Below are 72,089 nucleotides of genomic sequence, written 5' to 3'. Positions count from 1 at the left end.
ATACCTTATAGTCTTCGTAGGATTTCCTGTTTATCTTTTTAATTTCCATTGGATCAGTAGTAATGACTTCTTTTATTTCTGATACTGGTAACCTATGTCCTCTCTGTCTCTGTCTCTTATTAGTCTGAGTAGAGGTTATCTTTTTTTATTTTTGATATTTTAAAAATACAGCTGTCGAGTTCCTTGATTTTATTATCTTTTCAATTTCAATAATTTCTATTCTAATTTTTATTATTTCTTCTGCTTGTTTTAGACTTGAATTATCATTTGTTGTCTTATCTTCTATAGTTCACTGTTAGCATATTGATTTTAGATCTTTATTTTCTAAAGTATGTATTTAATGCTATATATTTCCTTCTAAGTATTGTTTTCACTGCTTCCCACAAATCTTGAATTGCATTTTTATTTTTATTTAGTTCTAAGTGTTTTCCTTAAGACATTTTCCCTTGATTGATACATAGTTTAGAAGTCATTCTTTAATTCTCAAATACTTGGACATTGTCCAGATATCTTTCTCTTATTGATTTTTAGGTCAATTCTTTTGTGGTCTGAGAATATGCTTTGTATAATTTCTGTTCTTTTACATTTTATGGTGTGTTTTAGGGCCCATAATGTGGTCTATCTTGGTGAATATCTCATGTGAGCTCCAGAAAATTGTGTATACTGCTGTTGTTGGATGGTGTATTTTATAAAGGTGAATTAGGTCAATTAGATGATTGTGCTGTTCAAGTCAAATATATCCTTATTGATTTTATGCTTGCTTGATCTGTCAATTACATCTATTAATTCTCCAATTACAAGAGTGAATGTGTCTACTTCTCCATTCAGTTCTATCAACCTTTGTCTCATATATTTTAACATTATTTTAGCTGTATACACATTTAGGATTGTTATGTCTTCTGTAGAATTGATTTTGTTAATATTATGTAATGTCCTATTTGTCCATGATAATTTTCCTTGTTCTGAAATCATCCTTGTCTAAAATTAAGATAGCTGCTTCAACTTTCTTTTGATTAATGTTAATATGGTATATCTTTTTCTATCCATTTATTTTTAATCTATCTGTCTTTACATTGAAAGTGAAATGCTTATACACAACCTACAGTTGGGTCTTGCTTTTTAAATCTGCTTTGACAATCACTGTATTTTAATTGGTGTATATAGACCATTCACATTTAAAGTAATTTTTGACCCCAACCAGTGTGGCTCAGTGGAGTTATCCCATGGACTGAGAGGTACTGGTTTGATTCATGGTCAGGGCACATGCCTGGCTTGTGTGCTTGATCCCCAGTTAAGGTGTGCACAGGTGGCTAGTGATCGATGTTTCTCTCATATTTATGTTTCTCTTTCACTTCCTCTATCTCTATAAAAAATTCAATAAAAACATATCCTCTGGTGAGGATTAAAAAAATAGCTGGACATATTGTATTGGGTAATAAGAACTACATTAGTTTTCTATTGCTGCTGTAACAAAGTACCACAAACAGTGGCTTGAAACAACACAAAATTATTATCTCACAACTCTGGAGATCGTAAGTCTAAAGTGTGTCTCCCTGGGCTAAAATCTAAGTGTCAGCATTTCTTTCTGGAGGTTCTAGGGGAAAATCAGAAGCCTTTTTCTAGCTTCCACCTGCACACCTTGACTTGTGGCAGCATTCACTCCATCCAGCTGAATTCTTTACATGCCGCCATCTCTTTGGTTCTCTCTCCCTACTTCCCTCTTTCATGTCACTATATGATTTCACCAGGGCCACCTGGAAAATCCAGGACTCCACCTCCATCTCAAGGTTAGCTGATTGGCACTGTTAATTCTAGCTGAAACCTTAATTCTTCTTTTCTGTGTATCTTAACATATTCACAGGCTCTGAATTAAGGCATGGGCATCTTTTGGGGAGGCGGGGTACAATATTTTGCCTACCACAGGAACTGAGTTCAATAGGCCTCTAGCTTGAGGATTTATGGATATCTGGCTAGGAGTTGGGCTTTGTTTAGTGTTTTTGGAAACTATAGGTACTGGGGGCTTCAGATTCCTTTGGTGTTGTGTTTTAGCTCCCCTTTTGACTTTGACGCCCCTAAGTGCCTCCTCAGAGAAAATCTGTGTCTGTGGCTCTTTCAGTTGTAATGAACCATTATAATTGAGCCATGTTGTATGGTGGCAATGTGTGTGGGGTAGAGGGAGTGTCTTGTAATCTATTTAAATCTCAGTCTTTTAATGGGCCCGTGTCTCTGTCCCATGACTTTAAGTGTTTGTTTTTATACAGATCCCTTTCCCCCCTTAGATGAGACAGGACAGGTAGAGGACCCTGGAGCGAGAAGAATGCTTTTCCCTCCTGGCTCTGAGAAGAGCATCTGGTCATTTTTTTCACCCTGAAGGGTAGACTTTTGTTTTGAAGACTCTGGGCATGCAGTGCGAGGATTATTCTTCCCCTTCTCCTGTTAAAGTCATGAAGAGATCTTTTTTTGTATCTTCACCATGAAAATCTGGTGGATTTCCTATAGATAAAACCATAAAAGTTTGGATGTCTGCCTAAGACCGCAGCCTCCAAGGGTTTCTCATTCTCACACTAGTCCATAGTCATCTTCCAGAAACTTGTCAGAATGACCATTTCTGTGTTCCTGTCGGTGTACAGCTGCAGTGGCTTCTGCTTCAGGTACGGATATCTTGTCTGTGCTTGTTTCTCCAGGCTGGTAGTTTTCTCTGAACCTCAGTTATCTGATGAGGCCAAGAGAAGTCATTGATTTGGTTTGTCCAGATTTTTCTTGTCGTAAGGAGAGCAACACTTCCAAGCTTTTTACATGTCAGAGCTGAACCCTTTTGAAGCCTGTTCACCTTTATCTTCACTTCTCGTTCTCTTCTCATAGGAACCTCCTGAATTGGTTATCATCATAATTTCCCCACCTCAGCAATTTAAACTCCAGTAGCCCTTTTATTCTTTGCCTATGCCCTTCTAACATGCTGCCCTAGGTAACTTTTTCCATATCTTCTCTTCTAATTCTGAAGCATACATTTAATAAATGCTCCTAACTTTTTCTATTCTAAGAGCCTCCCATAGAACTCTGCCCCATTTCTTTACAGATTGTCCACTTGATTTTCCTATAGCCGTCTAATTGTTGTTCTCTTCTAGGGAAGCTGAACCATAGTTCATTTTGCCTTCCTTTTTCACACCCTCCATTTCCAGGCTGATTTACAACAATGCAAGTTTATGCTCCCTGACCTGAGCTGAGTCTCTAGAAACACTTTAAACCCTTGCTCTTGTCTTTGGTTCACTCCTTTTCCTAGTGCATCACTGAGTATTGTGATTATGTTCCTCTCTCCTGAACTCAGCTCTTATTCTCAATTTCAAGAAATAACACATCACATCTTTCAACAAAAATTGAGGCCATCAAAACTTCCTCAGTTTCTCTTTTTATCCACGATTGGCTTATAAATGGCATAAGAACTATATGCATTGACAAGGAAGAATAAAATATGGTCCCTGTGTCTAAGGAATTTAAAAAGGTGTACATGCTCAAATACAATATGAGTGCCACCCACAGCAAGTGCTAAAGTTTGTAATAATAACAACAAAAATTTGAAACTTTAAATGTATCATTTTATTTTATGCATACAACCACTAGGAAGGTGAGTATAATGATGACCCTCGTTACATAGATCAGTGAACTGAGGCTCAGAGATATAAATACAGCCGAGTGAATAAATGGTAGAATCAGGGTTTGCAACCCTATCTGACTTATAAAAAATAATATTCTCCTGTACATATAGGTGTAATCTTTTGCTGATATTTCATTGACTTTGTTCAATGCCCCTTCTCAGAGTCGTCCCAAGCCTCTGGAGGAATGCAAACACTCCCCGCAGTGGGCTGCGGATGCTGCCTGGTCCTTATGCAAAGACTCAGCTAAATATGTTTTCCAGGCCCCGATTTCTGATTTCTAGGATTACTTTCCAATCTGGAAACAGATTAGCTGAGAAAACGTGGATATATAGTTTTGCTATTTATTGTTAACCATGCCTCTGACTAGTAGCAGGAGAAACAAAATGTCAACCGTGATGAAAATGTGAAGCAAACAGGCTAAAATGTATCATTTTCCCCTTACATAATTCATATTCTTTTGTTTGATGGCATTCTTCTTTGTCAGGAGGACACACTCTTTCACGGACCTTCCTGTGGTTGGAGACTACTTGGCTATGTGGAATCATCCTGCTTTTTACTCGTCCTTTCAATTGCAGGTATTTTTTCTTATTTTATTCTCATTATCATCAAGTTGGAGGTTCCCCTCCACTCTTATTTTTTATCCTCACCCGAGGACATTTTTCCATTTTTTGTTCAGATAGAGTGGGAGGGAGAGAGAGAGAGAAAAAAAACATCGACGTGAAAGGGACACATCGAGTGGCCGCCACCCACACGACCAACCAGGGCCGGGGACAAACTGCAACTGAGGTACGCGCCCTTAGCGGGAACCAAACCCAGGTCTCTCTGGACCACAGGCCAATGCTCTAACTGCTGAGTCACACTGGCCAGGGAGGAGTTTCCTCTTTCACAGATATAATTATTATTTCACAGAATAATAATGAAAAGCTTAATGCGGCTTTGACAAATATCTTTACGTCTATCTAACTAGATTCCCTTTGCACTCTTGGCCACCCTCACTCCTGTGGTGTAGAAAAAAGCAAGCCACTGGACAGTGCACCTGTTTTCTTCTCTTTTAACTCTTTCCTCCCCAAAGTTAGTCTAAACTGACTATTTCTTCCTACATATACAATGTAGCTCCTTCTAATTTTACTAGCTAAATTAATGCCTTCCTCTCATCTTCTCCCATAGATTACTTCCATGATCTGTACTTTCTAGTTAACATTCTCATTCAAAAATATTCTCTGAGCCTGGCCTATGTGGCTCAGTGGTTGAGCGTTGACCCATGCACCAGGAGGTCGCCAGTTTGATTCTCAGTCTGGGCACATGCCCAGGTTGTGGGCCCAGTCTCCAGTGGGGGGCATGCTGGAGGTGGCCAATCGATGATCTCTCTCATCTATGTTTTTGTCTCTCTCTCCCTCTTCCTTCCTTTCTCTCTAAAATCAATAAAGAAAAAAAAAAAGTCTCAGAGTTCATAAATCATCCTTTAATTGAGAGTTATACCCTTATGCGAGCTACAACACTTTTTTTTAGACATGACAGCTTAACATTTTGTTTCAAGTTCTTTTTGTACTCAGTGGCAGATGCCTGAGAGTTCTTCAACAGCTTTCAAAGTACTTACCTTTTAATCAGACACTTCCTTATGTAAAGGGACGAGGGACCATCAGCTTCAATATGCTATTTACATGGACCACAATTTCTATCAGCCACCTATGTGCCAATTTTGTACAATGGTCTTTGTTTTATTTACTACTTATATAGAGTTACCTGCCAAGTATGGTTTCAAGCTTGTGCCTCCTGGGCATAAAAATAATAGAGATGCCAAACATTAAATCTCAAATGTACTTCTCTGAGCTTATCAGAGTTGTCTCTTGAAAAAAAATAATATGATTCCCTGAATTACTACAAACATAGTTATAAATTTACAAAATATTATGATGTGCTCACTGGGCCTGCAATTGTCTTTGTTAAAAGGATTTAGAAATATGCTACTCAAATACTTAATCTCCCTCTCTATGTACGTGTGTGAAGAGTTCTTCTTCGGGCTCTTTGGGGACTATGAGTCACCTGTGAGACCTCTAGAATCAAACAGAATTTTTAAACACAAAAATTATTCAGTTTATTGTCACTCCTATTATTGAAAAAAAGGTGCCTTCCCCAAATGGCAGGTCTGCTAGGTCTTTTTGCTTCCTACCTTAGCAAAATGTATTCTGAGTAAGAAAAAAAGGACAAAAACAGTATCAGTGAAATGGCTACTATAGGGAAACTAATTTTGAAGAAATCATGGAAGCAGAATTTAATGCAAACTCCCTGAAATCCCAAAACAACTTTTAAAAATAGCAGTTTTCAACCAGAAAAACCCTGTCTGCTCAGTGAAAGACCTTGAATGGGCAGTAGTCAGCTGGTGTCAAAACTAGGATTTAAAAACAAACAGACTTTCTTCCATATGAAAGTATCCTGCGCAATAAGAATGGACTCTGTAGTTTATTGTTCATAATGAGAGGCAAAGCCTAAAAAAAATGAGGTGAGGGATAACAAGACTGTTTCGAAATGGGGAGCATGTGTTACAATAACACCAAACAAACCACCAGGACACCACAGGTGCACATTGTACTTCAGGTTACTTTATTGGGGGTGAGGTGGAGGCAGAGGGCAGCTGCATTTTGCTCTGGCATGTCTGTACATAGAATGTGTGTGTGTTTTCTCTGTGTGTGTGTGTGGGGGGGCGTGCATCATTCTTACTTGTTTCTATTTGTGACATTAAGCATTTTAGGCATTGTAGTCTACAGATTCTTTGTCACCACCAATTTATTCTACTACTATAGTGTGAAAGCAGCCATAAAAAATGCATAAACAAATAAGCATGACTTTATCTCAAGAAGAGGTCATGTGCCAGACTTGGCCTTGGAGCCCCAGTTGGCCAGCCCGGCAATATGTGACCCAAGAAGACTCAAATGCATAATCATTCTGGCTTTCAGGGTCTTACACTTGGAACAAAGCAGAAGCTAAGTTTGGTAGTTCTCTGCTGAGAAAGATGGTTCGGTCCCCAAGGGGCAATTTTTTTGATATGGTTGTTGACAAAATGTAACGCGAATGCTTGACTTGGTGTGCCTTCATGTAGGCATAGTTATCTTTCATGAAAGTTAGGCACAAGAATAAAGGGTCTGGGAGTGTGTGGTGTGACATTAAATGTTTAAAATAAATCAAGGATGGGAACAAGTTGAAATGGAAACGTGTCATATTTTTGAAGGGCATCTAGCATTCTTGAGACTTACCTGAACTAGCTACATCATTTGTCTAATGACATTCAAGAATTTATAAGAGATCTGCTAGAATATAGTATTTGGAAGGAGAGAAGGCTCAGTTGCAATATCAATTCTTGTATTTATCAGTAAAAAGACCTTCAGCAAGGTAAATAATCTTTCTGAGTGCTACCACCTTCATCTGTGGAAAGAAATAACAATGAATATTTTCTTGAGTTCTGTATGGAACATTGAATTACATGCAAAGTTCCAGGTGCCTATTTGACAGTAGGCATTTAGAGATATTATTTACACTTCACCTAGTGCCAGAAGAAAATAGGGTTGTATATGGTAGTGCTTTGTTTTAGCATCTCGATTTAAGGTTCTTAAAGGTATGTAATTTTAAGGAAATTGAAGTTTTAAAATTCAGTTCTTTAGGAAGATGTCTGAATAGTCAAGTTAATGACAAATACCTAAGTTTGAATCTTTTTTTTTTATCCTCACCCAAGGAAATTTTTTCATTTTTTTCTCAGATAGAGTGGGAGGGAGACAGAGAGAGAGAGAAACATCGATGTGAAAGGGACACATCAAGTGGCTGCCTCCCGCACGACCCAACCAGGGCCAGGGACAAACTATAACCGAGGTATGTGCCCTTAGTGGGAACCGAACCCGGGTCTCTCTGGACCGCAGGCCAACGCTCTACCTGCTGAGCCAAACCGTCCAGGGCCTAAGTTTGAATCTTTTAACATCCTCAAAAAACTATATAAATAAAGTATGGTCTACTTGATCATACTTGCTGGTCGGGGTCAGCAAACTTTTTCTGTAAAGAGAGAGATAATAAATATTTTAGGCATTTTTGGCCACAGATTCTGTGTCATGGCTAATTTACTCTGCTACTATAGTGTGGAAGCAGCCATTAAAATTAATAAGCCAATAAGCGTGACTTTTTTTCAAGAACAGGTATGTACCAGATGTAGCCTGGGAGCCACAGTTTGCAAGCTCCCAAAGCAGAAGAACAGATATAACCCCACAAATTCTATACTTTTCATATAATTACAAATGAGAGAAATGACATACTTCTTGGACCAAACTACTAGAGAGTGAACTTCATTCAACCAAGAGATGAATAGGTAGCTTTTAGCAAAATGAGTTATTTAATTTAAAATATAAGACTAATAAAGATGAAAATGGATATACAAATAATGTATAAGTATTTTAAACTAGAAATAATGCAGCTAAAGAGGAGAAGAGATAAATAATGAGAAAGTAGAATAAGCTGATTGCATTTGCAATGTAGGAGTTAAAGGGTACTATTAAAGACTGACAAATTAGATAGTAAAAGATTAAATATGAAAACAGGAATCTAAGGGCACTGGACAGTTATGTAAGTACAAAAGTAACAAATATGTAGAACCAAAACATAAATTTGTCTAAATACCAAAAGAAATGAACAAACTTAAAAATACAAATACAACATAGCTAAAGAAACGTTGAAAATAAACAGTAAACGTAACATTTATAACATTAAAATTTATTGGTTATATCAAGAAAAGTGAATGGCCTCAACCAGATCAAAAGAAAGTGATTTCTAATTTGGCTTACAAAGTAGATCCAACTATGTGCCTTGTACAAGGGACAAACCGGAAATAAAGAGTGGCATTTAGGAGGGGCAAAGATTTCCAGGTAGATGGGAGCAATAAAACACAGATTACAATCCTGATATCAAGTAAAGGGTAACATTCAAGGGAAGAAAAGTGTTGAATGTGAAAAAGGATGCCTATAAATTCTAAAAACCATAAATCATAATGAAGATATAACAGCTATGGAAGGAGAGTAATTAGTCATAGAAACACACAAAGAGGAAACTTTAAGACACCAATCTCAGTGCAAGACAGGTTAAATAACAAAAAAATCAGATACAGAAGACCTAACAAAATCATAAATCAACTAGTTGTTATGAAATAACATTTTAATACTAATGCCAAAGAATGTAACTTACAACTGTATATTGACATTTACAAAAATAAGCTATATATTAGGTCACAAAGAGAGTATCAGAAACTTCAGTAAATAACACTCTGTGGTCATATGAAATAAACTAAAAGCCCATACAAAGTAAAAATATCTTTTTATCTAAATATTAACAAATACTTCAATCAAGCAGCTCTTCTGTATGAAAAGAAAATGCAAATTATAAAATTCTTAAAAATCTATGATGAGAACACTACAGATTAGAATCTATATGTTAAAAGAAAGGAACTGAGAAAAATATTACAGTCTTAAAAACATAAAAATAAAAGAACACAAATAAATGTATTAAATTGACAACTCTAAAACATATACAATGAATAAAAAATAAAAAATATAATGAAAATTTAAGGAAGGAAATTATGAAGTTAAAAGCAGAAATTAGTGATGTAGAGATTTAAGAGTCAGTATATGTAATTAATAAATCAAAACCTGGCTTTGGGGGAAAATTTAACTAGATAGAGAAACCACCATTTAATTTAAAAGAAAATAGGAGAAATCACAAATATACAAAATAAGAAATGAAAAGGAAAAACTAGCCATGGGAAGAGAAGAAATTCTGATATAATCAGAAGAGACTATATTGCTGACCTCTATGCAAATGCTTTTGAAGATCTAGATGAAATGGATAATTTAAAAAGAAAATGCACTTTACTTGTTTAATTGTACCTATCAGAGATAGAAAGTTTAAACAGACCAATATTTGTGGAAGAAATATTAGAAGTTATCAAGAAACTGCTTCACAAGGGAATTTTATCGAACATTTAGAGTCTAAATAGTTCTAATGCTACATAAATTGCTCCAGCACATAGGATATCAAGGGAAATATTAAATTCTTTTTATGAAGCAAACACAACATTAAATCTGATAAAATGGTCCAGAAAATCAAGTTACTGACTAATGTAACATATAAACATCAATGCAAAAAATGCTAAATAAAATATTAACAATCAGAATCCAACACCACAATAAGAAAATAAAACACCCCTGATGCAGTAGGATTTATTCTAGGAATGCATGGTTGGTTTAATATTTGAAAAGCTATCAATGCAATATAGTGTATTAAAAGTTCTCAGGATACACACACACACACACACACACACACACACACACACACACACACTAATCCTAAACCAGCATCATATTTATTAAGGAAATATTAGAGGCATGTTCACCCCATGGTCATCAAGAAAGGATGCTTACAGTATTTACTAATAATTATTATACTGGTGGTATTAGCAAATGAAATTGCACAAGAATTGGAAAAATAGTAAAACTATCTCTATTTGCAGATGATATAATAGTATAGTTGGAGATACTGTAAAGCCAATGATAAAATGTAAACAATGAAAAAATTTAGTGAGATAGCAGATATAAAATTAACATACAGAAATCAATAACCTTACATTTGGAATAACTAGGTAGGGGATATAATGGTAGAGAAACCCCACTTACAATATAGTAACAAAGAAGATAAGGTATTATAAGTAAACTTAAAAAAGAATATTCCAAATTTATATAAAAAAAACCCACTATAACATCTAAAAGATATAAAAGTAGACAAATGACTGACAATTTTCAGAGGAAGGGGGACAGAGGGGAGGGATAAGATAAACCAAAGGACGTATATTAAACATGCATGTGTAACGAATGGACATAGACGACAATGCTTGGGGTGAGGGGTAGGACAGGGAGGGGGTTGTCTGGGGTGGGGAGGAGAAACATTTGTAACAAAAATAAATAAATAAATTTAAAAAAAAGATAGTTCTTGTTTTCAAACCCAGTAAGTCACTGCAATGCAGACAAATGACAGTTCTCTCTAAGATAATTTATAGTTTTAAAGCAATCCCAATAAAAACAAAATCCATATCTCTTGTTTACATAATAATTAATTTCAAATGGAAAAGAAATATAAGACGTAAGAGATGTCAGTCTGATAAAATCTTTTTCCTTATTCCCAGAGGCAAAAAAGACTTAGCCGCTATCTCTTTCTAATATAGCCCCTCCCCTATCCTTTCTAGTCTCTTTTTTCTGGAGCTCTGATTATGTATCATTGGCCATCTCAGTTTTCCTCTACGTATCTTCACTTTTTTCATATATCATTCACTCTCTGTGTTGAATTCTTTGTTATAAGTCCATTAGTTTGGTTAACAGGTCTATGGAGCTTTAAATCCAATTAACATATTGCTATTTTCAGGGTGTTTATTTAGTTCTTTCAAATCTGCTTGGATCATATGTGATAGTCTTTTATCTTTTATTTTTTGTCATTCTGTATTTTCTCTTGTTTCTTATAAAATATTTTATATTTTGAGTCTGATATTCCTAATATCTTCAGATTTTTATGGCCCTGATTCTTCAGTTTGTTGTTTTTTTTTCCAGTAGAATCCTTATTCTGAATGATTTATTTTCTTGATGTTCTATGATTTTTATACATTTTTAGGTAATTTCCTTGGAACTACATGTGTATGAATTCCTTGAGCCTAGTTTTAAAGTGGGTTATGGCATAGGGCATTTGCATTTTCCAATGCCTGGTACCGGTTACATGACCAACCAGAGCTACTTCAAAACAATACTATTGACCTCTTGGGAGAAGGAATAGCTTACAGGTAGTATCATTTCAAGATATAAAACTTCATAAGTGCTGGTTAGGAATTTTAGGGGAGGTCACCCTCTCTCCGATCCAAACTTTCTTTACTTTCCATCTCCGTGTATTTTTAGTTTACGACATAGTAATGTCTTTCTTGTTTTGTTTTTGTTTTTTTGCTTGATTGAGGGTTTTTGGTGTGACCTTCCACAATGATTAGGCACCAAACCTTTTCTCTGGGTTCTGATAGGTATTCACTGCTGGCCTGTTAACACACAGGCTCCTGAGTAATCAGGACTGGAAGGAGCCCCAACCCCCAGAGAAAATAAAGACCACGGAGCTCACCTATATTTAGGAATCATGTTCTTTTGACATTTTGGGCCTCTGATAATATTGCTTTATTTCCGAGTCACTCATTGTTAAAAATGTAATTTAAATTTTAACATTAAAAAATGTAACAATGTTATTTTTGCATTGGAAGAGTTTGTATTGCATATTCTAGTCTTCAGTATTGCTAGAAACAAATTCTTTCCAACCTCTGTGTCATACTGTCATCCAGTTTATATACTCAACTGCAAATATTATCAGTTTTTTTCACATGTTCAAAACATTTGATTCTTCCTAAATGTCTTCAAGATGAAAGACACATCACTTATCAAGGCTTCTGATTTTATTTCCTTCATGATTTGATCCCTGCATAGAACTTTAGCTTGAACTTATATATATAACTCTTCCTTCCTGTGCTTTGTTCTATTAAAATACCTACGTTTTCCCCTCACAGAACATAATTTATCTTAACTCTGTGCCTTTGCCTGTTCGCCTCTCAGCCAGAGATTAAATTTTAGTTTTTGTTGATTTGTCTAACCTACCTCTCAGGACTGCATTGATGCTCGGGCATAATGTCTCAAAGGAAGCATTCTTTGACCTGCTCTGACATTCATCATATTGCTTCTGACCTCTGACTGTATTTTATCATTATCCACATTGGAGTACTTACCATACTGAGAACAAATTGAGGTCAAGGGCTTTCTTATTTACCTCCTCATTCCCAGTGCCTATTGTGTTACCTTCCACATAACATGTCCAGTAAATGTTAACTGAATGAATGTAAAAATTTCATGACATGATTCAGCAGCTTTCATTGTTAGGTTTTCATCACCAGTTATTACAGAGAGCATGTAAAGAATGTTATTTTATACTTGAGTGCTTTGTGTGTGTATATATTTTCACACAAAACACTCTCCCATGCATGACCACAACTGTGTTTAAAGAAACCCCTTGAAAAATTAAGTAACTTCTCCAAAGATTAAAACAAGTATAATATAGCCTGGATTTCTAAGAAGGTTTTTGAAATCCCAAGGGCAGCTTTAGCCCTGCCCCACACCTGGCAGTCCACGAAAACCGTATAATCCTCAGTGACTGTATGTCAAGATGGTAATAATGGTGTGATGCTGCTGTTTGCTGACATGATTACCATTTCCAAATTGCTTCAATTCTCCTTATTGCACTTTTTATCTTATTTTACAGTTGCAGAAAGTTTTGTTCAAATAAAAATTAGGTCTCCTTTGCTTTTCTGTGGTACAAAAAATGCTAAGAAAAAAACTTGGTATTGATATTTTTATCTTGGATGATGGTCATTCTCTCAGTACTCTGAGGAAATGTAAAGAGATTTGATTATCAAAGCTTTTTTTCAGGATATATATGGAGAACAGTTCAAAATTTAAAAAATATCCTAGATTAAGAGACTGGAGATTTAAAGACATTTTATTAAGTAAAGATGTATTTTAATCATTACTTACACATACAGGAGCTAAATGAAGTGGGGTGTTTGATCTCCTTGGGATTTAGCTACAGTGGTGAAAGAGGAAATTCGTGAAAGCTAGGAGTTAAGATAGGGAATATGACGGTAAATTTCCAGATAGAATGGTCTATCCAAGTTTATCTCAGAAACAAAGTAGCAGAGATGTTTGAACTTATGACTGAGCAGCTTACTTGTTTCTTTTACCGAGGTGAAAGTTATATTACATATAATTAACCTTTTTAAAGTGTACAATTAAGCGTCATTTAGTGCATTCACAGTGTTGTGAAACCACAACTTCTCTCTAGTTTCAAAACATTTTCATCACATCAGAATATCTCTGTCTCTTACTCCATAAGTAATTACTCTCTATTTCCCCCAACCCCATCCTCTGATATCCCTAATAGCTTTCTGTCTCTAAAGATTTGCCTCTTTGTGATAATTCATGTAGTAGGAATCGTTGCCTTGATCTTTTGTCTTGCTTTTTTAACTTAGTGTATAATGTTTTTGAGGTTCATTCAAGTTGTAGCATGGATTAATAATCCATTATATATATTGTATTATATATAATGTATATATCATATAAAATAGCACAAATATATATATGTTTGTATGTATGTATGTGTGTGTGTGTGTGTGTGTATAAACAATGTCTGTATATACCACAATTTGCTTATCTATTTATCTGTTGATGATCATTTAGGTTGTTTCCACCTTTTTTCTATTGTAAACAGTGCTGCTCTGAACACTCAGGAACAAGTATTTGAGTACCTGTTTCAGGTCTTTGGAGGTATATATCTAGGAGTGGAATTGCTGGATCTTATTGTAATTCTGTTTAACTTTTTGAGGAAACAGACAACTGTTTTCAAAGTGGCTGATCCATTTTACAGTCTCATTAGGAATGTATGAAGGTTCCTATTGCTTCACATTCTCACTAACACTTGTTATTTTCTGCGTTTAAAAATTGTTTTTATTGCCCAGATGGTGTGGCTCAGTGATTGAACGCCGACCCATGCACCAAAAGGTCGCTGGTTTGATTCCCGGTCAGGGCACATGCCTAGGTTGTGGGCCCAATCCCCAGGAAGGAGCATGCAGGAGGCGGCCAGTCGATGTTCTCTCTCTCTCTCTTTTTTTTTAATTAATTAATTTTTGTTACAGGTGTTTCTCCTTTTCCCCCCACTGATTCCCCCTTCCCCCTCCCTCCCTGCCCTTTCCCCAGTTTGTTGTCCATGTCCACTGTTCATGCATATATGCATATAAGTTCTGTGGTTTATCTCCCCCCCCCCCCGCCCCTATTTAGGGGATTGTCAGTCTGTATCCCACTTCCGCGTCTCTGGGACTACCCCCTTCCTCAGACTGTTCTGTTCATTATATTGCACAGATAGGTGAGATCATATGAAACTTGTCTTTCTCTGTTTGGCTTGTTTCACTTAGGATGATACTTTCCAGGTCCCTCCATGTAGTCTCAAAGGATAAGAGGTCTTTCTTTCTTACAGCTGCGTAGTACTCCATTGTGTATATGTACCACAGCTTTTTTATCCATTCGTCTACTGATGGACCATCAAAAGTTTACTAGACTTAATAAATGAATTTGGCAAAGTAGCAGGATACAAAATTAATGTCAAGAAATCGATGGCATTCCTTTACACCAATGATGAACTCACAGAAAGAGAAACTAAGCAAAAAATCCCATTTACCATTGCGGCAAAGAAATTAAGATACCTAGGAATAAACTTAACCAAAGAAATAAAGGACCTATTCACAGAAAACTACAGGTCATTGAAAAAAGAAATAGAGGAAGATATAAAAAAGTAGACGCACATACCCTGTTCATGGATTGGTAGAATTAACATCATTAAAATGTCCATATTACCCAAAGCAATCTATAGATTCAACGCAATCCCCATCAAAATACCAACGGCATACTTCACAGAATTAGAACAATTGTTTCAAAAGTTCATATGGAACCAAAAAGGGCCTCGAATAGCCACAGCAATCTTGAAAAGGAAGAACAAAGTTGGAGGGATCACAATACCAGATTTCAGGATATACTACAAAGCCACTGTAATCAAAACAGCCTGGTACTGGCACAAGAACAGGCATATAGACCATTGGAACAGAACAGAGAACCCAGAAATGGACCCAAGGCAATATGCTCAATTAATATTTGACAAAGGTGGCAAGAGCATACAGTGGAGTAAGGACAGCCTCTTTAATAAATGGTGCTGGGAAAATTGGACAGCTACTTGCAGAAAAATGAAACTAGACCATCAACTTACACCCTACATGAGAATAAAGTCAAAATGGATAAAAGACTTAAATGTAACTCATGAATCCATAAAAATCCTAGAAGAGACTGTAGGCAACAAAATTTCGATGTTCTCTCTCATCGATGTTTCTATCTCTCTCTCCCTTCTTCTCTCTCTAAAATCAATAAAGAAAAATAATTGTTTTTATTATAGCCATCCTAGTGAGTGTGAAGTGGTTTGTCATTGTGGTTTTGATTTGAATTTTTTTAATGGCCAATTGTTTTGAACATCTTTCATATGCTTGTTAGCTATTTGTATATTTTCTTTAGAGAAATGTTTATTTAAGTAGTTTGCCTATTGCTTAATTGGGTTGTTTGCCTTTTTTGTTGTTCAGTTTAAGTGTGCTTTATGTGTTCTGGGTACTAAACCCTTATACATATATAATTTATAGATGTTTTCTCTCATTCTGTAGATTGTCTTTTTACTTTCTTGATAATGTCTTTTCATGTACCTAAGTTTTTAATTTTTAAAAAGTCCAATTTATCTATTTTGTTATTTGTGCTTTTGGTGTCAAATCTCAGAATCCACTGACAAATACAAAGTTATGAAGATTTATCTTTATATTTTCTTACAATAGATTTTGTTTTTGTTCTTACATTTAGCTCTTTGATCCATGTTGAGTTAATTTTTATATGGGACATGAATTTGGGGTGCAGATTCATTATATGGTTATCCAGCATTGCCAGCATAATTTGTTGAAGAGACTATTATTTCCCTTTTGGTTTTGGTGCCTTTGTAAAAATTAATGGGCTATATAGATATGGGTTTACTTCTAGACTCTCAGTTGTGTTCCATTGGTCTGTAAATTTGTCCCTGTGCTTGTACCACATTATACAGACAATTCTTTGTTTACATTTGGTACCTCTCCCAAACAAGAGACTCTTTCCTTTCTTCCTGCAATCAAATGACAGAGAAGGGGCATAATAGAGCATCACCATCTCTCCTAACTCTAATGCCTGCCAAATGTCTGTGATGAGAGCAGTGGTCACATGTATGAAATCAAAATGGGATATGGTGTGTAGTAGGAAGAAAGAACATAGGCTTTATAGTCCAATATACTTAGACTGGATTTCTAGTTACCAGGAATAACATCTCGGGCATGTAATTTTAACCTTTTTGAACCTTAATCTATACTTCTGTTAAATGTGAATAAAAATACCTACCCCGTAGTATTTCTGTAACACGTAGGCATAATATATGTAAATTTCCCCTACTTCAGTGCCAGAAACAAAATATTTTTAAAAAATCAAAACCTGTTAGTACTAGCTCTTGGGTTTTTGTTTTTAAAAACAGAACCTTATTTGAAGAATGATCCTAAACCTTGAAAAATGGTCTCCTAAAGATCTTGGAAAAGCAGTTCATTTTACACATTTCAGAAGATGCTTCTTAGGAAAATGGTATCTTACCTACTAACAATTACATTTGGCTTTAAGTGTCAAGACTTAGCTTCTTTTCATTCAGATGCCAACAGTGTGTGTGTGTGTGTGTGTGTGTGTGTGTGGTGTATCTCTGTGAGTACATCCACTTTGTTTGCTTTTGTTTTACATGATAAATCTGTAATGCTTGGTTTGACACTGTGTTCTATTAATATGCTGTATAAATGTGCCTTAAGTTGGTAAAACAGTATGCTGCATATCAGCAAAAAATAAAGAGAGAAGTAATCCCATTGCTAGCGATTGAATGGGCTCTTCTGACTACTGTTCCCAGACTATCTGGTTCTTAGATTTATAACCAAGGCACTTTTAAAAATGTAATTGGATTGTAGGTAAGATAAGTTAGAGCCTATTTTATTTCTTTGAGAGAATTATTTTATATTCATTGCTCCTCTGGTACCAGGCATATTGTTACTAGGATATGGTCACATCAGAGAGCCAGAGATTTGCCTATAGTGAGACCTGGGATCAAGTTCATAAGTTACCACTCACTTGCTGAATAATATTCTAAGATCACTTCACCTCTTCATCAGTTTCTCATATGTAGAAAGAATGATTACCTTACAGGGCTGATTGTAAGAATAAAATGTAATTATGGAAGCGAAAGTGCTTTTTTGACATAAAGTATCATACACATGTGGGCTCTCATTATCATCATCATTTAGTACCATTCATGAAATTGTGGAATCCTAAATTAGGAAGGCACCTTACAGGCCACTCTATCAGTTACCTACCCCTGTATTTGCTTCACTGGCAAGATTTGTACACTGCTCTGTTGAGTAGTAATACCTACCCCTTGCAGTAGGTACTTGAACACAGTACCATTGTAGTGTGAGGTGGCATATCCAATGACAAATGTGAACCATTCAAAACAAGCACACTCTCCTCAGCTGTCTGTGTGACTGATCACTTTTAGAGGCAGCTAAAAAGTCTTTGGTGAATCCAAGAAAGATCTGACTCTTTGGGCTTTGCTTCCTCAATAGTCCAGTGCCGGGCTCTCTGTGACTATACAGAGAATGTTGGATGATGTACATGGTAACTCGGCCATTTTCGACTTCTGCAGTTTGAATACAAGGAATGTGAAAACAGGGCATCTTTGAAACAATCATATACACTGTAAAGATAACCACTAATTGCTCATTAGGCTAACTTCTCTGTAACAAAGATTTGGCTTCATATTCTGTGTAACTGCCTAATTTATGAAATATTTTAGGTCAAGTGGAAGATGTTATTTGTAAATATAATTTATTTTATTCCCCCATCTCCAAGAAATGTTTTCATCTTTAATGCAGAAGTAGGGTATTTGTGTATTTTCCCAAAGTATAATTAAGGATTATACATTTCAGAAACATCAGTTTCTGGATTGCCACTGAAAGACAAATCATATATGTTTCTCCAAATCCTTGATGATCAACAGTGTAAATATGAAACAACAACCTCTAATAATAGGAGTATATAAGATTTGATGATGCCCTTCCGTGTTAGACAGTTGTGTTTGCACACATTTATTCTCTATCCTTCTCCTAACACCACCGTAATTCCTCTGGAGAATCAATTTTCCTTTACTCTTTTTTTTTTCCTATTGATTTTTTTTTTTTTTTTTAGAGAGAAAGGAAGTGAGAGGGAGAGAGAGATAGAAACATAGATGAGAGAGAGCATCGATTGGCTGCCTCCTGCATGCCCCTCACTGGGAATTTGGCCCACAACCAGGCATATGTCCTGACTGGGAATCGAACTGGTGACCTTTTGGTGCATGGGTTGACGCTCAACCACTGAGCCACACCAGCTGGACTTTCCTTTACTCTTAGTTCATGTAATTTGGCAGTGATGGCTCCACTAATGCTCATTATATTAAAAGTAATTTATTTATTTAAATTACTTTTTCATTTGGAGATAATTCTAGATTTACATGCAGTAATAAGAAATAATACAGAGCGTCCATAAATTCTTAACCCAGTTTCCCCTAATGATAACATTTTGCAAAACCATGGTACAGTATCACAATGTGGATCTTGACACTAACATAGTAAAGAGATAGAACATTTTCATCACCACAAGGACCCCTCATATTGCTCCTATTCCCTCCTTAACTCCTGACAATAACCAATCTGTTCTCCATATCTCTAATTTTGTCATTTTAAGATAGCTATATGAATGGGATCATGCAGTATATAACCTTTTGAGATTGTCCTTTTCATTCAACATAATTCTCTGGAGGTTCATCTAGATTGTTGTGTGTATCAGTAGTCTGTTCCTTTTTTATTTCTGTGTAGTATTTCATGACATGGATGTACCCCAGTATATTTAACCATTCACCTACAGAAGGACATTGGTTTCTTTACAGTTTGGGCCTATTATAAAGCTGTTACAGACATTTTTCTACAGGTATTTTTGTGGGCATATGTTTTCATTTCTTTTGGATACATTTCTTTTAGTGCATTTGCTGATTAATATTGTTACATGTTTAGTATACTGCATAAAATAGTGTTAATTTAAAAAATATGTTTGGTGGATTCTCTAATAAAACCATTTGGGCCTGATGATTTTATTTTTGGAACTTTAAAAATATGAATTTGTTTTTTCTTAATAGTTATAGGACTATTTGAATCATCTACCTAATACTGAATGAATTGCGAAAGCTTGTGTATTTGGAGGAATTGATCCATTCATTTCATCTAAGTTATGAAACATGGTTGTTTGCAGTATTCCCACTTTCCTTTGGATATCTGCAGGATCAGTAGTGATCTTACTGTTTAATTTCTGATATCGGTAATTTTTGTCTTTCTTCTTTACTTTGCCAGTCTTACACAAAGCTTGTCAATTCTATTGATTTTTTTTTTTTTAAAACAACTTTTTGTTATATTGATTTCATTGATTTCTGCATTTTATTATGTCTTTCCTTCTGCTTGCTTTGGGATTGTTTTGCTCTTTTATTTTTTTTCTAGGTTTTTGAGATGGGAGCTTAGATGATTGATTTGGTACTTTTTCTCTTTCTAGCATAAGCATTTAAGGAAATACATTTCTCAGTCATTTGCAGCATTGATCACATTGCATTATAACTAACTAACTTTAGTGTTTTAGTTGTGTCCTATGGGTTTGTTATGATGTATTTCATTTTCCATCATTTCAACTCATAGATTAGATTATTTAGAGTTATCAGGTGTTTGGAGATTTTTTTTGTATCTTTGTGTTACTGATTTCTCATTTGATTCCATTGTGATTAGAAAACACACTCTGTACAAATGCAATTCCATTAAATTCTTTGGTTTGTTTTATTATCCACAATATATAGCCTATGATGGTATATGTTTTGTGGGTGCTCAGAAAGAATGTATAATCTGTTGTTGTGAATGGAATGTTTTATAAATATCAACTAGATCAAGTGACGGGAGTGACAATTTCTAAACTTTTTATGTCAGAGCAGAAATGGACTAGTCTGTTAAATTTCTGGTATTTTTTTTTCTTTTAATTTTGTACTTATTTTAAGGTATAGCTACTCAGGGGTTATCAACTGAAAGTATGGGATGTTTACAAAGCTTCGTCATCCCTGTAGATTCTGTTTTCTCAGTTTTGTAAGACTTCTGAAAGGTTACCTGGTTCTCAACTTTTACCTTCCACTGGCAAATACTTGAGAAAAATGGTATCTTATATAGGTCTTACATCTTCACCTGTCTCTTCTCTATGAGGTCTTCCCCATTGAAGTATTTTAGAAACTCTGTGTGTGTGTGTGTGTGAGAAAATGTTATATTTTTTAAATTTCTCCAATTATTACCTCCTCTTTGAAACATTCCTCAGACTCTCAAACAAATTCAGGCAGCCCACTCTACCTATATTGCAAATCTAGATTTTCTCCATTACGACATTTACCACATCACATTATAATTTACTGTAGTTCTCTTTCCTAAAATCTAAATGACATGAGAAAGAAGAAATTTTAATTCATCTTTGAATTTACAGAATCTCAAACAGTATCTGACAAACAGAAGGCACTCACTAATCTAAGTGAATGCATTATATAACTGGGCAACCTTTATAATTTTTATACTCTCATTATGTAGGCTGCGATATAACTTCACTTACTTTTTTCACTTTACTTATGGGCCATTATTATGATTGCTATTTTTTAATCTTGAAAATATCTCCAGGAATACTAAGAAAATATAAAACTCTATGCATTATATATCTGTTTAATATCATATGAGACATGAGACTAATCACAATCCCAGTTGTATGAGAAGGGATTTACTACACCGATTTTTCACAGATGGGTGAATTAAAGTGAAGAGAGTTGAGAAGGTTGCCTAGAAATATGGGACTAGGAAATTTTGAAAGTGAGACAAAAATGCATGTCTTTCTAACTGAAGTATTTACTCTTTCCACTACAACACAATTCATTGTTTAGGGTCAAGGGGAGAAGCATATATCATCATGCTTATCCTTTTAAAGTGTTTACATTTTAGACATTTTGTTTACTAATGAAAACAGAGGATCGATAGCAGGGTCTGGTACATATTGGGTGATTATTTAGAAATAAGAGATAGAGCCAGAGCTAGACATATATAGAGTGAATTGAGAATGAATGAGCAAATAAATGAATAAAAAGACAAGTAATGCCAAGAGTAAATAAAGTTGATAGGATATATCTGCTACTTTAGTTAGAAAAACTCAAACAGTTAATGCAGCCTTTGAGAGGTTGGGTATTTAGAGCTGTTTGACAATAATGCTTGCCAAAATCAAGTAAGTTCTTACAAATTTAGAATCTTTGTGAACAAACAAAATATAAACAAAACATTTATCTTTCCCTACTCATGATTACCAATTGAGGAAACAAAAAGAGCCAAAACAAAAATCTCAATTGAATTAAGTGCTGGTGGATTGTGAGATTGGCATCATCTTCATGCACAGACTTGATCCTTTCTTGTTTCCTTCCAAGAAATGAAATAAAATAAAAAACACAAGGGCATAGCTCAGTTTTTCTTCCCAATGCAGTGATTCAGGGTAATTAAATGGCAAGAGTTTGAGTTCACTGGAGTTCAGGTGAAGATTCAAAGTGGCTAGCTAGTAGTTGACAGTTAGACAAAGAGAGCAAGAACATTAATAATGATAGAACACTAAAATGATTATACTCTCATTAGGGTTTTTTGTTTTGTGTTTTTAAATATTTGGGAAAAGCAAGAAGAATATTTATGAATGGGGTAAATCACAATATAGTTTCTACAAGTTTATATGGAATCGATGTTTGTGTACAGTATGAGGTAGGGTCCAATTTCATTTTCTTCTCATGTGATTAACTCATTTGTTTTCTGTATATAGTAACTCCTCCCTTAATGCCACCTGTAGGTTCTGTGACTTTATTTGAAACAACATATAATGAAACCAACTTACCATAGGCTAATTGATATAAACCAGAGTCATTTCTATGGCATCTCATCAATGTTATAATGAAATAATATTGAATAAAAGGATGTTATTTGAGGAACCGCTATATTTAATATACCAATGCTCATATGTATGTGTGTACATATATACATATTTATTTATAGATTTTTCTGTTTTTTAACGACGTGTATGTGTCGTGTATCTTTTACATTTATGTTTCATTGGTCAATTTTTCTATCCCTATGGCTTTATTACACTGCATTTTTGTATTGTAAAGTCTTGGTTTTTTCCTTCTTCTTCTTCAAGAGTATTTTGGCAGACCATCACTTTTGGACTTCAATAGATATTGTAGGATAGTTTTGTAACTTTCTTGTTAAAGATTGTATTTTTCAGAGGTAGCTCCACTAATACATCTCTCTCCACATTCTCCTTTTAGTATCTGACATTGACACTCCTTCATAAAGAGTATGGTCTATGTTCTTTCCCCTTGGATCTGGGTGGCTCTGCAATCATGGCACAAGTGAGACACATCTTCCAAGGCTGAGTCCTCAAAACTGTTCAAGCTTCTACCTGGTTATTCTGTGACGTGCACCTCAGCAGCCCTGGGTAGACATCTATAATATCTGGCTACCCTGAAGCAACCATGCTGAGGGATCACGTGGAAAGGATATATAAAGATAAAGACACCCAAGAAGCCCCAACTGTTCTAACCTCAGTTGTTCCAGCCCCTCATTTAGGTGCCAAACGTATGAGAAAGCAAATCTTCAGATAATTCTAACTCCTTCAAACAGTCCCAAATGCTTGAATGTTTCACTGAGCAGAAACTAGAAGTTCCCATGGAGTTCAGCCCAAATTGCAGATTCATGAGTAAATATTGCTGTCATTTTAAGCCACTGAGTTTTTAAGTGGTTTGTCATGTAGCCACAGTAATAGAACAGTTCAACATGTACCACACACACACTGCACACCACGCATAAGTGTTATAACTTTCAAAAATAATTGCGTTGAATCTATATCTTAATTTGGGGAAGAACTGGCATCTAATTGATATTGATAAGAGATTTCCAATCCATGAATATAATATACATTTTTATTTATTGGGGCTCTTAAAATTCTTTCAATAAAGTTTTTAAAATTTTTTTCTACAGAAATCTTTTTTTTTTTTTTAAAGAATTTATTTATTTATTTATTTTGGTTTATTTATTTATTTATTTATGTGCCCCTTGCGGGAACCTAACTCGGGACTCTCTGGTCTGCAGGCCGATGCTCTAACCACTGAAAAAACTGGCCAGGGTTCTTATTTTTTTTAGTTTATTTTTCCCAAGATATATTTTATACTATTATATATGTAATCTTATTTTGACTTTTTAACTAGTTATTACTGGTATATAGACACATAATTGTCTTTTAATATTGATTTTGTATCTAATACCATGCTAACCTGTTATTAATTTAAAAACTTACCATTAATCATTTGAGTTTTCTACATTGAATTTTTTTTCAAATATTTTTGAATGATAACAGTTTATATCTTTTTTTCTGAGTTACATATTTTAGCGTCCTTCACTGATTTTAAGATGCCATTGATTACAAAATGCACAAAAATATATTTTGCATTTATGCAAAAGGTAAAAAAAAAAAAAGCCCCTTGTAATGATTAAAAACAGTATTTTTTATTTCTTTTGTTGTTGTTTCCAGCTTTAGTTGGCTGATTGGGACTTTTATCATAATGTTAAATGAGAGTGGTGAAAGCGGGCACCATTGTTGTTTTCATATAGGACATGCTTTTTACTTTTTTTTCTTCAGGTTTTGGAAATGTATTAATGGCTGTCATTAATCCTTATTGGACTTTCTATTTTTTCTCAAAGAAATTTTGTTGCATTTTTAAAAGAATATATCTATTTTACCTAGGTTTTCAAATGTTTAGCTTAAAGTTGTTCAGAGTATCTACTCATCTTTTCAATAATTGCTAAGTGTGCAGTTATGTCTTTTTCTTTTATAATACAGGGTGTGTCAAAAGTAGGTTTACAGTTGTGAGTACATGAAACACAGAGTTTATTCTTGTATTATTATTTATTAATCATTGTATTATTTACAAATAACTGTGAGCCTACTTTTGCCACACCCTGTATTGCTTATTTTGTTTTCTCTTTTTTGCTTCATTAATAGTAGCAGAGAACTCTCAATTTTGACAGTTTTTGAAAGACCTAATAGGCATTTTTTGAGCCTCAGTATTTTGCTCTGTTTAAGATAATTTTTTATTTCTTTTGTCTTAGATATTTTAATTTTTTAAAATCTTTACCCGAGGATATTTTTCAATTGATTTTTAGATAGAGTGAAAGGGAGAGTGGGAGAGAAAAACATCCATGTGAGTGACACACATTGATTGGTTGCCTCCTGCATGACCCACACTGAGGCCAGGGATGAAACCTGCAATTCAGGTACATGCCCTTGACCAGAATCAAACCTGCAACCCTTGGGTTCGTGGGCCAATGCTCTAACCACTGAGCCAAGCTGGTCAGGGCTGCCTTAGATATTGCAAACTTATATTTTTGTAACTTCTTAGAATGGATGCTTTTCTATTTAATGTATAACATTTTTCTTGTCTAAATTAAACATTTACATATCTTATTCTGAGAACAGTTTGGCTGCACTCTTACAAGTTTTAAATTGTATTTTTCACTATTTTTAATTAAATTTATTGGGGTGACAGTTAATAAAATATAAGTTTCAAGTAAAGTTCTATTTTTTTTATCATGACACTTTAAATCATAAATTTAGAAGTGTGTTTAATAATTTCCAAACTTATCGGGTTGTTTTTTAGTTAACATTTTATTATTGATTTTAAGTTAGTTGTTTTGTGGTCACATATTGGCATATATAATACTAATCCTTTGAAATATATTTAGGCTTGGCTTTTTGTATAGCATAGGATCAGTTTTCATCAGTATTTCATTGTGCTTGGAAACAATGTGTATTCCTGTGATGACGGTTTCAGTGCTGTATATATTGACATTAAATCAATTATTTTATTTAAATGAACTTTATTTTTTTCTGCTTAATCTATTAATTACTGTAAATGCTATACAATAAATGCTAATATCCTAGCATGATGATAGATTTGTCCATATTTTTTATTATTCTTTTGCAAGTTCTCAAGTTTGTACTTTATATATTTAATATTACATATGGGATTTTAGAATCATGTCTTCATGGTGAATTAAACCTTTTATTATTATACGGTGCTCTTCTATCTCTTGCAATGATTTTATTTATTTTTGTATGTCAAAGTCTGTTTAGAATTATTAAGATATCTACATTTTTTTGCTGTTCATTCTTGAAATTCAGGCCTGTTTTGATAGTACATTTTTTTCTGTCCATAATACATACAGTCATAATTTCTTCTAGTGAAAGTTTCTTTGTGGAAAGCTTAAGCTTTTTCATTTTTTCTGAAATGTCTTTATTACTTTCCATTAATGAATGTTACTTGCTATAATAATCTAGGGTGAGAGTTATTTTCTCTCTTTATAATGTAAATATTATCCACTGTTTCGCTTTTATTGTTGCTGAAGCAAAATCAGCCATCAGTATGATTGATGCTCCTTTAGATACAGTCTGTCTTTTCTCTGATTAATTTTAAGATCTCTTTTTCTTAATATTCTACACTTTCAGCATTCCTCTTGCTTGGAATCTTTGAAGTCCTTGAATTGGTGATGTTACATTTGCCTTATTCAGGAAGGTTTCAAGCCATAGCCTCAGTTATCCATTCCAATATTGTTTTTGTCTTATTCTCTCTCATCTCTTCTATAGAAATTCCATTAGTTTATGTTAGATTTTCTCACTTTATTATTCATGTCTCCTAACCTATTTATCAAACCTGTGTTGCATTCTGAGTAATCATTGCTATAGTTCAATTTATTGATGATCTCTTTAGCTGGCTCCAAGTTAACTTAATCTGATTTCAAGCGTGCCCATTTAGTTTTTATTTTCTATTATATTTTTATTTCAGGAAGCTCTCTTTAGTTACTTTTAAAGTATTTTGGCTCTTTACCCATAATAGTAGATCTTTATTCTTAAAATATATTATGTATGAATGGTCAATATATGGTTTCTGCTCAACTTAATATTTAAATTCTATGGAGATCTGGTTCTGTTATTTTTCTTTCTGCTTCACTCTATATCATGATGCATTTTGTCCTGGGCTATTTACATGCAAACTTTTGATGATCAAGCCTGCTGTTTCTGTGGAACTCTTTAAAGCCTTGGATGAAAAAGAGTTGCTTCAGATAGAACTAGTGTTTGCTTCTGCCAGGTATCTAGAGACCTTATTTAGATCAAAATATTCCTAACATATGCTTGGCTTGAGACTTTTCTGATCACCAGTGTAGTATGATCTCAGTTTACAAACAATAAGACATCTAGCTTTTGGTATTTCTCAAGATGGTTTTTCATTCCCTGACAAATTTTTCAAATCAGTTTTGTGTGTATGTGCGGTCCCTCAGAGTAGGGATGGTATAGTGTTGCCCTTTGGTGACTACTTTTTTTTTCCTTCTGTTAATCCTCACCTGAGGATCATTTTCCATCCATCCTTGGAGAGAGTGGAAGGGAGAGAGATAAAAAACAAAAACAAAAACAAAAACATTGATGTGAGAGAGCCACATTGACTGGTTGCCTCCCACATGACCCTAACCAGGGCCATGAGTTGAACCCGCAACCCAGGCACATGCCTCTGACCGGGAACCAATCCAGTGACCCTCCCATCTGCGGGCTGATGCTTCAACCACCAAGTCAAACTGGCCAGGGCTGGTGACTACTTTTTTAAGTGGGGGTGATCTTCTATTATAATCTTCACTTTGAGTGGGCCCAAAAATATTTATTCTCATGCCTCAAACTTCATAAGGCTGAAAAATCAGGTTTAATTTTCCCGAATTTTGTAATACTCTCAAGCAAAAATTATTTTAATCATCTTACTTCTCTAGATTCTTGTCTTCACCTCGCTTTTGAGCCAAATATTTCTTTTGTTCTTGTTAGTTTATAGATAAATTTAAGATAAGTTAAAAAGATTTTCTATCATTATAAATTGGTTTAAATAAGATGGTCTGTCCAGGTGTGTAGTAGGCATATTCTTGAAACAACCATTTAATAAAGATTTATTGGCCACCTCTTATGTGCTTGGGATACAGAGTTCAATAAATTGCAGGCCCTAACTTCAGTTTATTCACAGCCTGAAGTGGGAGAAGAATTCACACAACATGAAAAACAATGGAAGAATTTTACACAGAACATTATGATGTCAGAGAACAGATATACCAATCCTGTTTGGAGCTAAAGAAGGTGATCCTGGCTGGTCTGGCTCAGCAGTTAGAACATCAGCCCGTGGACCCAAAGAGTCATGGATTTGATTTCAGGTCAAAGGCACGCATTGGTTGCAGGTTTATCCCTGCCCAGTTAGGGTCGTGCGGAAGGCAACCAATTGATGTGTCTCTCTCACATTGATGCTTCTCTCTCTCCCCCTCCCTCCTTCCTACTCAAAAAATATCCTCAGATGAGGATTAAAAAAAAAAAAAGAAGAAGGTGGTGTGAAAGAATGAATTTTGCAAAAATTAATGGCCAAGAAATATAACTTGGTATGTAGTGTATTTTAAATTCTAAGACAGATATTTAATAAATAGTTGGTGAATTACACATGTTTGAATAAGATGTAGTTAAATAAGATGTACTTTTTTTGCCCATGTCTGAAAGAATTATGACCGTTGATGAATCACACCTGTCTTTATTTTTTCTAATTTTCTTTAATCTGATCTTCTTCATGTTAAAAATCATGTGTCCATTTCCATGATGTCTTTCTTATGTATACAAGAATAGAAGAAGAATGAGAAGTGACTCTGGAATTCAGAGGGCCTAAGGCCTATGACAGAGCAAGTTATTTTTCTAGTGCATATTTTTCTTTATTTAATATTTGTATATATCCTTGCCTTTCTTTAAAATACAAGGAAAGAGTTCACTCTGACTCTTGAATTTGCATTTAAATAGTTATGTCATGAGGGAAAGTGCTTTGGAAACAGAACATGATTTAAATCTTAGCTCTACAACTTGTTAGCTATATAAACTAAGTCTCATTTTCTTTATTTATACAATAGAGTTAATAAAACTTCTTTGAAATATTGCAACATTTCAAAATAACATATCTTAAATATAATTTATAAAATATAAATAATATATGTAAATAAATTATATATAATACATTATATGTAATGCACATAATATTATAATAGCAACAAGTTCACCTCACTAGGAGCATGGGGTGAGTGAAAAAAGTAAATATTGAGAGAAATATGCACATGAAATCTGATTATATTTAAACCTACATTGTAAATTCCTGAATAAATGATTTTTGGAAAATATTTTTTTATATTCTCATTTTTTTAGCTGGATTTCTGATATATTCGATAAACACAGAATATAATTTAGATGAGTTATATTCTCTGTTCCCTCCATAGTATACATTTCTTTCCTACATTACACACTTTTTTATAGTTTGTGGGCATTTCTTTCCAAAAGTAAAGTAAGATAATAAAAATAGAGACCCTGGAAGAAATACAATAATACAGGGTGGTGCAAAAGTAGGTTTATAGTTGTTTGTATGGAAAATAATATAATAAGTGATAAATAATAATACTGTAATAAACTCTGTGTTTTGCATACTTACAACCTTTTTTTTTTTTTTTTTGGTCCCACCCTGTATTTCCTTTTTTCTTGGTACATTAAAGAAAAAAAACACACAAATTTTGATTGATCAGAATCTCCTGGATATATTTTTGTTAATTTAAGAAACTCAACAGGACAAGAAATGAATACTAGAGTTGATGTATACTGATATCAACTTTCTTTTTCAATGAATGCGTTGACTATTTTTTTTTTGGAGTACCAAAATTATTAGTATGAAAGACTAAAGAATGATGGAAATATAAACTCTAACTTTGTAAAATGTTGTGTTATTTTTGGCCAGTTATTCTAGCTATTAAATTTTCTCTTTTAAGTACCTTCTTCAGTTTGGAACATACTTTAAATTTTGAAATTAGTGCATACACATTGAAAGGTTAGCAAGTCAGTGTGACAGCGGTGAGGTTTATGTTCTCACTCGATGTGAATACAGTCATCCAAGTACTTTTGGCTGGCTTCATTTCATGTAAAGTTTAAAAATCTTTCTTCATATTGTCTTAGTATTGTCTTGACATGTTTCTCTCAAGATTAGCAAGGTCAAAATTCAAGAAGAAAGGAGAAAAAAGAGAAAGAAAACTAAGGGAAATTTTTTAGCACTTAACTTCAGCTATTCTTAAATTTATGAGTCTCAGTTTATCCCTCCCTTATGGTGGATGCTAACACTGTCAAATTCCCCCTCTATTACCAATGGTTAGAAATAATTTGAAAATCAAAACAGTTAAAATGCAAAAGAATAATTTATTATTAAATATAGATCTTTGGCCCTGGCTGGTTTGGCTCAGCGGTTAGTGCGTCGGCCTGTGGACCAGAGAGTGCCAGGTTCGGTTCCCAGGCAGGTACCTCAGTTACAGTTTGTCCCCGACCCTGGTTGGGGTCGTGTGGGTGGCAACCAGTCGATGGGTCTCTCTCACATCGATGTTTCTCTCTCTTTCTTCCTCCCACTCTCCCTCCTGCTCTATCTGAAGCTAAATGCAAAAATGTCTTCGGGTGAGGATTAAAAAAAAAGAGGTAGATCTTTGACCTCTCTAGATAGGCTTTCTGATAAAAATGGAGTCAATACTACTATAAATTTAATTAAAATATAATTTATGTTATTCAGAAGTTGTCAATAATTTAGGCATTTTGGAGAGTAGCTTTTTACAAGGGACCTGTTTTCCAGAAACTTGAGGGGGAAAGTTACTATATTTAACATAACAAATATTGAGTGACTATTTTTATGTTAAACATTCTGTTATATCTTCAGGAGATATAAAAAACAAGAAACATTTTTTTTGACTTCAAGTAGTTTCCAATCTATTGGGTAATTGGACAAATGTGTAATGATCTGTCAAACAAGGTACAAAATGAGCTCTAAGGGCATCTGGATGAGGGCAAGTTTGTTTCTCCTTAGAGACAGAATAAGGAAAGAGATCACAATTTTTTTGGCATTAGAGTTAAACTCTAAGGGAAACTAGAATTATGGCAGCTGAGAATATGAGCTTTTTTAGGAACGGCAGTCTAGGCTAAAGGCATAAGATGACAAAAGACAAGGAATTCTGGACATATTTACAGAACAAAAAGTATCATAAGTTTAATACATAGAAGATACTGAAAAGTTTAAAAAGTGGGATTCATCTGGTAAGTTAGGAAATGCAGGCTATACTAAGTGCCCTTGGGGCAATCTGCAGACGTTTTTACAGGATAGTGACATCCTCCAAGCTATTTTCCAAGAATTATTCTTTAGCGTCATGTTCAAAGAATGACCTAGAGAATGTAATAGCATGATGCACTCTGAGAACTGCCAATACTTTGACACAACAGGACTGAACGAGGCATTTCTGGAAAGTTCTAGAGGGAAGGCAAGGACCTTATGTTTTTAGGAAACGTTAAATTGATTTTAATAGTGAAAAAGAATCAAGGGAGATTAACTAGAGGTGTAACAAGAAGTGCATTTAGAAGTTTGGGAGTGGATGCACTGTATTCATCTCTCCCTCAATGTGTGCTTTTGCCTGGGGATTAGTCTTTCTTCTCCTTTGACTCCTTTTCTCAATCTCATTTTTCCTCTTTTTTAGTCACAGGAATATCTACTGTCAGGGAATTTGTCCTTTCCCCTTTCTCTGTTCTCTGTTCTCAGCACATTAGGAGATCTCAAATTTGAGGACAAGAAGCCATTATAAAGAAATAGCCCCAGTTGTTTGCAACCTTCACAAATGAGATTTCATGGCATAGAGGAGAGCTGAAACTATTTCACTGGGTGAGACTGCCAAGGGAAAGAATGCAAACAGAGGAGAAAAGTAAGTCAAGGACAGACCCTTAGGAAATGCTTATTTTTAGATGACAGGAGGAGGACATGGAGCATGAGAAGGAGAAAGAAGGACAGATCAGAAGCAGAAGACAGGACTGTAATGGAATAAGAGAGATAAGAGAGTTGCCAAAGGAGTTGTAGTGAACAGGATTGATGGCATCAAGGCAGTGATAAGAGGACCAGGTAAATTAGGAGTAGATTTAGTAGTGCTGTGAAGTGGAGGTGGGTAACAAATTTTAGATTGTGACAAGTTAAGGAAGGGAGAGGATTTAAATTGAAGAGGCAAGGAATCAAAGATGCATGGACAGAGAAAACGCAGAAATGAGACACATCATTAAGAACTCGATGGGAGGAGACATCCTTGAAAGAGAGAATAGAGAGCAGAGAGAAATAAGAGAGGGACAGCTAAGACAGATTTTGGTATGTCACTTAACCATCCAAAACCTCAGTTTTCTTTCTTTCGCTCTCCCCCCCCCCCCCGCTCCATCAAACAGGGATTAAGACAGTAGTTAAAGAGTTGGACTAAATAAGTTAAAACTTAGAGTAGCACTTGCCTGTAGTCATTACTTATTACCATGTGGGACAGCATGGGTATTCTTTGTAGAATTTCTGGTAAGAACACCAAGGATGAGTGAAGGTATAGAAGTAGAGCCAGGGAATGATGACCATTTGAAATTGTTGATCATGTGCCCCAAGTGAGTAAGGAGGCGAGATGGAACCAGAGCATTCTGTGATAGACCTGGACAGAATGTAAGAGGTCAGAAGGGACTGGAGAACAAATGACACTCTATACAATTATATATGTGAAAGAATATAAAAGTGGGAAACAAATCATTTGCAAGAGTAAATTTTGAGTTTTTGCTAGTCAGATAGACATAATACTGCTACCCCGTGAACTACAGGTGGTACAGGTTTGTTCAGGGGAAGCTTCTTGGATTTCTTTCATCCCAGCTATTTTTCTGAAGGGACTTGAATAAATTAACAAAAAAATCAGGTAACAGCTGACCTGTCATGTAAAAGCATAACATTAGAATCCCCTCCTCCTGAAGTACAGAAGAAAGGATCATAGAACCTTTGGGTTGGAGGGTGCTTGAAAAGTTGTCCAATAGAATCAACCAGTAGATAGTCAAATCCTGTATCCTTGGAGCAGGTTGCATTTTGTTTGTTAGTCTGTTTTAAACTACCAGCAATGGAGAACTAAATGCTCTGGTCATGAGAAGGAAAGGCCTAAAACTTCCCTCTTTAAGTCAAATTGTCTTTTTGTAACATACAGCCATCGTCATAGCTTTACCATTTAGCACGCAGTAGAATATGTGTAATGTCTTTATCATTGCCAGTGTGTTCGATATTTGAATATAGCTATTCTGTTCTTTGTGTATCTTACAAGGGAGGGAGGTTGTGTGGTGAAACAGGTTTAGTTTACTCCATCACTCCTTCCCTGAGATGTTTTTAAGTTACTGTGTTGCTTTGAATACTTTGGACTTCAATTTGCTTCAGTGTTCCGGAAAAATTGTTCCCAGGAAGAAGAGGTTAGGTTTTATCATTGTGAAGGGGAGAAGAACTAGAATCTAAATTTCTATTATTTGATATGAAACTTGCCTATTGACCAAGCAGAAACAGAGGGTAAACAGAAAGTTCATATGAGAGTCTTAGTTATCTTACCTGTGAAAGGAGAGTGACAGAACCTGCCCCTTGAGGGTGCTGTAAAGATTAAATGAGCCTATAGCCACAGCTGACGTCTTAGTGGCACTCATTAAGGAGCACTTGTCATAGTTATTATTATTATTTTCAAGTGGTATCAGCAATAATGGTAATGCAGTCGATTTTTTTTTTTTTTTTGGTGCATTGAGTATATTTTAATTCTTTTCTAAATTGTCAGTATTGAGAACATGTGCATAGAAATACTTTATACTTTTTATGGGGCCACTTAATTGGAACTGCAATTTTTAAATTTAAAATTGAGATCATTTAAAAAGTAAATAGGGTGTATCATCAGGCTTCTTGTTAATTTTTGTGTTCAGAATTTAAATCCACGGGAGCGATCACGTGGCAGTTGACATTGGTATGCAGAAGGAAGTGGCAATTCTGTATTCATGACAGCCTATTTAAAATGGGCATGAAAGAGTCTCTCATAACAAGGTTATATTGTATTGATTTGCCTTTCAAGTGTTTATTTATTTATTATATGTGCCATTTCTGAAAAATGAAAAGTGCGACAAAAATTCATGGCTATTTCCAGATTCTGGGAGCTGAATAGATATGAGTGTATTTATGGGGCATTTATTTCCTAATATATGCAATGGAGTTGATTCCAAATGATTTGACTTAGAAGCAGAGTATAAATCTCTATAGGCACAAGTAGAGTTAAGGTTTGCACTAAATCTTTGCCTAAAATACCTCAAAGCAAGTGATAAAAGATCCCTTTCCGTGCATCCAATTAAATTTAACCTTACTGGGATGCCAGTGATAAAACAGGGCTCCTGAATGACGTTGTATTTATCACAACATCCATCACCAACTTATATTTGATTGATGGAGGAAATATCTTATTTCTGCCACTATAATGTACATTCTTTAGAGACAGTATCTTTGGCCTTTAGTGCTTTGCATATAACTGAAGCTATGTGGGGAAAACTATTAGTTATCCTGTTCTGGGCACTTCAGCAATAGTTAACATTTAGGTAGTGCTTACTGTGAGCTAGGTATTGTGTCTCAGATACTTTGTGTACATTATGCATTTAAGTGTCACAGTAACCATATGACTAGACATTATCTTCTCCATTTTCCAGGTGAGAAAACCCAGATTCTGAGAGGTTAAGTAACTTGCCCAGAGTTAGCCGTTTCATAAATGCTGAATCCAGAGTAAGAGCTCATTTGATTGATTGAAAAGCCCATCTTCTTTCTATTAGTCCCCAAATAGTTATTAATACATTTTGATCTAGGAATAAATGCATAAATAAGAATTTGGGGGGTATATATATTTTTCTGTACCTAAGACCATTGCTAAAACATAACAATTCTCATTTACCTCTGTGAGAGACCAAATAAAGAATATAATATTTATTTACTCAATGAATACTTATTGCCAGTTTACTTTGTGCCAAACATTTCCCTAGGAGCTGAAGATATAAAGGTAAAATGATTGTCCCTGATCCCCACTACAAGAGGATTCAAACAATAGAACAACATCAGCCAACTTTGAATATGTAGCTATTACAGAAACTTTCACAGCTCCAGGGTACAGGCACTGAACTAAAAGAGAGAAGGTGGGAGAAAAGAAAAACAAATACACCCCTCCCTTTTACCTCTTATTTCTGTCAAAGGCTGTTTTTCAACTCATTTATTTGCAGCCCATGGCAACAGCTTGATGTAGGACAACTCTTGGCAGAGGAGAGAGAGAGGAAAGAAGAGAAAGGAGAAGGGAGAGGAGAGAGGTGAGAGAAGAAAGAAGGCTGGGGGAGGGAGAAAGAGAGAGACAGAGAGAGCCTCCTGAGATTTGACTGCAGTGTGCAGTTTGGCATTTTCTTTTTATCTGGTTTGGGAAATTATACCCTTTCTTAGGAATTGACAGTCATTTTTTATTTTCTGTAAAGAAGATTGACAGTTGAAAGATTGCTGAACTTTTCTGGGATTCTGCACTGTCACTTGCTTCCCTTTTCTTGGGGTCCTTTTCTTTCCTAAACTGACACCCTCAGCCGCTGCAAGGGGGGGTGCTGATTTCCTTAATAGCCGGATTGGGATTTGAACACAAAGGCTGCTCTGGACTAGGGAGGGTGGGAAGAAAGGAGCAGCTTGTTAAACAGCAATCATAATTGCATTTATTCCTGGACTTGAGGTCACACCAGGTAGTTGGGAGTGAAATATATGGTTGCTGGAAGTGCTACAAGAATGAATTACAGCCCGGCCAGTGTGGCTCAATTGGTTGAGCATCATCCCATGTGCAAGGTGGCCTGTACAATTCCCCGTCAGGGCACATGCTGGGTTGTGGGCTCCATTCCCGGTAGGGGGCGTGCAGGAGGCAGCCCGTTGATGTTTCTCTCTCACTGATGTTTCTATCTTTCCCCCTCCCTTTCTCTCTCTGAAATCAATAAAAACATCAATAAACACTTTTTAAAAAGTGAATTACATGTGGAGGGCTTTAACCCTTCTGTAGGCCTCAGAGGCGGCTGTTCTTTACTTCAATTGCAGTGCATTCAGCAAGAAGACACTTTCCTTTGGAATGTTGGATGCTTGGCTTCGCTTACACACAAAATCAGTAGGACAGACTTTGACATTCACTGTGAGCCCAAGAAATGCATACTCTAATAAATGTTACACCTAAGGGAAGAGTGATAATTCTTCCTCTGGTTCATTCCCCTCTTAGTCCAGCACTGTCTCAGATTTTCTTGTTTGTACTTTTTCCATGCCTGGGGTTTTTTAGTGCTCTCATGACAGGCTAAGTGTTGTTTTCTCTCAGTTCCATTCTTGTTGACTTGCATATTATCTACTGCAAAGCTTATCCTCTTAGGACACTGTAGTCCCTCTTATTCCTGCCCCTTCAGCAGTCTTCCTGTTCTATATGAATGTATATACCTTTGATTTGAAGCAGTTTTCCTGTCTTGTCACAGTCCCATGTACGAGACATCTACTGCAGCATCTGTGTGGTTGTCTTTCTCTGTTGTGAGGACTTGAGTTGCTTGAAACTCTGTCTTTGACACTTAGTGATTTCCCTGTTTAAGATTTTAGAATTGGCAAGGATTTTCTTTCTCACCGTGATTTCATTTATCCCTACACCCCTCTGCCTTGAATGCTCCTTATGGGTGTTTACTGATGGTTTGACACAACTGTAAAATAGAATGAAAAAGCTGATTAAATCATTCTTCCCTTTAGGCAACCCTCATGTCCCTCAATACTTTATTCCTAGAAAAATATCTGGGTAAAAAAGAAGAAAAAAAAATACCACTGGAGACGCAGCTTCGATCTGGGATGCTATTAATTTTGAAGTCACCTGATTTCAGGCAAATGTGAAATTTTCTGTATTTTTCATACCCCAGTCACATCTCATATCAGACTGTATGTCAATGATTGGTGTACATTTCTATATTAATTGTTAAGTAGTGTATACTTTAAGGGCAGAATTTCCTCTTATTCATCTTTATGTCCCTGACACCTAGCAGAATGCCTGGCATGTAGTAGGCCCTATATACAGATTCTTGAATGTATGTTTTATTACTGTTATCTCCTAGGAGTCTACGAGTTTTTCTTCTTCCCAGTGAACATTATATAAAATTTATACAATTCAGATGCAAATGCTTCTTTGTTGATTTGCACTGTTGTGTCAGAATGTAAGCAACTGTTTTATACATCCAAATACCCTTTTAAAGTGTGAGTGTGTTTTGCACAAACACATATTAGAACATTAAATTATGCAACCAACCTGAGAATGCTTTTGAAAATATGAGCATATGTGATTTAAAAACAGAAAGGTGAAAATTAGCATCTCCAAATAAAAGTACTAAGGAAACGTAAAGGATTTAAGAGATGTGTCTGTACCACAGCAAATAAAATGTTAAGAAGAGAGTCAATCTTTCATCCAGGGGTTTAATTGTTAAGTCAAATGTTTCGGTGCCACACAGTCCTCATGCAGATTTCTATTATTTATCAAAAGCCAAAGCCTGCTAAGCTGGTACAGATGGATTGACTAGCTATTCTGATTGTAATCAACCATAAAAGGAAATAAAATGCCCAAATGTGTTTTTGTTCATTGACTCATCTGGGAGTAAAGTGGGAGATAAAACATGTTCAAAGCGCTGCATATCAAGCACAAATACAAAGGTACTGTCCTGGAAACGGTGAAGTAAAAATCCCGAAAAAAGACCCCCAGATACCATTTTCATGAAGACAACAGAAATGCTGCAGTCTGAGGAGGAGGAATTCAAATTGAAATGAGCTAGCAGAGTTGCTGTGCCATGGAAACTCCTCAGCTGCTGCCTGGAAGAGAACTTCAAAAGCCCTAAAAAGGAAGAAAAAGCATCTTCAGTATGAATATGATAAAAAAAAAAAATAGAGAGGGAGAAAAATTTAGAACCTCATTTGTGGATTGGCATAAACGTTTCCAAGCTTACTCCAACTAGGGAAAGGAGAGGGATTAGGAAAAATGAGCTCTGGATGAAGTGCATTTTTTAGGGGGTGGGTGTAGGTGTCGGAGACTGAAATATCTCAAGAGTATTCTTTTGCCCAGACTGGGGTTATAGTGTCAGCTTCTTCATACATACAAGTGGAAGTAGTTCTCTCTGAGTGTCTTCATGGTTTTTCATCTTATAGGAAAAGTTAGATGCTATCCAGTCCCTTAGTATTTTCTTAGAGTTTTGTTTACAAGACATAGAAAAAAATGAATGAAAATGTAGAAGTAAACCTGAATAATTATCTACACCTTGTTGATAATAAAGATACACGAAGAATGTAACAGGATGGGTTATTTGGAATTCAGGATGGCAGGAATAGGTTATGGGAGAGAATGAACTTAGAGGGGAAAAGCATAGTTTTGCAGTCAGGCCTTATTCATTCAGTAAATACAGGGTAAGGCAAAAGTAGGTGTACAGTTGTGAGTTGTGAGTTTATTCGCACATTTTTATTAATTATTGTATTATTTTCCATATGAACAACTGTAAACCTACTTTTGCTCCACCCTGTATTTATTGAGGATCTACTACCATATGTGAGTCATTGTGACTGGCTTCTGAGTAAACAGTAGAGAAAAAAAAGATTCCTGCTGCCCCCCCTCCCCCGTTACCCATAGGTTAGTAAGGGAAAAAGAAAACAGTCACACAATGAATCTGGCATTGCATTTGTCCAACAGATACGGTGAAAAAAGTATTCTGAGAGAAAGACATTAAGGTGTTTGAGGAGCTAAAAGTGTTCTAGTTCCATTTTTGAAAGTTACTGGTGTTTTGACTATGGGAAAGTTACTTAAACTCTTTGAACCTCAGTTCAAAACTTTGAAAAAGAGCTACTAAATAATCTGTGAATAAGATGAAATGAAAAGGGGAAAGTATCTAACATCCACTTTGGATCTTTTGCACATCTAAGTATTAACTAGAAAATCCTTTTGTTCTACTTATATTGCCAGTAATCTAATCATCATTTTCTTCTCTTCCCTAAGTAAATATCAAAGAACCTGGCCCCAGACCTGGAGCAAGATAAATTACCGAAAGTTGATCTTCAAGATTAAATCCATTATATTCCCCTTGCTCTCAGGAGGATCGTATTCTGTCTTGACCTATTAGCCATAGATATAACTTCTATATCAAAATGTATACAGAGTCTCCTTCCTCATTACTCTAATACCAGCAAACAGTTATTACCTTATTTTTAAAAAGGTAGGAAGAACCTTAGCTCTTTATTTCTGCACTAGTGTTCCTGTGTTGGCCTAGGATTTCATTTTTAAACAGCCTTCAGGGGATTGTGTGTAGAAGGTTTACTCTTGGTGCTGGGCATTTAGGACAACCCGAAGTCCAAAGTTGTCTGGCAGAAAGAAGAGTGTTAACATTTCAGGCTAATAATTGGCACAGTGGGGTGAACATAACTGAACAGTGCTTTGCAGAGTCTTTCAGTGCCTGAGGGTTAACAGGCTAATTAATTGATGATCCAGTATACTTGCTGGGAGCTGGAGGTGAATGAGTCACAAACTCTGAGCCACACATCAGAAGTTGATTTCTTTACAATGGAATTCTTTTATGTCCTTATTTTTAATGCTTTGCTTTTTTTTTTTTAAGGAATAAATTTTGGTTCATCACGTGATCTGGAAAATGTATTTCTGGTTATTTCAAATTTTAAGAATTGAATTTGGGAAGGCCTTAGCACTTAAAGTGGAAATTGTTAATGTATAGATCCATTTCCTTCATTTATTCTTCAGTCACATATTTTATTTATTTATTTATTTTAAATTATTTTAATTTATTTTTATTACAGATGTTTCTCCTTTTTCCCCCATTGACATCCTCCTTCCCATCACCACTCCCCTGCCCCATCACCACACCCCTGCCCCGTCCCCAGGTTTGTTGTCTATGTTCATTGGTTATGCATACATGCATATAAGTACTGTGGTTTATCTCTTCCCTCCCCTTCTACCCCCTCTTCTGAGGTTTGTCACTCTGTACTCTACTTCTATGTCTCTGGGTCTATTTTGTTTATCAGTTTGTTTTGTTCATTATATTCCAAAAATAAGTGAGATTATGTGATATATGTCTTTCTCTATTTGGCTTGTTTTGCTTAAGATAATACTCTCCAGGTCCCTCCATGTCATCTCAAAAGATAGGAGACTTTTCTTTCTTACAGCTCATAGTACTCCACTGTGTATATGTACCACAGCATTTTTATCTACTCATCTACTGATGGACACTTAGGCTGTTTCCAGATCTTAGCTATTGTAAATAGTGCTGCTATGAACATGGGGGTACATATATTCTTTCTGATTGGTGTTTCAGGCTTCTTCGGGTATATATTCCTAGAAGTGGAATCACTGGGTCAAATGGCAGTTCAGTTTTTAATTGTTTGAGGTAACACCATAGTGTTTTCCATAGTGGCTGCACCAGTCTACATTCCCACCAGCAGTGTACTAGAGTCCCCTTTTCTCCACACCCTCGCCAGCACTTGTTGTTTGATGATTTGTTGATGGCAGCCATTCTGACAGGTGTGAGGTGATACCTACTTGTTGTTTTAATTTGCATCTCTCTGATGATTAGTGACGTTGAACATTTTTTCATGTCTCTTGACCATTTGTATGTCCCTGTTTGGAGTGGTGTCTCTTTAGGTCTTCTGCCCATTTTTAATTGGGTTCTTTGTCTTCCTTTTGTTGAGTTGTGTGAGTACTCTATATATTTTGAAAATTAACCCCTTATCTGATATATCGTTGGCAATTATGGTCTTTCATATAGTGGGTTCCCTTTCCATTTTGATGGTTGCTTCTTTTGCTGTGCAGAAGCTTTTAAGTCCCGTATGTTCATTTTTTCCTTTGTTTCTCTTGCCTTAGGTGTTGTATCAGTGAAAATTCTGCTGCGTATGATGTCTGAAATTTTGCTGCCTACATTTTCTCCTAGGATTTTGATTGATTTATGAGTCACATTTAAGTCTTTTATCCATTTTGGGTTTATTCTTGAGCATGGTGTAAATTGGTGGTCTTGCTTCATTTTTTTGCATGTAGCTGTCCAATTTTCCCAACACTATTTACTGAAGAGGCTGTCTTGACTCCACTATATGCTCTTGCCACCTTTGTCAAATATTAATTGAGCATATTGTTTTGGGTCAGTTTCTGGGTTCTTTGTTCTGTTCCATTGATCTCTGTGCCTGTTCTTGTGCCAGTACCAAGCTGTTTTGATTATAGTGCTTTGTAGTATAACATGATATCTGGTATTGTGATCTCTCCTACTTTGTTCTTCTTTTTCAAGATTGCTGTGGATATTCAGGGCCTTTTTTGGTTCCATATAAACTTTTGGAGTATTTGTTCTATTTCTGTGAAGTATATCATTGGCCTTTTGATCTGGATTGAGTTGAATCTATAGATTGCTTTGGGTAGTATGGACATTTTAATGATGTTAATTCTTCCAATCCATGAACATGGTATATGCGTCCACTTTTTTATATCTTTCTCTATTTTTTTCTTCAATGACCTGTAGTTTTCTGTGAAAAGGTCCTTTACTTCTTTGGTTAAGTTTATTCCTAGGTATCTTAACTTTTTTTTACCACAATGGTAAATGGGATTGCTTTTTTTAGTTTCTCTTTCTGTGAGTTCATTGTTGGTGTATAGGAAGGCTGTCAATTTCTTGACATTAATTTTGTATCCTGCCACTTTGCCAAATTCATTTATTAAGTCTAGCAGACTTTTGATGGAGTCTTTAGGGTTTTCTATGTACAATATTATGTCATCTGCAAATAATGACAGTTTAACTTCCTTCTTTCCAATTGGATCCCTTTTATTTTCTCTTCATGTCTAATTGCTGTGGCTAAGACTTCCAGTACTATGTTAAATATGAGTGGTGAAAGTGGCATCCCTGTCTTGTTCCTGTTCTTAAGGGCAATGATTTTAGTTTTTGCCCATTGAATATGATGTTGGCTGTAGGTTTTTCATATATGGCGTTTATCATGTTGAGATATAATCCCTCTATTTCCATACTGCTGAGCATTTTTATCAGAAATGGGTGCTGGATTTTGTTGAATGCTTTTTCAGTGTCAATTGATAAGATCATAAGGTTTTTATCTTTCATTTTGTTTATGTGGTGTATCACATTCATTGATTTGTGAATATTGTACCATCCTTTCATCCCTGGGATGAATCCCACTTGGTCATGATGAATAATATTTTTTATGTATTGCTGGATCCAATTTGCTAATATTTCGTTGAGAATTTTGGCATCTATGTTCACCATAGATTTTTCTTTGTAGTGTCTTTATCCAGTTTTGGAATTAGGATTATGCTGGCTTCTTAAAATGAGTTTGGAAGTCTTTCTTCTTCTTGGATTTTTTGGAATAGTTTGAGGAGAATGGGTATTAGATCTTCATTGAATGTTTGGTAAAACTTCCCTGTGAAGCCATCTGGGCCTGGGCTTTTGTGTGCTGCGAGTTTCTTAATTACATCTTCAAATTTTTTTTTTTTTAATTGTTATTGGTTTGTTCAAGTTTTCTGTCTCTTCCTGGTTCACTTTTCTAGAAATTTGTCCATTATGCCTAGATTGTCCAATTTGTTGGCATATAATTGTTCATAGTATGTTTTGATGATCCTTTGTATTTCTGTGGTGTCAGTTGCTACTTCTCCTCTTTTGTTTCTGATTTTGTTTATTTTTATTTTTTTTTTTCCCTCACCCGAGGATATTTTTCCTTTTTTTTTTTTTTTTTTTTTTGTACAGATAGAGTGGAAGGGAGAGAGAGGAAGGGAGAGAGAGAAACATCGACATGAAGGGACACATCGAGTGGCTGCCACCCGCACGACCAACCAGGGCCGGGGACAAACTGCAACCGAAGTACGTGCCCTTAGCGGGAACCGAACCCGGTTCTCTCCGGACCGCAGGCCGATGCTCTAACCGCTGAGCCAAACTGGCCAAGGCTGATTTTGTTTATTTGAGTCTTCTCTTTTTGTTTCTTGGTGATTCTGGCTAAAGGTCTGTCTCTTGTTTATCTTTTCAAAGAATCAACTTTTTGTTTCATTGATCTTTTGAATTGTTTTTTTAATCTGTATGTCATTTTTTTTTCTGCTCTGACCTTTACTATTTCTTTTCCTCTACTTGCTCTGGATTTTTTTTTCTTTCTTTACTTTCTAGTTCTTTAAGTTGTAGGGTTAGAAAGTCAATTAGGCATTTTTCTTGTTTTTTGAGGTAGGCCTGTAGTGCTATGAACTTCTCTCTCAGGATTGCTTTCACTGCATCCCACAGATTTTGTGGTGTTGTGTGTTTGTTTCATTGGTTTCCAGGAAGTTTTAAATTTCTTTCTTGATCTCATTGGTAACCCATTTGTTGTTTAATAACATGCTATTTAGCATCCAAATGTTTGAATGGTTTTGCTGTAATTGAGTTCTAGTTTCATGCCACTGTTATCTGAGAAGATGCTTGATATGATTTCAATCTTCTTGAATTTGTGCCCTAACTATGTGTCCTAACATGTGGTCTATCTTTGAAAATGTCCCGTGTGCACTTGAGAAGAATGTATATTCTGCAGCTTTGGGGTGAAATGTTCTGTAAATATGAATTAAGTCCAAGTGATCTAGTTTATCACTTAAGGATTCTATGTCATTGTTAATTTTTTGTCTAGAAGATCTATCCAGTGGTGTCAGTGGGGTGTTAAAGTCACCCACTATGATTGCATTGCTATCGATCTCTCCCTTGAAGTCCTCCAGAAATTTTAAAATATATTTTGGTGCTCCTGTATTTGGTGCACATATGTTTACCAGGGTTATATCTTCTTGTTGAATTGATCCTTTTACTATTATGTAGTGACCTTCTTTGTCTCTTATTATAGCTCTCATTTTGAAGTCTATGCTATCTGATATTGCTACACCAGCTTTATTTTTCATTTCCATTTGCTTGGAAATTTTATTTTCATCCCTTCACTTTCATCCTGTGTGGGTTTTTTGTTGTGAGGTGGGTGTCTTGTAGACAGCATATATATATGGGTTGTGTTTTCTTATCTAATCAGTTACCCTATGTCTTTTGATTGGAGCATTTAAGCCATTTACATTTAAGGTTATTATTAATAGATAATTATTAGTTGCCATTTTTATTTTATGCCTGTGTTCCCCTCTCCCTCTGTGTTTCTTTTTCTTCTTACAAGAGTCCCCTCAGCATTTCTTGCAGTGCTGGTTTTGTGGTGGTAAATTCCTTTGGCTGTTTTTTTTTTTGTTTGTTTGTTTGTTTTTTTTTAAAAATCTGTGGAGCACTTTATTTCTCCTTCAATTTTGAATGATAGCCTTGCTGGATAGAATAGTCTTAAATTCAGACCCTTGCCTTGTATTACTTTGTACACTTCATGCCACTCCCTTCTGGCCTGTAGTGTTTCTATTGAGAAATCAGCTATCAGTCTAATGGGAGCACTCTTGTAGGTAACTTTCTGTCTCCCTCTTGCTTCCTTTAAGATTCTTTCTTTGTCTTTAATGTTTGCCATTTTTATTATGATGTGTCTAGCTGTGGGTGTTTTGGGGGTTCATCTTGCTTGGGACTCTCTGTGTTTCTTTTTCTTGTATGTTCAGTCACATATTTTAATGGCACACATTATAGATTCAGAATGACTTTTTTCTTTTATAATTTATTTTTCTTTATTGATTTTAGGGAGAGAGGAAGGGAGAGGGAGAGAAAGATAGAAACATCGATGAGCGAGAACATCCATTGGCTGCCTCCTGCATGCCCCCCACTGGGGATTTGGCCCACAACCTGAGCATGTGCTCACGATCTCTTGGAGCATGGGTTAATGCTCAACCACTGAGCCACACTGGCTGGGCCAGAGTGAATTTTTTTTTCTAACCTGGAAGTCATTCTTAGTTCAGGCAATACAATATATTACCCGATCAGGGAAACAATGGCTGTGAATCTTGTTACACATCACCCAGGAGAAACTTTTTAAAATACTGCTTCCTGGGCCTTATCTCAGATACACAGAATGGAAAATTCTAGTGGGTGGAGCCTCAAAATATATAATTAAAAAAAAAATCTTTCCCGGTGATGTTGGTGCCTGAGGTCTGTGGATATGCCTTTGAGGACTGACAGAGCAAGTGGAAAGTGGCCGTGTGTGTTTTGTGCTAATGTGGATCTCTTCTTGCCTACAGGCACATTTCTGACAGTCATTACAGGTGTAATCAGTGCTTCTGCTGATTGCAGTGGTTTCTCCCTCTCTAGTTGTGCCCCAGATGTGTCGTAATTCAAAATGAAGCTTCATTTCACGGACTGGGAGGGACGGTGATGTTGCTCACAGAAGGGAATCCTTGCTCATGTATAAATATTCTCTTTCACTTGTCTGGTAGTACTCTACTGAGAAAATACTGAAAATAAGGTGTGTTCCTGTGTTTTTGTGTGCATATATGAGCATGTTTTTTTTTTTTTTTTTTCTGGAATAATAACAGCCTTGATGAGAAGCCCTTTCATTAGAATTATAGCATAAGAGGCTATAAAAGCATTCCTAGGTAAATTGCCATTTTGTAAGCGCCTCGGTTTGAATTATTCAGCTGTGGTTACTATGGAACCGCGAGCCTTGTTCACTTTGCAGAGGAAAATACTAATGGTCCCCCAGTGTCCCCACATGGTGGAAGAGCTCATTAAGGGAGAAGTACTGCTCTTCCGGTTAAAGATGCAGAAGCTCACCAGACTGCCCACATCGGGGTTTTCGGTGTACCTTTCATTTGACGGAGCTGGTGCTTTCAGATGGGGCTTGTTCTTTGAAGCATTAAGATGCCTCCTTAATGAGCAGTTATGCTTAGGTCAGTTCAGGCTTAGGGATACTGCGTTTCATAATAATAAAATGAGCTTGGTCATCTTTTTTGGATGAGATGTGTGAAATAATAATTTCGTTACCATTTATTTATTTAACACTTAATATTTTCTCTTTATACTCTAGTGATAGTAACAGAATAAAAGATTATTCTAAGAGAGGATTACTCCATTTTACAAAGGAGGAAACTGAGAGCCAAATAGTTGGGTAAGTTACCCAAGTAGGTAAAAGAGCCTGGATTTGAATCAAGTTCTAACTCTAATTCCTGGACTTTGTCCTTGAGTTAGAACATGCAGTGTAGACTTGGTGGTATGGAAGCCCTTGACTGCAACCCAGTTATTCTCCAAGAACCAGGGGTACAACTGCTGTCCCAGCTGAGGGGAAATTTTGAGCCTGTTGTAGTCAGCAAAGCTCACTCCCTCATCCCAGTACTGGTGCCAGAAATGTATACCCCACTAAGGACCACAGCTGTGCCTCCTTCATCTGGATTTGTGAGGTCCTGTGGCTTTGTAAGGGAAATGAGTTGTGAATCTCCTTCCTCGCACCCACACAAGGTAAGTTGGATGGTGAGCAAGCAAAGTCTTTCACTAATTTGTAAAATCAAAGTATTTTATTGGCTGAGGGGATCTGAGAGGTAATCTAGCTGACCTTTATTTCACATGCGAAGAAAGGGAGGGCCAGAGAGATAACAGACTCATCTGAGGTGTCCGATTCTTATCAGTGGGATGTCTTCTGTGTTCCCACCTGTTGCTCGTGGAAGTGGGACTTTTGGGGTGTCACAGGAATAAGAATTTTCTGAGGCCCCCATGGCAGAATGAGGTATCATAGAAAGCTTTATTGGTGATGTAACATTAAGAGAGTTCCCCTCCAAGGTCCCATCTCCCTCTGTGCTGCCATGGGAAAAGTCCTATTTTATTTTCAGTAGAAGTAGAATTAAAGTCACTGCCCAGAGTCTTTGCTCCATATTAAAGTCTCGTTTAGTCCAGCATCTGGCTAGGTTAGCTTATGTTCCCAGATGCAGTCCATTGCATGTGAGGTCTACATGGCCATGGGTCATGTGGCTTTTAGGGTCACATGGTGGTCTAGTGCAGGTCATGGAGCGTGTGGGTGTAGCTAAGCCAGAGCAAAGCAGAAGGAACAAGAGAGCAACAAGTCTTTGTTTTGGGATTTTAACTAGGAGCTTAAGTAAAGAATCCTTCAGGATTTCACAAGCTTGCAGTGGTCCCACCCTCCTAGCCAATCCATGGTTCCCCAGGTTAGACTGACAGGCAAGCACCTTTCCTATGTCACCCTGATGCCATTGCGTATGCATTCATTTCCTCCTTTGTTTGACCCTTCCCCCCCAGTGATCCAAAGGGAATGGACCTGTGGTTCGCTGGGGAGTGTAAAGTTCCACCTTTCTGGTGAAGTGCCCAGATGACCATGCTTATAATGTATGGCATCCCCTTTGCTCTCTGCCTATTATTAATATTAGCTAGCTAGCTACCGTGATAGCACTATTCCTAGAGAGTGGAAGGGCAAGGAGTAGAACCCCAGTCTCCTGACAGCAAGACTGGCCTTTTTGCCCTAGACCCTGCCCCCTCTCCCATCAGGGGCCAATCCTCTTGAGGCTGTGTGAAGAATAGCAGCCTCTGTCTGGTGGAGAGAGAACTGAGTGTGAAGGGGTGGATTTGGGAAAGGAGAGATAGTTGAGAGGGTAAGTGAAGATGTGTATAAAGGAGCAAGGCAAGGTGATCCAGATGACAGGCAAATTGCACCTATTACAATACGTCTAGAATTGTGGGGGTTGGGGGTGGGAATGGTGGGGTGGTGGTGATATGGTTGTTTTTAAGCCTCTAGGAGGTGCGAAGCTTCAGCTAATGAAGCAAATCGCATTCCTTAGAAGAAAACTGGAAATATTGTAACATATCTTTCCCCCTTTGGGTTTTATTCTCTCACCATTCACTTTTCATATGCAAAAGCAGCTGCCTAAGAGCCTGGGAGGTTCTCTTCAAATTACTTTTGCAACTGTGAGCTGCTTTTAACTTCTATCCTGAGTGTCAGTTCCTCACAAGATTTTCTCTCAAATATTAGAGCCAGTGTCTCTCCACAAGAGGTGCTGGGTTGGTTGCCGAAGTGGCCAGTGTTCACAAAGCATGGTCCAGCTCTCAAGGGAAGACTTACAAGGTGGCAGAAGAGCATGTGACTGAATTTACCTATGGTACCTGAACATGATCTTGAGGAGTGAGTCCCAAACTTGGGTGTGAATGAAACTGTTTAATAAGCTTGTTAAAAAACGTGTATCCTTGGGACCCATCTCCTGGTGTAGCATTTTTAATTCAAAAAGTTGGACACAGAAATCTCCCTGCTTAATAGTCTCTTAATGATTTGGCTCTAAGGTGTTCCTGGATTGCATTTTGAGAAATATTCATTTAGAGTCATTCTGCTCAAAGTGTGGTCCTGACCATCAGCATGGGCATTGCAAATGAGCTAATAGAAATACAGAATCCCAGGTCTCACCCTGAACCTTCCAAATCAGAGCCACATTTGAACAAGATTCCTTGGCGATTCCCATATACATTAGAGTTTGAGAAACACTAAGATAAAGGATGCATTGCTTTGTTGTTCTCCTGGAACAATACCCCAGACTAGGTATAAGTAAAAGTTCTGAGCCGGCAGAAGATCACATCCACAATGCAAGGCCAATGTAGAGCAAAATGGCTTTATTGCATGCGCCTGGGTGCAGGCAGGCTGAGCCGAGAAGGGTTCAACATTGAATCAAGGTTGGGGTGTCGGTTATATTCCTTACTTTTAGCTTCTGAAGTTCCTGCTAATGTAGTTTATCTGGCCCATTGTCCACCTTGCAGTAGGGCTGGGCTGGTATCTCGTCTGTCCGGCATCTGCTGGGTTATCCATTGCCTTGTGGACAATCTAGGTAATCCTTATCTGTACTCAACAAAAGGCTGAGCCAAGGTCATGCGAGCAACACAGTTTCCACCTTTTGCAAACTTTTACCGTTACCCTTTAAAACATTACTAACCCTTTCAGTAAGCAACAGAAATTTATTTTCTCACAGTTCTGGAATCTAGAAGTCTAGGATCCTAGTCTATTTATTTCTACTGTCTTTATCATACAGCACTTTTATCCCTGTTCTAATGTCCACTACTCTGGTCCCTGCCTTCTCTCTCATCACACTGGGCATTGTTCCTTGCCATAAACTGGAAATATTCAGTTCACTTTTCATACTGATATATTGTCTAATAGTCTTTTCTGGTTCTAGTCCTTATTTATATTGGCCAGATTGTTTCTTCTAAATTAAAAATCTTATAATGTCATTCCCTGCTAAAATCATTCATGGCTTGCTTTGCCCCAAGAAGAAAATATCATCTCCCTAGGATGGCCAACAAAGCTACTTATGATCTAGCAAATGCTTCCCTTGTTGACCCCATCTCTCCTTCCCAGCCCTGACTTCAGTTCTTCACAATCACTCTATACTTCAGCCACATTGGATATTTTTTTCTTCTTGCTTCTCCAACATTCCACATTGTGTCTTATGTCTGAGCCTTTGCAAAAACTATACCCTCTACCTGGAACTCTGTTTTTCTATTCGTTCTTTTTTTTTTTTACCTTGTCCCCAATTAACTTTTTATTATTTCTCATGTCTCAGCCCATATGTGATTTCCTTTCTAAAGCCTATGTACCTCGACTGTTTAGCATAGGTGGCTTTCCTCAGTGCCCCCGAGGTTTCTCATCACACTGCACAGGGAGTGCTTGTTTACCTGTTTGTTTTCTGCAATTGACTGAAAACTCGTTGAGGGCAGGCGTTGTGTTTCACTTCCAGCGGTATTTCTGAAACCTATCCAGTGATGAGAAATAGCCAGTTCACAGACATGATTGTTGAATGCACCAATGAAGGAATTATTGTTTACATGATGTCTAAAAGCCTGGGGAATGGAGCACCTGAATTCAAGTACAGAGAATTGCCACTCATGTGACTTTCTTAGGGAGTAACTTCTAATTGGAAACAGGTGTTGGAGAGAAGCACTTGGTTTTCCCCTGAAGTAAAAAATATGTAGCCCTCTTTGCACGTGGCTTTAGAACTTTTAGTGTACTTTGGGGACAAAGGGACAGACTGAAATGCCACTGTAGCACTGTGCCATCCTTTAAACAGCTCAGTCTTCAGTGAATGTCTAAAGTCACCTGCCTCCCTGAATCACTGTGAATCCAGCTTGGCCTTCTCTCCTGATGAGTGGCACAGAAAACTGTATGAGGTGCGCTTTATTGGTCCACAGCCCAGGGAGAAGAGTAGTGTAGTAGGAATCCTTCCTCTTTCCTGGACTGTTTTTAGAACTGTCATTGTAACTGGGTCCCAGAAAGTAGTTACCAAATCATACATGTTATTTGGTATGGGTTACATATCTGTTTTTCCTACATAGCTGTAAATTCCATAGTCAGAGAGCAAATCTGTCATGTTCGCCACTGACTAACTAGCTCTTATATTTAAGCACATAGCAAACACTTGATAAATACTCACTGATTTGGAAGAGTTTTACTTAGAGAGTTCGGAGATGTTGACACTATTAACAAGGACTAGAAACAGAAGGGCCAATTTGACAAGGAAGATAAGGCATGGACCAGTCAGATTGCAATGCGGATCAGAGCCTGAGAAATGTGCAGGCCCTCGAGTCATGGAAGGCTATTGTCATGGAATAGTGCTCAGATTTAAAGTTTTTGGAAAATATGAGACTATACATGGAGAACATTTTTAGCCTGTGTATAGAATAATTATAGTATTAAGTAATGCATATTAAACACTTACTATATACTATGAGTTAAGTGCCTTACAAATATCAAAGTATTTAATTCTTACATAAACTCCACGCTATAGGTGGTATTATTAGAGTCCTTTTGAACACATGAAGAAACTGAGCCAAAAAGATGTTAAGGAATTTGTTGAAGATCACATAGTTTTTAAGTGGCAGAGACAAGCTTCAGACCTCGATAGCCTGGCTTATGAGCCAAAATACCCACAGGAAGAACAGGGAGAAAGAGGATTCCTCCTATTCCTACCAATCATATGTTAGTCAGTATTGATGAAAAAAAGTCATTTTTCAATGGGAATAAGTGGCAAAATAAATTTCAGAATTCGAAACTTTGTCCTAAGCGTGTTATGCTTGTATTATTGCTGAGTGCATGTCCTGGGACTGACAATGGCTTTGCCTAAGCTTTTCCATCTATTGAAATGGCCCATAGACAGCACGACAGCAAAAGGCTTTCTATTAAGGTACCTTGAGTTTTTTGGGGCAACTTATCTTCCAAAAGGAAAACGCATCAGATAAATGACACGAAACACTCTTTGCATTGCTGTGCCAGCTGCCCGTCACAGTCCAAAATAGTCGAGACTCTCCAGAAACTATACATTGTCTTAAAGGTCCAATTACACTTTTAGTTTATCTAATTTTCTTAAAGAGAAAGTTTAATTCATTCAATATTACCTTTTAAAATATGGTGCTATATGCTATTTTGAATTGAGTTGACACTAATGTAGGCTAAAGAGGATTGCCTCTCACCAGGCCAGATACTTGTTATTGCTCTGGCTAGTGTGGCTCAGTTGGTTGGGCATCGTCCCACACCCCAGGAGGTTGCTGGTTCAATTCTGGTCAGGGCACATGCCCAGGTTGTGGGCTTCATCCCCAATTGGATAGGTATGTGGGAGGCAGCCTATCAATGTTTCGCTCTCACATTTATGTTTCTCTCCTCTTCTCTCCCTCTCCCTTCCTCTCTCTAAAAATCAATAATAAAAATCTTAAAAAAAGAGCACCCATTATCATATGTAAGTCATAATTTACATGTGCTTTTATCCACTTCTGTATTTTCATGTTATATTTTGATGTGCTTTTTGATACCTTATTAGATGTTTCCTATTCCCAGAAGAGCAATACATATATTGAGTGGAACAGTTTGATATATGTATAGAATTTTATGGAAAATCTACTTATGAAATTTCAGAAGAAACACAGATTTGCTGAATTGGAGCTTCAGATAGATATTTATGTTTCTCAATAACTGCTTTAAGGGGAAAAAAACCAAACACAATTCAAATCCTGTGGGCCTTTTAAAATCAGATTCATCTGATGTCTAAAGATGTGACTGGTGAAACAGGCCAGCATGATCCTCAGCTTTGCACCTCATTAGGAGACGTTAGGGTCTGCACCAAGGATCTCCAGCCTGCTGACTCTGCAGTGACGCACGTGTGTTAGAAAGCGTCTTTGTACACAGGTTCATTAAAACTGGGTTTGATCTTTAGTTTGGCTTTTTAGGTAGCTGTTTTTACCTAGCAGTTAGCTTTACCTGCATCATTGGGTGATTATTTAAAGAAGGTTTCACTGTCCTCTTCCTGTATGTGTGTGTGTGTGTGTGTGTGTGTGAGAGAGAGAGAGAGAGAGAGAGAGAGAGAGAGAAAGAGAGAGAGAGAGAACCATGAACCAGAGGCCTCAATAATAAACTGTTGCCATTGAAAGCTGAAGTTCATCTGTACATTTTCTCACTCCTGACTCTTTTTGTGGTCCTCTGTTACTATTCTGGAGAGCAGGAGGACTCCTGGAAGCGCGCCCTGCCTAGCAGGGTGAGGCGACTCTCCTTGTTGGTGCTGGCGAATACTGCAAGGTTCCCACTGTGTTTACTAAGTCAGCTTGCTCTTTCCTGGGGCCTCGGAGAGAAGCCCATTATTCACTTGAGCATTCTGAATATCTTTGACATTTTCTTCGACTGCACCTCAGGCTGTTGTAGTGGCAAGGGCTTTTAACAGGGGGGTTAACTGCCTGCATGTCAGAAAGCGTCAACATCCACATGCTTTACCAGCAAGTAAATCCGTGTGTGTGTGCTTTCAGGTGGGTCTGGGAGCTGGTCACATTTTAATGGGTTGTGTGCGGGGATGAGGAGGATGGGGTAGGGCTTGGAGGAAAACGTGTGCCCTTGCTGGGGTCGCTACATTTGAGTATTGGCAATTATATCCTGCCTGGTGATTATGGTGATAAGAGTATGGATTGGAGCTCACAGAGAAGCCTTCATGATTATATATTTATTCTATCTTATGTTCTGCATACTTCAAAGCACAACTTTAAATCCATCAAACGAAGTTGTCAGGATGGAAACTGCTGGATCCGTCAGAACTTAACTATTCTAGTCTCCAGACTCCTCCTGGTGATTAGAAAGGAGACCTAGCTGTCAAGTATCTCTTGTTGATTGCTTCCTGTCCTCAACGCGAAAGTAGAGATAATAATAGCACCTTCCTTGGAGAGCTGTTGTGGGGGTTTATGGAGGCGGAGGGAGGAAAGGATCAAGTCTGATTACCTCTCCAGCTTAAGTATGCAGTGTTGTTTTGTTGATGTTGTCAAATGTCTTTATTTCTGATAACTAAGTTAGGAGGTAATGGAACTCAGCAAGGTTAAATGGCCCAAGTCTCTTGGCAGAGTCAAGAGACTCAAACACTCTTCCTCCTAAGAGTTATTCCTTCTTCGGTCCTTTCTTTTGGTGGAAAAACAACGGTGTTTGATTTAGATAGATCAGGGTAATTCTCAGATGTTCTGGAGCAATTTTGCAACATCAGCTTGTTTTCCAGCACTATTTACCAGTATTCCTTTCCCATTTGACACAATGACTATTTCAAACTTTTACTCTTCTCTCAGGTTCCATGTTCAAGGATGTCCTTTAGCACCCGAGAGGAGAATGTGCCCAACTTCACTGGGCACATTTGGGCTCTTAGGGCTGAAATACCTCAACTTCCTAACCCCACCTTCATAACCTCATCCATGATTATACCCACCATGGTGACCTTTCTTCTAATCTCAGAGGCTTATCACATAAACTAATATGAGAAGACTTATTGACCCTTTACTCTGTGTCAGGTGCTTTATGTGGATTAATCCTCACAACTCTTTGAGATGGGTACTATTACTGTTCACCTTTTACACAGAAGGACAAGGAGAAGTTATTACGGCAGAATTGTATTCCTCCAAATTTATATGTTGAAGTCCTAATTTCCAATATGATGGGCATTTAGAGATGGAGCCTTTGGAAGGCTATTAAGTTTAGATGAGTTCATGAGAGTGAGGCCCTCGTGATGGCATTGGTGCCTTTACAAGAAGAGATACCTTTTTCATCTGCAAGCCAAGGAAAGAGCCCTCACTGGGGAGCTGAATTGGCTGGCAAGTTGATCTTGGACTTCCCAGCCTCGACATCTGTGAAGAATACATTCCTGTTGTTTAAGCCACCCAGTGTGTGAAGTGTTGTTGTGTCAGCTTGATCTAATACAGAGGTAATTTGTCTGAAGTTAGATGGCTATCCCGTACAGAAGTCAGGACTCGAACCAGGGTCTGTCCTCAACTACTCTGGCACATGGCTGTCCAAAGAGCTGTCTCTGTAATGATCAAGGGTGAGGCCTCTCTACCTGGGATCTTGCTCCTCTACCTAGTCCGGCTTTGAGCACCTTCCAGCACTGGCACCACCACCTTCTTCCTTCCCTCTTTAGATGTAATCCTCCTCTCTCCTGTCTTAGACTATGTTGCCATCCTTTGTTCTCTAGTGAGCTATCTTCCCTGCCAAAATCAACATATTCTGTTCAATTGCTACATTTAGTGATCTCATTTTAATGTTTTTAATGATGCTGAGCCTTTTTCTGGGTAGCAACATGCAACCATTCTCTACTGATATTCCTCTGTCTCTGTTTCTTCTCAGTCCCCTTTGTTCATCCTGGTTAATGTTAGTGTTTCCCAGGATTTGGTCCACCGTCCTCTATTCTTCTCTTTCTGCAGCCTCGACCCCAGAGATCTCTCTGTCTCTCACACCACTGTATTGCCCATGACTCCAGGATCTATATATGTGGTCCAAGCATGTGGGCAGAGCATGGCTTGCTCTCTCCCTTCAGGTCTGGGTTTGTTGTTGTTATTGTTCAAATGTCATCTCCTAGTTTAAAATGACACCCCTGACAACTGCCTAACCCTGCAGTTTCCCTCATTTTTTAAAAATGATGTATCACCATATGACTTTGTACTCTATATTTGTGAATTTCTTTGTTTTCTATTTACCCCACTAAGTGAGTGATTTAGGAGTAGGGGAACAGTACAGTGATTTAAAACATAGACTCCAGAATCCAGAGCTTGATTTTGAATTCCAACTGTGCCACTTACTAAGTATAAATCAAGCAAGCTACTAAATTATGTGCCTCAGTTTTTACATTTATAAAATGAGGATAAAATTAAGAGTACATTAGTTAATGAATACCTCCTGTTTTAGGCATTGAGTATGTAGCACCAGACGGAAACCTGGAGACAGAACTCCGTGCTCTCATGGAGCTTATATTCTAGTGAGAGACAGACAATAAACAAGGTGAATAAGCAAACTATGTGATTTGTCAGTCGGTAGTAAGGCTGTGGAGAAAAAGAAAGCAGGAAAGGGGAAGGAGAGTAAAGTTAGTGTTCATTTTAAATCGAGGGGGTCAGGAGAGGCTTCCCCATGAAGGAGACCTTTGAGCAAAGGCCTGAGGCAGGTTAGGGCACTGGCCGCGTGGATACCTGGGAGAAGAGCCCTCCAAGCAGAGGGACAGAGAGTACAGGGCCCTTTCCCCAGGTTCATCCATTGCTTCCCTTCCCGTTCTCACTCTGCCCCCTCCCCACATTAAATTATTCTTTGGTCCTTCTGAGCTATGAATGTTTCATACCTGTTTATCTTGGCTTATTGTGTTCCTTCAGTCTGTAATCTTCACCTCTCTCTATTTATTTATTTTCTGGAAAATATCTATGCATTTGTAAAATAGAGATAATGATAGTTGTGTCTGCCTCAAAGGTGTTGTGAGGATTTTATTATTTTTATGTGTGAAAAGCACATAATAGAGTGACTGACCCACAGTATGAGTAATAGAAGCATCAAATCTTCTCATTTCTAAAATGCAGATACAAATCATGTTGTTCTCATTAGTATGGCTGCTGGCCTCTTGCTTATCCTTTAGGTTCTACCTTCCCTCAGCCTCTCAGTCTGGAATGGTGCTTTTCTTATGTAATCCCTCTGCATTTTTCTAATATTGCACTTACGACAAAGAATTACAGTTTTTTGCTTATTTGGCTGCATGGTAATCTAGACTTCAGGCAACTTGAGAATGGAGACTGTGTAGTTAACTCTTGTATCCCCAGAACTAGGTCTCTGACTGGCACGTTAAGAACTCAGAGTAAGGCCCTGGCCGGTTTGGCTCAGCGGTTAGGGCATCCGCCTGCGGTCCGGAGAGACCCGGGTTCGGTTCCCGCTAAGGGCATGTACCTCGGTTGCAGTTTGTCCCCGGCCCTGGTTGGTCGTGCGGGTGGCAGCCACTCGATGTGTCCCTTTCACATCGATGTTTCCCTCTCTCTCTCCCTCCCACTCTGTCTGTACAAAAAATGGAAAAATGTCCTCGGATGAGGATTAAAAAAAAAAAAAAAAAAGAACTCAGAGTAAGGAGTTATTATTATAAATACTAAATATTTATTAATCATGTAGCATATAAATAAATAATGAACATTTATTGTATAAAATTAATTAGCTAGCTGAAATTCTACTGAAAAACCTACCATAAGGAAAGCGTGTCTGAATAGATTTGATCCCTTAAGGCTTCAGTGAAATCTGGAAATTCTCTAATATGGCTTCTTTTCCTATTGTTCTGCCACAGAAAGGGCACTTTCCACACTACTTTCTGTCCTGAACATCTATTATTGTCAATAATGTGTGTCTTGATGGATTTGTATTAGCCTGAGTTGGTCAGGTTATGCTGCAGGAACAAGTAATCTCCCAATTCTAGAGGCTTAATATAACAAAGTGTTATTTCTCATTCCTTTATTGACCTGAGCTGATAGAAGCTCTACCAACTTGTGACTATAATATTAGAAATAAGTGGCATCCTAGGCCATCATAATACAGGACAAGGGAGCCCAGCAAATTCTCGTGGGCTTTTCACTGTTCAACCTGGAAGTGAGAGAGAGATGTGTCTTGTACACTCCTTTTCACAGACTGCAATGAATCACATACTTTTACCCTCTTCAAAGCTCAGAAATGCATTCTTAGTTCCAGAGGGGCAGGGGAACTGGATATTGAACATTAATAGTATTTACCACATATATTAACCCAGGACCTACAAATGGGGTACAAGTTTCCACTTACAACTCTGCAATTAACCAGATTAGATGGCCAACTTGCTGCCCTGTCTTCTCTTGGGCTTGGAGATGAACATTTCAGATATAATTTGGTCAGAATCACTGACTTGTCTCTAGGTAGAAAATCCTGTTTATGTGTTACATATCTTTTTACCTATGATGCTCCCTTCTAAATTTTATGCCAATATGCCTGAAATTATTGAAGTTCCCTCAAATGTCAGCATCTCAAGAGTGGGAACTAAATCTTAGGCATCCACAGAGCTGGTGTGGCTCACTTGGTTGAGCGTCATCCCATGGCCCAAGAGGTCACTGATTCAATTCCCAGTCAGGGCACATGCTGGGGCTGCAGGCTCGCTTCCCACTGAGGGGCATGCAGGAGGCAGCCAATTGGTGTGTCTCTCTCATCAATGTTTCTCTCTCTCCCTCTCTCTCTAAAAATCAATAGAAAAGATATTTAAAAAAACTCCTAATCATCTTTGTATTTTGACATTTAATAATAATTGATATATTAAAAATAAAACCCAGCTTTTTGAGTGAATAAATAAATAAACAAATGCCCTATCTGAAAATAGTTACTTATCATCTTAATGACCACCTTTTTTTGGCTCATATCACTACACTTTTAGAGGAAAACAGTGGCCACGTGTGACGATAGCTAGGAACAAAAACTCAGGAGGCAGGGGGGTGCGAATTTGATGTCTGGCTCCGCTTCTTAACCAGCTGAAAGCCTGTTGGCAAGTTGGTAAAGCTCTCTAAGATACAGCTGCAAAATTCAGTTCATGGTGTTCCCATGAGGTTATTTGGAAGATTTACTGAGATAATCCTTATAAAGTGCTGAGTATAGCATCTGGCATCGAAAAGACTTCAACTGATGTTAGCTCTTATTGGTTTCTAACTGGGCTTTTGCCAGTTTTTCTTCCCGGGATATAGGCAGATAGTAAATAAACATGAATATTAATTGAACACTGCCAAACACTGTGCTAAACATTACATATTTTATCCATATTTAATTATTACAATAACCTTATGTTGTTCTTGTTATTGCTATGAGCCCCAGCCTATATAAAAACTTACCCAAGGTTATGCAGCTGGTAAGCAGTGTAGCTGAGAATCAGACCTAGAACCATTGTACCACTGGGTCCCAGTCACTGACTGAAAACCCCAGGGGTGATCTTTCAGTTTCCATTCTGTGGAGATGCTTTCATCTTTATTATAGTCCTTTCTGTTTGCTTGACTAACAGAAATAAGCCAGTTATTAAACTGAGCCACTAAGACAAGTTTTTATTTTATTTTATTTTTTACTTTTATTGAGCTCATCACTTTTTTTGTCCCAACTTGCATGACTCCTTTTACATGACAGGAAACACTCAGCTTTGTTGTCACTCACTAGTTAACTGAAATTACACCACCACAACTATAAAAGTACTAGTAGCAATATGTGTTACTGAGACTGTGTGTAACTATTAACTTCTATTATCCAGTTTTAATATTTATATTTCACCCTAGGAGCCACCTCTGTCCCGTTCTATGTGTGGCAAACTAGCACAGGTTGCAACTCCAAAGCTCCCAGGGGTGGGGAATTACTTTAACACTATCCTTGACACCCCTGTCATAATCTGCTTGAGACCAAGGAGATAATTGCCAATGAGATAGTAATACTTATTTTTCTTTATTGATTTTTAGAGAGAGAGGAAGAGAGAGAGAGACAGAAACATTGATGAGAGAGAACATCGATTGGCCACCTGCATGCCCCCCACTGGGGATTGGGCCCACCCCCTGGGCATGTGCTCTTACTGGGAATCAAACCGACGACCTCTTGGCAAATGGGTGGATGCTCAACCACTGAGCCACACTGGCTGGGCGAGATAGTCATACTTTTATTATTTATCTACAGAACCTTAACCCCGGAGTGTAATAATTTGACCAAGGTCATACAGCTGTTAAGTGGTAGAGGTGAGATTCGAATTAGAACCGTTGGTCCAAAGGGAGCAGTATGATAACACTCTAACAAGGGATTTTGAGCCTTATGTCCTGAGTTATTTGATTGAAGTAGTTTCTTTTGTTTTTTTGTTCTACTTCTCATACTCTTAAGTCATCTTTCTTTTTTTCTCTCTCACTCTCTATCTGTGTTAATAAGGTTTTCTTCTTTTCTTTCCTCAGTCAGAATGTAAGTTGCATGAGAGTAAGAGGGTTTGTTTCATTCCTTACTGTATCTCCACGGCCTAGAGCTATGCATGCACACAGTAGATCCTAAATATACTAATAAACTAATTGAATGAATGAATAACTCCTCTTTTGTCTGGAGCTGTAATGTCACATGGTGAAAAGTTTTGAACTTTAATAAATATTTTGTGTGGACAAATGACTATCATTGGCCTCAAGCCCTCCTGTATCTACATCTTTTGTCATGTCACCTTGCAGTTCCTCTCACTAAAGGAGAGGAGATTATTTCCCCACCCTTTCAGTTTCAGTTCAGCCACATGACTTGTTCTGGTCAAAAGAATGAGAAAGAAAAACATGGAGCCACGTTTTGAGCTTAGATTTCAAAAGTATGCCCGAGGTATGGCTCCGTGGTTGGGCGTTGACCCATGCACCAAGAGGTTGCTGGTTTGATTCCTGGTCAGGGCATGTGCCCAGGTCGTGGGCCAAATCCCCAGTGTGGGGCATGGAGGAGGTGGCCAGTTGATGTTCTCTCTCATCGATATTTCTGTCTGTCTCTCCCTCTTCCTTCCTCTCTCTTTAACAATCAATAAAGAAAAAAAAATTATGTTTCCTTCTAACCCATTTGTGCCTTTGCCAGGAGGAGTAGATGACCTGGCCAGTTGGGTGCTCCAAGGAAGATGATAGATACATGGAGCAGATGAGAACTGCATGCTTGCAGTGTGGTGGAGAGCTACCCCACGAGCCTAGCTTTTGTCAGCCATCCAGATAACTTGCAGACATGTGAGTGAGCCAGCTAGAATCAGCAGAGCCACTCCACAAAGTCCAGCTTCATGAGCTGACCTCCAGTCAATCCACAAACATTTGAACAATAACAGACACTTGTTTTCAGCCACTGACTGTTGGCTTTTACATTGTGTTATGAAGCATTTTCACAAAAATAGTTAATATATTCAGTTTACTGTGGCCAATTCATTTATAAATGTATATAACATATTATATTCTGTGATAGTGTATGATTAAACCACTGCCTGCATATTTTTATGTCATTTGATTTGACTAATTCTGACTTAGATTAAGGCATAAAAATTAAACATTCATATGATTAGATGTTATTTCAGCGATGCTAATATATTTGGGACTACTAAGTTAATTGTTGCTGAATGGTAGAGTTTTATGAAAAACAAATTTACATTTGATCTGCTAGCCTTGAAATGATTTAATGTATGATGATTATTATAATACAGTATTCACTGAATACTTATTCTTGCAGAAGATGAGTAGGGTAAAGAGGTAACATAAATGCCAGATTATAATATTTTTATTTTAGAAAATTAGGTGGTAAACATTTTGTATTCTTATAGGCTGCGTGATGGCATTTTCCAGTAATTTTTAAGAAAAGTGTATTTTTAAAGAATTTATAAAATATTATTTTTTGATAAGAAAAGTATGGGTAGATGAATTTCAGAGATTTTCTATTTCACCTTTAACCACTTGGAGTGAGCTTTACCATTCTTGGGAATAAGGAGGGACAGAGAACATAGTACAAGGATAAGGCTGCTAAAATTATGCTACATGAAATAAGCCAGTCAGAGAAGACAACTGTCACATGATCTCACTTATATGTGGACTTTAATGAACAAAATAAACTGATGAATAAAATAGAAACAGGCACGGAACAGACTGAGGAATCTCCGAGGGCAAGGTGGGAGGGGAGCAGGAAGAAATTAACCAAAGAATTTATATGCATAGCCCACGGACACAGAGAACAGGGTGGTGAAGGCCTGGTGTGGGGCGGGAACCAGGAGGAGGGGAGCAATGGGGTAGAAATGGGGGATATCTGTAATACTCTCAACAATAAAGATTTAAAAAAATCTCTCTTAACAATAAAAAAAATTGGCTACAATTTCCAAATAATTTCCTCAGATCTTGTGCTGAATGAGCTCTGCAATCCTGCAATGAAAAACATTTTCCACATAGTTAGGTCAGCCAGTTGGGGAAGTGAAGAAATATTTGATTCTGCAAAACAACAAACTTACTTGTAGTGACTTCAACCAAACAAGTAAGATGACCAGGATGCGAAGCACCTAGGAAATTCTCCAATGTGTAGGCTGCTAGAATTGTTTTTATTTCAAGCTATATTGATTTTATAATCTTATTCTCTCTTAAACTACTTTCAAAAATTTCTTAGCTAACATGAAGTTAGCTAGTAGGTTGCTCCTCATCTGATTACTAGTTAAGTGTGTTTATAATAATGGTGCTTGGGGAGACTTCTGCCAGCTGGACTCAAGACTTCCTGTTTTTGTAGATGCATATGTGGGAAGTGCTTGAGCTTTTCCATATCATCTCACTTTTATCACCCTGTAAGCAAGTTCTTCTGATTGAGCTTAGTGGCAGGGAATCCAAAACAGAATAAAAATACTATGCCCTCAAAGACATGGGCTCTTTTACAAGGCCTTTTAAATACATGCAATTATTGTTTATAATTCTATATATGCATTTCACCAAATATTACTATTATTCTAGTACACTTTATTACATATTTTATTTTATAAATTTTAACAACATGATTAAAATAAAATTCAGTACAATTGGCATATAATGTTCATTCTTTCCTTTCTACCCAAGTCTTTTAAACTAAGTGATATGCCCAGTGATGTGTTTTTGTTTTCTATAAAAGCATAACAATCTCACTGGATTTAATCAAAACAATTATCCCATTGAAATAAATTGAAATACTGCTTTTTTCTACCACTGTCACCCTCCTCCCCATTCCCATCCCCGCTTCACCACACTGGTGTCTATGTCCATTGGTTGTGCATATATGCATATAAGTTCTTTGATTTATCTCTTCTCCCCCCTCCCCCCTTCTCTCTAAGGCTCGTCAGCCGGTTTCCTACTTCCATGTCTCTGGGTCAGTTTTGTTCATCAGCTTATTTTGTTCATTATATTTCACAAATAAGTGAGATCATTTGATACTTGTCTTTCCCTGACTGGTTTATTTCACTTAGCACAGCACTCTCTAGGTCTCTCCATGTCATCTCGAGGCGCAAGAGACCTTTCTTCTTACAGCCCAAGTGTCCGTCAGCAGGTGAGTGGATAAAAAAGCTGTGGTACATTTACACAGTGGAACGCAATGCACCCAGTGATGTTTTGAAAGCACACGAGGAAATAGGAGCATGATGGTAGGGCTGGGTGAATAGGTTCTCCATTCACACAGATCTGAATTTGAGTCCTAGATCTCTTATGTGGTTTTGGACACATGTAACCTCACTGCACCTCAATTTCTGCATATGTAGAAAGGGAATAGTACCTCTGAAAGTTGGTGTGAATATTAAATTATATTAAAAATACCCATCATAAACACTGCTTATATATGGTAAGTGCTCAGTTAATATTAGTTCCTTTTCCATCAACATTGGGATCTTGAGCAAGCCAACTAACTGTACTCTTCTAAGTTCTTAAAAAAAGGAAAGAAATGGATACTAGAGTCATTTAGGAATCAAAATATCCCTTTATTTTTAATAAAAATGCAAAAGAGCATTGAGCTTGCATCTGTGGTTCAAAAAGCTGCTGAGCTCTCAGTAATTTTCATATCATTTTATGGTAGGTGACTAACCTCCATAGTTATGGGGTAGAGATGATGTCATTCCTTCCCTTCAGAAGCAGAGACTGCCCAACGTCAGTAACCTTTTTGTCTGGAAGAGATAAAAATATGTGCATCCTGAGTTCAGGCTGAATCCACAGAGAGCCGTCCAAGGGGATGAGCTAAGCACACTTGGACTCTTTTCCTAATACCTTTAGTTAGAGAAGTCATGATTTCTTCCTATGGAAAAGTGAGGTGGGTGTAGAGAAGAGCAGATGCTTTCCTCTTAGTATTTTCTACATTAATAAATGTACTACATCTATAAATGGAGCCCATCAGCACCTGGGCAGAGGTGAATAAATGTGCTAATTCCTTGCCATTGAAGATTTGGGCTATGAACCAGGCTTGGTGTATAAGAAAGAGGTGGTTAAAACCATTGTGACATGTACCCTTTGCTTTCAAGCTGACATTTAGTTATGAGATTTTTTTTTTTTTCTCTGATAATCATTCTCATTATGCTAATTACCTTTAGGAACATTATAAGCATAGTAGAGTAAATGTAGCATTGACAGGCAAGGCAGACAGGGCTGGTGTTTGAAAATCATGACTGCTGTGATGTGGCACAGGGTGAGGGTAGCCTGGTTTCAGGCAGACACAGCAAGGCTAGGCCAGCAGGCAGAGTGCCATTCTGAAGGCATGGCAGCCGTGTACAGTTCAGTACTGCCTCTCCAGTGTAATGCATAGCCTCCTGAACTTCCTCATTCATTCATTCACTCATTCATTCCACCATTTATTCACAGACCTAGTGATGTGCCAGATATTATTGTAGGTGCTAAGATTATATCAATAAACTAATAAAACAGTAAAAAAAAAAATTCCTGAGCTTATAGTGCTGACTCGTTCTCTTTGTCTTATCACCCTCCATTAGCTGTTAAGCCTATTTAGAGTAGAAATTCCATTTTGGTCGTTGGAAAATCTCTATCACTACACTCTGTCTGGCCTGTGTGCACCCAATAGTGTTTGTTGAATGAATCTTACATTTGTCCTGATAGATAAACAAAGCAAGTAAAAGGGATTCATGTAGTGTTCTGGTTGGTACTACAATATCTATGGTTTTCTATAGTATTTATTTCATTCAGGCTGTCAAAGCGTGAATAACATTATATCCAAGGAGGCAGGTAGGTAATTGACATTAAGCATGTCTGTCAATAGGTGTATAATATATAGAGAGCACAAAGTGGGAAACAATGCATTCTGCCTCCTGCACAGAGGTTTGAGATGGCTTATTAGAGGGGGTGGACCTTGAGTTAAGACTTGCAAGCTAAGAAGGTATTTCTAAAATTAAATTTAAAAAAAAGTAGACAGTCTTATGTTAGAACTAGATGGCAGAGGAAAATTAAAACCAGCATGTGGCTTTCTCTAGATGGAAATCTTTAGGTAACTGATAGCTGAACAGACTACATGTCTGTGTATCTGGAATTCTTTGTGTCTGTTTATTCCTGTTTGGTTTGGTCTTCAGAAAAGGATGATAATAGCTTCTCTTGCCTGTTTATATTTGTATTAGAGGATATTTTATATTCTCTAATGGTTCCCCTGAAGGTTCACAAACACCCATGTTAAAGAAAAGGCATTTGGCATGAGAGGAGAAGAATCAGCTGACCTTGTTAACCAGATCCTCCTCTTCCCCTGCTCCCTGAGAATTGATGTTTTCTGGTAATGGAGAGACTGGGCATTGTGCCACCCTAGAGGTGCCTGGACTGTGTTTAACAGACACTTTCATTAGATTGTTTTCAATTTGCTGAGAGGTAATCCCATCAGACAGTGTTTATCAGTCATTGTGTGCTCTGCTTGTCATTATTTCCTTGTTCAGTAGTAGCAGCAGCCCCAGCAAAATATGGCTTGTGTGTGTGTGTGTGTGTGTGTGTGTGTGCGTGCGCTTACGCGCGCCCATGTGTGTGGTGTGTGTATAAAGAACAAAACTGCCTAAGTTGCCTTATAGAAGAAATATGTTCCCAAAGTATTGAAAATAGAAAAGCAAGAGACCATGCAGTCGGTACCTAACACACACACACACACACACACACACACACACACACACCCAATGTAACAGTACTTTCAGTCCAGGAATCAGATCTGTGGCAATAATCAGAAAGCAACTGAAAACCTGAAGTGTCCATCATTTAGACCTTTTAGTTGACTTACGTTACACATGTCCTTGTGATCCTCCTGAGATAGAAATTTTACCCATAATTATTTGATTTTTTTATTACCTGAAAAATAATTTTTTTTTCCTGGTGCTGGAGCGTTTCTTTCTCCCCCTTTTTTTCTTCTCTCTCCCTATTCACTTCTAAAAGATACAAGGCATATGTTTTATATATATATATATATTTTTTTTTTTCTCTATTGATTTTAGAGGAAGAGGAAGGGAGAGAGAGATAGAAACACTGATGATTGGCTACCTTCTGCATGCCCCCCACTGGGGATCGGGCCCACAACCTGTGAATGTGCCCTGACTGGGAATCGAACCGGCCATCTCTAGGTGCATGGGTCGATGCTCAACCAGTGAGCCACACCAGCTGGGCTACAAGGCATATGTTAAACAATTCTATTATAAGCTCCCTAGCTCTTTTGCACTCAGTCTTGAGTGGACAATATTTCCATTTTATCTGATATTTCTGGTAAATATGCTGGAGGAGGTGTGTGCCCTTTAGTTCATTCCTCCTACTTATCATCTTTCTTCATTTTCCCCTTTATGTGTATAGCTTTCTTCATAACCTCACTCACCACTAGGCTATATATATATATATATATATATATATATATATATATATATATTTTTATCCTCACCCGAGGATATTTTTCCATTTTTTGTACAGGTAGAGTGGGAGGGAGAGAGAGGAAGGGAGAGAGAGAGAGAAACATCGACGTGAAGGGACACATCGAGTGGCTGCCACCCGCATGACCAACCAGGGCCGGGGACAAACTGCAACCGAAGTACGTACCCTTAGCGGGAACCGAACCCGGGTCTCTCCGGACCGCAGGCCGACGCTCTAACCGCTGAGCCAAACTGGCCAGGGCTAGGCTATATTTTTTATATAGTCCAGTCTTATAACATTAAGGTTGTTTTTTAAAACATCCTTACTCAAATCATAGCTGTTTTATTGATTTTTTATCTATTTAGAAGAGTTTCTGGACCTTGAAAGTATCATCCTAAGTGAAACAAGCCAAACAGAGAAAGACAAGTTTCATATGATCTCACTTATTTGTGAAATATAATGAACATAGCAGTCTGAGGAATGGGGTAGTCCCAGAGACGCGGAAGTGGGGTACAGACTGACAATCCCCTAAAGTGGGGGTGGTGGGGGAGAGATAGACCACAGAACTTATATGCATGTGTGCATGAACAGTGGACATGGACAACAAACTGGGGAAAGGGCAGGGAGGGAGGGGGAAGGGGGAATCAGTGGGAGGAAAAGGAGAAACATCTGTAACAAAAATTATTAATTAAAAAAGAAAAAAGAAAAAAAAGAGTATTAATTAAAACTTCTCTTCTATCTGTTAATATTTTAGCATGTTAGGTTTTGAAGAGATGAAGGCATCTTATATATTTTGTTGTTGTTGGCATTAGGAGCTCTTTGTGACAGGCCTCGGACCATCAAAACAATTTTCTGCTGTTAACATCCACTTATCCTCAATTCTAGCTCTTTCACTACCACTATTCCCTTTCTTCTAATTGCTTTTTATTTCTTCACTTTTGCCCATGCTGGTCCTTCCTCCTGCAACACCCTCCAAACTTCTCTTTCTTTAAGACCCATATCAAATGTCCTTCTGTCCAAAGTTTTGCTCCACCCTTTTTTTGAGAGTTTATAAAATTTTATCTGTATGTTATTGGTATAACTGATTAGTTATCTGTAAAGTAACTAGCCTTAATGGCTTGAAGGCAGAGCCAGTGTCAGATTTAATTTCATATCTTTTCATAATGTTTAATATGTAGTAGATCCTCAATAATTTATTCTTGAACAAATGCTATCTTGTATGATTACTTCACCTACATATTTCCTGTAAAAATGTCTAATGAATTCTTCAGTCTTTGAGTACTCTCTGTAAATTATGCCACAGAATCACATTCCTGGTTCATAATGTCAGTAAGACTGCAGACTGTGTGTGTGTGTGTGTGTGTGTGTCCCCATTTAAGCGGTTGGAACTGACTAGGGCTTGCACTCAGGAAAATGGAAAGCTTACCAATGATATTTTCTTCTTCTAATTATTGGCTACCTCCCCTTCCCACTATCTCTGATTCTGTTTACTCTCTGGTACTACCAGGTAGTTAATTTTTAAAATATTTTTTGCCCAGAATTTAGAGTTGCCATTGGCAGGAAGTTTGGTTTGTTAGGATCTATTCAGCTACTTCCAACATTATTTTTAAAGCAATCACTATTTCAATATTCTTTATATTAGGTACAACCAGTAGTAACTTCTTTGTAACAAGCAATATTTACTCAAATAAGTATGTTCTGATATTTTATAAAATCAGTCTTGTTCTTTTATGGCCATCATGCATTGCTTGTTAGTTTCAATTGAGATTTGCCTGATTCTTGACTTATTATTATTATTTTTTTAATGTGTCTATAGCAAGTGTCCTAAATACCTTTGCTTAAAACTTCTGTAATGCATACCAGATAAAATTAATAGACTCTTTAATATCATCCTTAATTATTTCTCTTTTAAGTTTTGGCCTAAATGGTTCTTTCCCTGTAGCCTGAAAACTCAAATTTATTTCAGTTTCTTGTACCATATTTTCCACATTTTAAATATAAGCATTTAAGACTACACATTTCTAAGTAATGTGTGTTTTCATTTCATAAGTGAACATAGGGGTGGACATATTTTTTCAAATTAGTGTTTCGGGTTTCTTTGGATATATATCCAGAAATAGAGTCTCTGGGTCATAAGACAGCTTTATTTTTAATTTTTTGAGGAATCTCCATACTGTTTCCTACAGTGGGTGCACCAATCTGCATTCCCACCAACAACGCATGAGGGTTCTCTTTTCTCTGAAATCTCTACAACACTTATTGATTTAATGATGATAGTCATTCTGACAGGTGTGAGGTGATAACTCATTGTGGTCTTAGTATGTATTTCTCTGATGATTAGTGATGTTGAACATCTTTTCATATGTCTATTGGCCATCTATATGTCCTCTTTGGAGAAGCGTCTATTTAGGTCCTCTGCCCATTTCTTAGTTGGATTGTTTGTTTTCTTAGTGTTGAGTGGTATGTATTCTTTATGTTTTGGATATTAACCCTCTATCTGATGTATCATTGGCAAACATTTTTAGTTTCTTTTTGAAAAATTTTTATTGCAGCCTACTTTTGAAATTTTTATTGTAAACTTACATTTGGCCTGCCCTGTAACTATTAGAGCAAAAATTAATGAAGTAGAAAAAATGGCAGTGGAGAAAATCAATGAAACCCAAAACTAGTATTTTTAAGAAGATCAATAAAATTGATAACTCCTTAGCCAGATTTATGAAGACAAGAAGGGAGAAGACAAAAAGCAGTATTATGAATGAAGTGATAGCACTACATATTCTAGAGATTTTAATAGTGTAATAAGAGGATGTTATGGAAAACTTTATGCCAAAAAGTTCACCAATTTGGATAAAACTGACAAATTCTTTTAAAGGTACAACCTATCAAATTTAATTGAAGGAGAAATAAATAAATAGTTGGATATTTAATAAAGAAATTAAATTTTTAGTTAAAAAGAAAACTAGACTCAGATTGCTTTGCCAGTAAATTATTTAAAATATTTTGGAGAAAAACATAAATTCTATGAAACTTTAAAAGATATTCAAAGAGGAATACATTTCACCTCATTCTATGAGGCTAGCATTATAATTGATACTAAAACCCAAGATGTTGTTAAAACAATAACAACTTATAACCCTAATGAGCATAGATGCCAAACTCTTTAACAAAATCTTAGTAAATATAATTAATTCACCAAGGCATACAAAGGACAATACTTCCTGACCAAATGAGATTTTTTTCCAATAATTCATGGTTCATTTAGCGTTCAAAAATCAGTCATTGCAAGTGAGTACATTAAAAGGCAGAAAATAAAATTCATTAGCTCATCCCAAAAAATGTAAGGAAAGCTTTGACAAGATCAAAAGCCATTAATTAAAAAAACTCAGAAAACTACATGTAGAAAGATACTTCTTTTACTCATAAGAGAGGTATCTGTGAAAAACCTATAGCCAACATCATGATGAAAGATCTCACTCTTTCTCCTGTGAGGCAAGGATATCCTCTTCACCACTTGTATTTAACCTTCATAGTGGTTTTGGCCACTGCATTAAAGCAATACGAGAAGTAAAAGGCATCCAGAAGGGAAAATAAGAACTAAACACTGTCTGTATTCGCAGATGATAATGATGCTCTTTGCTGAAAATCTGAAGGAATCCACAAAAATACTACTCGAATTAATAACTATATTTAGCACATTCATAGGATATGGGACCAACATATAAAGATCAATTGTATGTTCATATACTAACAGCAAACATTTGGAAATTCCATTAAAAATACAGTTTATTGTACATTAAATAATAAATACTTGAAATAAAATTAGTGACAGACATCAAAGTTACAACTAAACTACAGAACAAGAATCATTCAAAACCGCCTGAAATCAAGCTGAATGGAAGTCCTACAACTACGGAATTAAAGAAGCAGCCACACAGACTGGTAGGAGGGGTGGAGGTGCAGACAAGCTGGTCCCACACCCACGTGTGGTGGATAAAAATCAGGAGGATTCCTCGGCTGGGAAGATCCTCCCCGAGGACTGATGGGTCCTTGTCCCACACCAGGCACCTAGCTCAGTGTTCCAGTTCCAGAAGAGAAGTCCCCATAACTTCTGGCTGGAAAAACCAGCGGGAACTGAGGCTCAGGGAGGCTGAGATGGCTGGAGCCCCAGGCAGCTCCTCTTAAGGGGCCCGCACATAAACTTACTCGGACTCACACCCTCCAGGTTCCAGCATAGGGGAGGCAGCTTGAAAGGCACCAGAGACATATGGGGAAGAACTGAGTTGTTTGGCATTGGAGCGAGGGCTGGAGAGGCGGCTTTCTCCTGGACAGATGTGCTATCAGAGGCCTTTGTTCCTTTGGTGAGCCTTTCCCTGCGGCAGCAGACAGCCACTCTATCTGGGACTTCAGCAAACTGGCTCACACTGTTTGTTTGGCCCTGGTGATTCCCTGAGGTCCTGCCCCATCCGACTTTCAGGCCCACCCAAGCTGTTGTCAGTTGCTTTACCATAGGACTGGCCTGTCTTGGATTCTGCTTCAGGTTTTCCTGAATTCTTTCAAACAAGCAACATTTGGTCTCAGCGAGCCCCATACCTCTTGTTAAGTAATACACAGAAACAAACACAGGGAGGCAGCCCAAATGAGGAGACAGAGAAACAGGTCCCACATGAAAGAACAGAACAAAACCCCAGGAAAAGAACTAAGCAAAATGGAGATAAGCAACCTAATAGATGCTGAGTTCAAAACACTGCTTATAAGGATGCTCAATGAACTTAGTAAGAACCTCAGTGAACTTAGTGAGGGCCTCAAGAGCATAAAAAAGGAGCAGTCAGAAATGAAGGATGCACAGTCAGAAATGAAGGAGGCACTAACTGAAATAAAGGGTAATTCACACAGATTCAGTAGTAGAGTAGGTAAAGCCAAGAAGCAAACCATCAATTTGGAATATAAGGAAGCAAAAAACACCCAATCTGAACAGCAAAAAAGAAAAAGAATCCAAAAAAATGAAGGTAGTGTGAGGAGCCTCTGGGACAACTTCAAGCATACCAACATTCGCATCTTAGGGGTGCCAGAAGGCCAAGAGAGAGAACAAGAAATTGAAAACCTATTTGAAACAATAATGGCAGAAAACTTTCCTAACTTGGTGTAAGAAACAGACATACAAGTCCAGGAAGCACAGAGAGTTCCAGACAAGATGAACCCCAAGAGGCCCACACCAAGACACATCATCACCAAAATGCAAAAGGTTCAAGACAAAGAGAGAATCTTAAAAGCAGCAAGAGACAAGCAGTTAGTTACCTACAAGGGAGTTCCCATAAAACTTTTAGCTGATTTCTCAGAAGAAACTTTGCAGGCTAGAAGAGAGTGGCAAGAAATATTCAGTGATGAAAAGCAAGAACCTACAACCAAGATTACTCTATCCTGCAAAGCTATCATTTAGAATCGATGGCCATATAAAGTTTCCCAGACAAGAAAAAGCTAAAGGAGTTCATCACCACCAAACCATTATTGTATGAAATGTTGAAAGGTCTTCTTGAAGAAAAAGATAAAAAATATGAACAAACAAAATGACAATGAATACATATCTATCAACAATTGAATCTACAAACAAAATGAATAGGCAGAACAGAAACATTCTCATAGATACAGAGAACATTTTGTTGGTTGCCAGATGGGAAGGGGTTTGGGGAATGGGTGAAAAAGGTGAAGGCATTAAGAAGTACAAATTGGTTGTTAGATTGACAAACCTCAAAGGGAAGGGAATGTGGGGAGTGGGAAGAAATAAACCAAAGAACTTATATGTATATATGCATAACCAATGGACACAGACAACAGTGTGGGGAAAGGCAGGAGGGGGGTGGGAGTGGGGAGGAGGGCGTTAATAGGGGAAAAATGAGGAACATCTGTAATACATTCAACAATAAAGATAAATTAAAAAAATAAATTAAATGAATAAATAAAATTAGTGACATATGTATATGACCTCCACACTGAAAGTTGTGAAGCATTGCTGAGAGAAATCCGAGGTGACCTAAATAAATAGAGGAAAATATCATGTTGATGGATTAGAAGACAGTATTTGTAACATGTCAATTATATCTTAGTTCATCTATAGATTCAATATAGTCCCAATCAATATCTCAGCAGGCTTTCTTTGTAAAAATTGACAAGCTGAGCCCGGTAGGTGTGGCTCATTGGTTGAGCATCAACCCATGCACCAAGAGGTGACTGGTTTGATTCCAGGTCAGGGCACATGCCCAGGTTGTGGGATGATCCCCAGTGGGGGGTCATGTAGGAGGCAGCAAACCAATGTTCTCTCTCTTTGATATTTCTATCTCTCTCTTTCTCTCCCTTCCTTTCTCTCTAAAATCAATAAAAACAAATGTTAAAAAAAAATTGACAAGCCGAGTCTACAGTTCACATGCAGAGGTAAGGAGAAGGCCTACATTTGCCAAAAACTACTTTGAAAAAGCAAAGCAAAGTTGGAGGTCATATACTAACTTTTGATCTCAAATTTTATTATAAAGGCACAGCAAACAAGACAATGTGGTGTTACATATGATAGACATGTAGGTCAGTGGCCCAGAAATAGAGAAAACATATATGCTCACTTGTTTTTATCTTTTAATTGGGTGACATTGGTTAATAAAATTATATAGGTTTCAGGCGTACAATTCTACAATATATCATCTGTAAGTTGCATTGTGTGTTTAACCCCCCAAGTCAAGTCTCCCTCCAACACCATTTATCCCCCCTTCACCTTCTTTTACCTCTCCCACACCCTTTATTTCCGGCCATCGCTTTTGACAAAGATACCAACATAATTCATAGACTTATTGAAAAGACTCAACAAATAATGCCAGAACAATTGGATATCCATCTACAAACCAATAAACCTCAACCGTTTATTCACATTATATATAAAAATTAACTGGAAATGGATTATATATGTAAATATAAAAAATAAAATTGCTAAATTTCTAGGAGAAAACATAGGAGAAAAGGTTGCATCTTTGGCTTA

Source organism: Molossus molossus, unplaced genomic scaffold, assembly GCF_014108415.1.
Source record: "Molossus molossus isolate mMolMol1 unplaced genomic scaffold, mMolMol1.p scaffold_m16_p_12, whole genome shotgun sequence".
In the NCBI taxonomy this organism is placed as follows: domain Eukaryota; kingdom Metazoa; phylum Chordata; class Mammalia; order Chiroptera; family Molossidae; genus Molossus; species Molossus molossus.
This window is presented reverse-complemented; position numbering follows the sequence as displayed.